General features: G+C 50.8%; 18 protein-coding genes across 18 annotated transcripts in view; 7 read left to right on the top strand and 11 right to left on the bottom strand.

Annotated features, from left to right (window-relative positions):
* Positions 1-931, bottom strand: part of PG997_013531 (uncharacterized protein) — a gene marked incomplete at both ends in the record, with an annotated part of 2,002 nt that extends 1,071 nt beyond the window's left edge. Inside the window, 2 exons of the mRNA XM_066817845.1 lie at positions 1-182; positions 205-931. The exon at positions 1-182 is cut by the window's left edge and continues 1,071 nt beyond it. Of these exons, the coding sequence (XP_066663537.1) occupies positions 1-182; positions 205-931 (909 nt within the window). The remainder of the gene's footprint in view (positions 183-204) is intronic.
* Positions 932-1,836: 905 nt separating this feature from the next.
* On the top strand, positions 1,837-3,356 carry PG997_013530 (uncharacterized protein; the record flags this gene model as incomplete). The annotated part of the gene is made up of 2 exons (XM_066817844.1): positions 1,837-2,065; positions 2,122-3,356. 2 exons carry the CDS (start codon positions 1,837-1,839, stop codon positions 3,354-3,356), a joined length of 1,464 nt encoding a protein of 487 aa, XP_066663536.1.
* Positions 3,357-4,784: 1,428 nt separating this feature from the next.
* Positions 4,785-7,220, top strand: PG997_013529 (uncharacterized protein; the record flags this gene model as incomplete). The annotated part of the gene is made up of 8 exons (XM_066817843.1): positions 4,785-4,844; positions 4,904-4,951; positions 5,015-5,429; positions 5,489-5,607; positions 5,667-5,755; positions 5,812-6,056; positions 6,118-6,782; positions 6,852-7,220. 8 exons carry the CDS (start codon positions 4,785-4,787, stop codon positions 7,218-7,220), a joined length of 2,010 nt encoding a protein of 669 aa, XP_066663535.1.
* Positions 7,221-8,181: 961 nt separating this feature from the next.
* On the bottom strand, positions 8,182-9,105 carry PG997_013528 (Alpha/Beta hydrolase protein; the record flags this gene model as incomplete). Its single annotated transcript, XM_066817842.1, has 3 exons — positions 8,182-8,535; positions 8,645-8,926; positions 9,022-9,105. 3 exons carry the CDS (start codon positions 9,103-9,105, stop codon positions 8,182-8,184), a joined length of 720 nt encoding a protein of 239 aa, XP_066663534.1.
* Positions 9,106-11,122: 2,017 nt separating this feature from the next.
* PG997_013527 (uncharacterized protein) lies at positions 11,123-11,975 on the bottom strand (the record flags this gene model as incomplete). Its single annotated transcript, XM_066817841.1, has 2 exons — positions 11,123-11,461; positions 11,598-11,975. 2 exons carry the CDS (start codon positions 11,973-11,975, stop codon positions 11,123-11,125), a joined length of 717 nt encoding a protein of 238 aa, XP_066663533.1.
* A 1,396-nt stretch (positions 11,976-13,371) lies between these two features.
* Positions 13,372-15,057, top strand: PG997_013526 (uncharacterized protein; the record flags this gene model as incomplete). The annotated part of the gene is made up of 3 exons (XM_066817840.1): positions 13,372-13,663; positions 13,926-14,405; positions 14,501-15,057. 3 exons carry the CDS (start codon positions 13,372-13,374, stop codon positions 15,055-15,057), a joined length of 1,329 nt encoding a protein of 442 aa, XP_066663532.1.
* A 585-nt stretch (positions 15,058-15,642) lies between these two features.
* Positions 15,643-16,598, bottom strand: PG997_013525 (uncharacterized protein; the record flags this gene model as incomplete). The annotated part of the gene is made up of 2 exons (XM_066817839.1): positions 15,643-16,194; positions 16,257-16,598. 2 exons carry the CDS (start codon positions 16,596-16,598, stop codon positions 15,643-15,645), a joined length of 894 nt encoding a protein of 297 aa, XP_066663531.1.
* A 1,714-nt stretch (positions 16,599-18,312) lies between these two features.
* On the bottom strand, positions 18,313-19,009 carry PG997_013524 (uncharacterized protein; the record flags this gene model as incomplete). Its single annotated transcript, XM_066817838.1, has 5 exons — positions 18,313-18,364; positions 18,430-18,637; positions 18,724-18,808; positions 18,879-18,899; positions 18,959-19,009. 5 exons carry the CDS (start codon positions 19,007-19,009, stop codon positions 18,313-18,315), a joined length of 417 nt encoding a protein of 138 aa, XP_066663530.1.
* Positions 19,010-19,511: 502 nt separating this feature from the next.
* Positions 19,512-21,034, top strand: PG997_013523 (Cdp-diacylglycerol-glycerol-3-phosphate 3-phosphatidyltransferase; the record flags this gene model as incomplete). Its single annotated transcript, XM_066817837.1, has 2 exons — positions 19,512-19,712; positions 19,775-21,034. Coding segments are annotated over 2 exons (1,461 nt in total), but the record flags the coding sequence as incomplete, so codon positions are not given.
* Positions 21,035-22,425: 1,391 nt separating this feature from the next.
* Positions 22,426-22,928, top strand: PG997_013522 (uncharacterized protein; the record flags this gene model as incomplete). Its single annotated transcript, XM_066817836.1, has 2 exons — positions 22,426-22,739; positions 22,784-22,928. 2 exons carry the CDS (start codon positions 22,426-22,428, stop codon positions 22,926-22,928), a joined length of 459 nt encoding a protein of 152 aa, XP_066663528.1.
* Positions 22,929-24,577: 1,649 nt separating this feature from the next.
* PG997_013521 (uncharacterized protein) lies at positions 24,578-25,144 on the bottom strand (the record flags this gene model as incomplete). The annotated part of the gene is made up of 2 exons (XM_066817835.1): positions 24,578-25,051; positions 25,100-25,144. 2 exons carry the CDS (start codon positions 25,142-25,144, stop codon positions 24,578-24,580), a joined length of 519 nt encoding a protein of 172 aa, XP_066663527.1.
* A 1,630-nt stretch (positions 25,145-26,774) lies between these two features.
* On the bottom strand, positions 26,775-29,326 carry PG997_013520 (uncharacterized protein; the record flags this gene model as incomplete). The annotated part of the gene is made up of 4 exons (XM_066817834.1): positions 26,775-27,007; positions 27,079-27,180; positions 27,240-27,378; positions 27,464-29,326. The coding sequence occupies 4 exons, from the start codon at positions 29,324-29,326 to the stop codon at positions 26,775-26,777; spliced, it is 2,337 nt and encodes a 778-aa protein (XP_066663526.1).
* Positions 29,327-36,016: 6,690 nt separating this feature from the next.
* On the top strand, positions 36,017-37,402 carry PG997_013519 (uncharacterized protein; the record flags this gene model as incomplete). Its single annotated transcript, XM_066817833.1, has 4 exons — positions 36,017-36,274; positions 36,479-36,852; positions 36,903-37,186; positions 37,284-37,402. Coding segments are annotated over 4 exons (1,035 nt in total), but the record flags the coding sequence as incomplete, so codon positions are not given.
* Positions 37,403-37,819: 417 nt separating this feature from the next.
* PG997_013518 (eukaryotic initiation factor 4A-12) lies at positions 37,820-39,081 on the bottom strand (the record flags this gene model as incomplete). The annotated part of the gene is made up of 3 exons (XM_066817832.1): positions 37,820-37,878; positions 37,937-38,975; positions 39,016-39,081. 3 exons carry the CDS (start codon positions 39,079-39,081, stop codon positions 37,820-37,822), a joined length of 1,164 nt encoding a protein of 387 aa, XP_066663524.1.
* Positions 39,082-49,903: 10,822 nt separating this feature from the next.
* Positions 49,904-51,496, top strand: PG997_013517 (uncharacterized protein; the record flags this gene model as incomplete). The annotated part of the gene is made up of 2 exons (XM_066817831.1): positions 49,904-49,993; positions 50,057-51,496. The coding sequence occupies 2 exons, from the start codon at positions 49,904-49,906 to the stop codon at positions 51,494-51,496; spliced, it is 1,530 nt and encodes a 509-aa protein (XP_066663523.1).
* A 1,213-nt stretch (positions 51,497-52,709) lies between these two features.
* Positions 52,710-54,497, bottom strand: PG997_013516 (beta-glucuronidase; the record flags this gene model as incomplete). The annotated part of the gene is made up of 1 exon (XM_066817830.1): positions 52,710-54,497. The coding sequence occupies one exon, from the start codon at positions 54,495-54,497 to the stop codon at positions 52,710-52,712; it is 1,788 nt and encodes a 595-aa protein (XP_066663522.1).
* A 1,211-nt stretch (positions 54,498-55,708) lies between these two features.
* PG997_013515 (uncharacterized protein) lies at positions 55,709-57,543 on the bottom strand (the record flags this gene model as incomplete). The annotated part of the gene is made up of 3 exons (XM_066817829.1): positions 55,709-55,918; positions 55,976-56,344; positions 56,407-57,543. The coding sequence occupies 3 exons, from the start codon at positions 57,541-57,543 to the stop codon at positions 55,709-55,711; spliced, it is 1,716 nt and encodes a 571-aa protein (XP_066663521.1).
* Positions 57,544-59,873: 2,330 nt separating this feature from the next.
* PG997_013514 (Lid2 complex component lid2) lies at positions 59,874-65,630 on the bottom strand (the record flags this gene model as incomplete). Its single annotated transcript, XM_066817828.1, has 8 exons — positions 59,874-60,282; positions 60,366-60,446; positions 60,517-63,788; positions 63,861-63,952; positions 64,194-64,803; positions 64,862-65,013; positions 65,089-65,137; positions 65,208-65,630. 8 exons carry the CDS (start codon positions 65,628-65,630, stop codon positions 59,874-59,876), a joined length of 5,088 nt encoding a protein of 1,695 aa, XP_066663520.1.
* Positions 65,631-68,024: the final 2,394 nt, after the last annotated feature.

Raw genomic sequence — 68,024 nt, 5'->3', positions numbered from 1 at the left:
TGTAAACGTCACGGATACCGCAAGTAGGGGCCACCGGACATCCTTGGAGGAGCACTCAAACCCGGCAGGGAAGCCGAAGGACAGTGGGAAGTACGAGTCGAAGCCTATGCTGGCAATCCCGTTGCGAGGCGAAGCCGGAAATCCCGTATGCTGGCCGTCCAGTTGGACAACACCACATCCACCTCCCCCCATTGGTAATAACACCGGCATGGATGGCCGAGCCGCATATGAAAGAGTCACCTCGATATCGAGCAGCCGAGACATTGCCGCCGTCCGTGGGACCACCCACGACGAGTGGCTGGTATACGACTTCTTGGGTTCCCACGGCTCGAGGATTCAGGACTCGGTAGCTGGCGCAGTTGGCGGGGCACTTGAATGCGAAGCCAGAACCACTGAAGGGTCTGCATGCGCTTCCGTCGAGTCCGCATTGGTTGCCGGACATCCAATACGTCGTGCCGCAGCTGATGTCGCTAGGGACCCCATACTGCGTGACTTCGCTGGACAAGAGGCCTTGTCGCATCACAAGACAAAATGTCAGAATCCAAATGACGACGTAGCCCATGAATAACCAAACTTTGTATTTCGTTTTCGGGAGATATCGCTCCAATAGCCAAATCGGAGCATGCTGTACTGCTGGGAAGAGGGGATTGATCTTCCAGTCTTTCGGCTCAGGCGGGCCTCTCGACCATGTAGTGACCTTGGTGATGAGCTTGCGCGCCGGATAGGGCACCCATTTCCATCGTTTCCATGCTCCTTCGTCCTGCATGAAGCGCGGTGTTGGCAGGTTCGCGTTGTCGTCGATGTCGAGCTGCCCAGCTTGTGCGATCGGGGCGTCCGGGTGGTGGTGAAAGTGGGAATCGGAACGGGAGGGTTCGGAAGATTCTACGTCGGAAACGACTTGGACGGACTCGTCTCGATTGTCGCCGCCCATCTCTCTACTGTTTTGATATGCGCAGCCAAGCAACAAGCGACAGGCCTGCGACGCAATGGAGCATTGGCAAACGTCTGCGGTCTCGGGCTAGACTCGACTAGGACGAAGGATGAAGTCCTCAACCGGGCGCGAGACGGCGAAACGAAGGATAGAGGGGCAATGGCCGGATTACGCGGTCTATCACAGGCAAACAGTAAGTAGGGACGGAAGGTGTAACAGTGGACGGCCAAGCGGTGAAAGATGGTGGGATCAAACAACAGAAGATGATGCCAAGAGAAAGATATCTACGAGGGAAACAACTACAAACACAAAAAACATGGATATGTACGACGCAGGACAACGCAAGAAGCAAGCAAAGGATGACGGCAAAGTTGGTTGGATGATGGACGACGGGGCGGATGGGTTTTGCTGACGACGGTGGAGCAAGACTTGACTTGGGCCCTTGGGTTTCAGCTTGGGGGAATGGCAGGCACTGACAGTGGCAGGGACACTAAGTAGAGACACTAGAGACGCTAGGGACTCTGCTTTCCGGACGAACCGGCTGCGTTTTGATTGGGAGTTTTGGGGGTTTTTGTGCCAATCAGGCCCCCGCACACACTGACACACCCTGCTCTGTCTCAACAAGACCCAATCGACCAAAAGCGGTCAAGTCTGCTTTTCTTTTCTTGGATTTGAGGCCGTGGAGATCAAAAATAACATTTCGTCGTCGGCCCAAAGTGGAAGTAGTATCGGCTGTACCAACGCGCAATCATTCGCTCCGCCGCGATCATCGTTGTTGATTCTGTGTTCTTGGTATAAACTCTTGCAGGTAGTCTGCGCGGTTCGGCCTTGCGCACAAGCAAAGATCGAAGATCAGCCCTACTAGGTTTTGCAGGATTCCTGCTGCCAAGCTTCCAGGCGAAAACATGAGTGCGCCTGCAGTGAATGGTGACGATATGTCCTTCAAAATCATACAGCCTGCTCTTGAGCACGGCCTGGCCGCAAGAGTTGGCCGTCTTGCGACAGCCAACCGGACCCCTCTAGAGACTCCGACCTTCGTGGGCGTCACATCAAGAGGTGCCATCCCACACCTGACCCCGGATGTCATCAGCAAGCATACCGATATCCGGGCCGCTTATATGGCTTTGGAGGACTGTAGGTGCCTCTTGCTACCTCTATCGTTATTCGCATCTCTTGTGCTGACTTACCAGTCATAGAAAAGTCCAGCAAGAGGAAGTCGCCTGCGATCTTCAGCTTGCCCAAAGACGGTTGCAGGCCCCTGCACGCTTACACGGCCACGCCATCCACCACATACACAATCCTGGCTCCTAGAAGGACTCCTGCTGTCGTGGCTCAAAATGGCAATGGACCGAAGCACATTTCGGTCCTCACGTCCACAGGCTTTGAACGTGTCACCTGTGAGAACTTTTGCACGGCGGTCGAGCAGATTATGCCTGACATTGTCGTCCCGCCGGCGGACCTGACTTTCAGCTCCACCACGCCAGGTGCAAAGCGACAGGCTTATATGGTCAAGCGGACTCAGGAGTGGCTGGATGAGTTCTTCACGCACCTCGACCCAGAGAAGACGCTGAAACCTTCGGACATTCAGGTCTTTGCGCCCCTTTTGCCGTTGTCGTATCCCATTCAGTGGGAGTACTTGAAGCACTTGGCTGAAGAGCATGCTGCTAAGCTAAACGGCCTGACGCTCTACGATGTCAAGATACTGCATGACCTGAAAAACCACCCTCAGCTCTTGGATCTGCCTCGCATGTCGATGGAGTCACCCGAGTCACCTCAACAGATTCTACGACAGGTTCGACTTGGCGTTGACATTTTCGCTTCTCCTCATGTTAACAACGTATCGGATGCGGGGATTGCGCTGAACTTCAGCTTCGCCCCGTCCAGCACAGGTTCCAGCGGACTTCAGCCCCTGGGCATTGATATGTCGTCCGAAGAGCATCAGACCTCTGTGAAACCGTTTATGGAAGGTTGTGGCTGTTACGCGTGCACGAAACACCACCGCGCCTATCTGCAGCACCTGATGAACGCCAGAGAAATGCTCGGCTGGACACTTTTGCAAATACACAACCATCATGTCATGAGCGAGTTCTTCCGGCAAATTCGACAGGCAATAGCCGATGGAACTTTCGAAGAAAAAGCCACCCAATTCAACAAATATTATGAGTCGGAGCTGCCCCTAGGCACTGGGGTGCGACCGCGTGCACGCGGCTACCACTTCAAACCGGAAGCGGCACAGCCCAAGATCAACAAGGCTCCTTGGAACAGGCTTGAAGGTGAAGGAACTCCCGATCAGGTAGCGGCTGCTGAGGCGGCGGGTTTGGCCGTAACGGGTCCGGCAGCAGGCGGAAGCGAGACGCCATTAGTGCCAGAGGCCGATGCTGCTGCTTTGGCCAAAGAAGGGTTTGCGAAAATTGAAAGGGCTTGAAGGCAATCCTCATCAAGGTAATTTTCGGCTTGATCACAGTCGCATGGGAACGACTGTCTGGTACAATAAGCCAGAGCCTTTCCAATATCCGTATGGACATCAAGCCTCAGCGTGATGACCTTATGGGCATTGATTGGCGCATGTTTCTCCACTGCGCCCACGATCGGTTCCTGAAAGTCAAATTCTGGTGCCACTACGGAATATCCCTACAAGCCGGCGGAGCGCTTCGTGTCTAGGAGTGGGCCAGAATGTGGCAGGAGATGCCTGCAACCTGGGGTCGCAGACTTCTCTGCGTATTTTCTGCATGGCCAATATTCCGAATGATTAGGACCGAGGGACCGGGTACGGTGCGTGCGATGCGTCGCCTGGTATTTTCCGAAGCAAACCATGAATGCCCATCCGTCCTGCCGGGAACAGTGTCTCGGTGCCCGATTGGGCAAGTCTGATGGTGCCTCGCAGCGCTACGCCTACTGGACAGTGGTGCGCCTGGAACAAGCGGCGTCCTCAAGTGGCCGGCATTCTACATTCTGGATGTCTACCAGCAGACTACTGCTCTGTTGATATATGGCCCCCAATACTTATGATATCACCAAAACCAACCAGTATGACCTTTTCGACTCTCTCTTAGTTGCAGTGCGGCGTATTGCCAAGCCCGTGCAAAAGCGATCAAGCTGAGCCAATATGCCAAGCCTACGTGGGATGGGAAGATGCATCTAACGTCTCCCACAACCGGCCAATCACATCGGCGAATCCTGCCCACGTTTCCTCGACTCCCAATATTACCGGTCGTGAACGTCCTGCATTTGTACACTCGCCCGTCAGCATCTAGTTGCCAAGTATTCAAGGTTGCCAGGAACGCCTCGCCTTCGGTGTGTTTCCCGTACATACTGCCCCCCGCGCTCAATTGTGACAGAGACTGCTAACTTCAAGCCAATGATGCCAAGTCCAAATTTCGGCGCGTTTGCTTTGTTGATATGCCGCCAATTAGTCTATTCAGTTGTGTGTTGAGTTCCTGTCAACCATCAGAGCACGTGGGCTCTATAGCTACCGTGATTCCTGTGCACCCTCAGCGGCTGGCAGCCGTGGCGCCAAGCGAGCTGGTTATCTACTCCGACCCTAATGTCACTTGCATGCACAATATGTACAATGCAGCCGTGGTTCCCTTGGCATGCCATCATCACCCCAGCCGAGGATTTTTCACCATGATATCTCCAATGGGCAATGTCCACTCGCTGATGTTGCTGCTGAGACCATGTCCGTACATCCCTAAGCAAGGTTAGCGTTCCACTGCATTGGATCCGGGTAACTCGTATATAACCAACCGGATTCTCCTGCATGCGGTGCTTCTGTGCTATCTTGCCCTCAAGGTTCACAAGTCGCACGTGGTGAAGCAGAGTCTATCAGTTTGATTGGTCTGATCCTGTCAAGATGATGGCTAGCCTGAACACTCTTGCCGTACTGGCAGCTTCATTGACTGCTGTCTCGGGTGTAGGTCACGCCAATCCTCATACGCGTCACAAACTTTCGCAACTAACCAATATTCACAGCAATACTACCAGAGACTAGGTACCTGTCCCACATTGGGCTGCGTGCTGGTAAGCTTTTGCCAGCGTCCACGTAACGAAACAAAGCATCCATCAACTAACACGGATACTCAGCCACCGGACCAGCAGGATTTCCTGCCCGGCCAGTACTTCGACCTCCGCCTCGAGGTCCACGCCCCCGTCAACGGGTCCGAGGCCTTCAACAACGGCGTGCCGGATGAGAAGTTCACCGTGACCATTGCGAAGGAGGGCGGCGCCGCCGCCGAGGACGTCGCCACGTTCTTCAAGCTCGACGAGCCCAAGCTCGAGAAGTGGACGTTCAAGTGGTACGAGGACCTCTACGCCGAGGACGCCAAGCAGGCGTCGGTCGTCAATGTCGCCTCCAAGATCTACCGGCGGCTGGCGCTGTACGAGCCGGGCAAGTATACGGTCACGCTCAACTACTACGACGGGCAGAAGACTACCGCCGAATGGGTCGTCCGCCCTCTGGCTACCGAGAAGAAGGCCAAGAACATTATTCTATTCATTGGTAAGCACCACACACATCTTGGAGAGTTAACTATACGGCAAGCGCTAACGATGCGATAGGTGACGGTATGACGACCAACATGATTACTGCCGCCCGTCTTCTGGGCCACAAGACCATCAACGGAAAGTACCAGTCGAACCTGCAGCTCGACCACTTCCCCGTCATCGGCCACCAGATGGTATGATCCAAACTGATGGGAGATGCTTTCCTGTCTACCTCCGCTGACTTGCGCCGCAGACCCACTCCATCGATACCTTCATCACCGACAGTGCCAACTCGGCCTCTGCCCTATACTCTGGTCACAAGTCCACCGTGAACGCTATGGGGTGAGTATCCTCAGGAGAAGCACCATAACTCATGTGTAGCGAGCTGACCGTGCTAGTGTTTACGCCGACTCATCTCCCGATATCTACGACGATCCCAAAGTCGAGACCATTGTGGAGCTGCTCAAGCGTATCTGGGGTTCCGCATGGGGCGCCGTCTCCACCGCCTTCATTGCGGATGCCACCCCTACCGCACTGACTGCCCACACTCGGTCCCGTGGTGCATACGGCCCCCTTATCGACCAGGCTCTGAACAGCGTCACCAACTACACCTGGACCAACCATGGAGGCCCTGATGTGTACTGTAAGTTAGATTCGGTGTATGTTTTCGCTGGTTCGGACGCACGCTAATGAGCATGACGTAGTCGGCGGCGGTGCTGAGCAATTCATTGCCGGTTCCGGATCCTACCAAGGCAAGGACTACTACCAGGAGTTCGCCAAGGCCAACTACACCGTGAGCTGGAATAAGACAGCCCTGGCCGCGATTCCCAACGAAGAGAAGGCCCTGGGCATCTTCTGCCGCTCCAACCTGCCCGTCTGGATCGACCGCAACATCCTGCCCGACAACACCAAGAACCTGACCAACGACCCCTCGGGCGCCAAGGCGGCCGCCACCGACCTGCCGGGCCTCAAGGACATGACCCTCAAGGCCATCGACGTCCTGCACCGGCGCGGCGGCGACAAGGGTTTCTTCCTCATGTCCGAGGCCGCCTCCATCGACAAGCAGATGCACGCCCTCGATTACGACCGCGCGCTCGGCGACCTCCTCGAGCTCGACGACACGGTTCGCGCCACCGTCGCGCACCTCGAGGCCATCGGGGAGCTCGAGTCGACGCTGATCCTCGTCACCGCCGACCACGGCCACGGTTTCGATGTCTTTGGCGGGGTCGATACGCAGTACCTCCGCGACCAGAAGACCGATCGCGAGCGCCGCAAGGCCGTCGGCGTCTACCAGAACTCGGGCCTGTCCAACTACCAGGTCGAAGCACCCGGCGTCTCGTACTCGACCGGCCCCAACTTCCCCGTCAACGTGAGTAACTACCATATCCCGAGCAACGATTCCCGTCCTCGACCGTTTTGACTAACCACCACCTCTCAGTGGGACCCCCGCTACGCCATCGCGGCCGGCTTCGGCGCCAACCCGGACCGCCGAGAAAACTACCGGCTGAGCCCGACGCCGCGGACGCCCGCGACCAACACGCCCGGGTTCTCGTCGGCCGACTACTTCGCCAACGGCGCGGACGCGCCCGACGGCTTCGTCGTCAACGGCACGCTGCCCACCAACGAGGCCCAGGGCGTCCACTCGCTGACCGACGTCACCATCTACGCCATGGGGCCCTGCCAGGAGACCTTCGGCGGCACCTACTCCAACATCGACGTCTTCTACAAGATGGCCAACTGCCTCGGGCTCGCGCGGCCGGATGCCGGGGAGGGGAAGGCATGTGCTAAGGAGAAGAAGCAGGACTGAGATGGAGAAGCGGGCGGCGGTTATGTTGAGCTTGGATAAGCGTAGAGGAATGAAGAAGTAATGTGTAGTCAAATAATCACTAGACCTAATGTGTAGATAATACTTGGTGCTCTTCTACGTGACGTAGCTATACTTGTCGGTCGTCCGAACTATCTCACCTTAATCACACGAAAGTAGCAGCCAACTATGTCCCCCACCCCAATGTCGAGGTAGAAGCTCGACTCTCGAGTTATTATTAATGGTTGGCTTTATCCGCACGTCGTCCCCATTGGGTGCACTCATCCTGACGTCTCTTTGTCTTTTCAATCGCATGTCTGTTCACCAGAGTATATGGACTGATTTCGCTATCAACATCTACGACATTTCTGACAATGTCCACCTATCGCACATATTGACTTTTTATCCGAGCTTTCCCTGCCTTTCGCAGCGGGTTTCTCTAGAGCGGGAGCGGGTCAGGGTGTCATTCCTTGCGCATCACGAGTCAGTGACCAGTATCGCTACGATTGCAACATATCCGTCTTGGGTCTGTGAGAAAAGAATGAAAGAGAATAGGACAGGACTTCAGGATACCTGAGTTTCATTGAGATTGGAGCCGATGGTCTTTTTTTTCTTTTTTCCCCTTTTTTTCTTGCTGTTTATCATTCACGGCCCCTTTATGCGTACATCGCGACACGACCATGAAGAAACATGGGCACTAGTTGACAAGTAAGGCATATTCGCAATTATTCCACTCCTTATCAGCAAGTCGTCTATTTCTGATGCATAACGCTACTAAGAGATGCCATCGCAATCTACAGCTAAGGTGGGTATATGCATAACACAACGCTCGCAGACCTTGGGTATCCTGGCACATACAGAAGTACAGGAAAAACAAGAACAGAATCTGGGGTATCATGGTTGAGCCTCTCTCTCAAAAGAAAAGGGCCGCGTAGGCGTTGAAAAATCCCACCACACCTTAAGTTCAAGCCTTCTTGGCGGCAACGCCCGCCTCGATGGCGCCGCGGACCAGGGGCAGCAGCTCGTCCGGGTGCGAGATGAAAGGGACGTGGGAGGACTTGATGCTGAAGACGGCGGAGCCGGCGGGGAGCATGGCCTGCATCTGCTGCTGGACGGGGAAGGGCAGCGCGTTGTCGTCCTCGGTGTGGATGTAGGCCTCGGTGACGCCCGCGGCCCAGGGCGAGAACTTGGAGGCGTCGGTGAAGACCTTCTCCGACGTCCAGGTCATGGCCGCGGCCCACTTGTCGGCCTCGGCCGCGGACAGGTCGTTGAAGCCGATCTCCTTGATCTGGGCGGGGTCGCCAGTCACTTTGCCGTCCTGTGTGTTGGAAGAGGGTCAGCGCTTAGGTCACTTGCTTAACTGTAGACGAGATGGAGATGGAAAGGTAGAATGAGAAGAAGAGGCGAAGGGGGAGGGGGGAACTTACCTCGGCAATCATCCAGGGGAAGAAGGTGCCGCCCATGAGGTCCTTGAGCGAGGCGCCCTCGGGGCACATGAAAGCAGCGAGGTAGATGGTCTGGATGACACCGCCCTTCTTGCCCGCTGCCTGGCGCGAGGCGTAGTCGCGGCCCTGGACGGCGTTGCCGGCGACCAGGCCGCCGAGGGAGTGCGACAGGAGGACGACGTCGTTGCCAGCGTCGAGGAGGGGGTCCACGACGGCGGCGGTGGCGGCGACATCCTCGTCGAGGCCGGTCAGGAGATGCCGACGCTGGGCAGGGTCACCTTCCGGGTGTCGTAGCCGGCGCCGGTCAGCTTCGCCATGAAGCCGGTCCACGAGGGGTCGATCTGCCAAGCGCCAGGCACGATGACCACGGTCGGGTTGACGGCGGCGCCGAGGGGGCCGAAGAAGGCCAGGGCGGCCGCGGCCGAGCACAGAGTGAAGCGCATCTTGGGGGTTTGTAATGTAAACGAAAGAGTGTGTAGTAGTGGCTAATGCAATAAAAGAGAGTGGGATCGTCACCTGGTTCGGCAGTGCTGAGCTGGGACTATCGCTAGAGCAAATGCAATGCAGGAACGTCTAAGCGAGGAAGGTCCTTGGGCTAGCTGGCCATACCACGGTCTTTATAAGGCGATCGGCAGTCCTAGCCATCTCGTCGACTTACTGTCCGCAGCAGTCTAGCAGTGATACTCTATATCGCCCTTTCTGATAATTTCCCAGATGGACACAGGACTGCCGCGGCCCCATCTCCTTTCTCGGCCAGAAGCATAACCCAAGCCTCTCGGGGCATGTCTTCCTCTTGCAGCCACCTCTGATAAGCAATGCGACATGGGCTGTCACTTCCTCGGCAAGTGGACGACCGGTGGACAGGCGTAATCCCGAGACTCTGAGATGAGTTGAGTTGTATTTCCGCCTGGCTGGGAGTTCGAGAAGTGAAGCCGAGGGCCGATTTCCGCATCCACCCCTGCCTCTGCTACGGTGCCTACATGTTGGAGCCGTCGAGGAACGATCCGATTGCCAATTTGGAAAGTGTTGGGAGAGAGCGGTCGTTGCCAGGGAGAACCATGGCGGCGCCGGCATGGGCTTCCCTGTTGATCTCGCCCTCGAGAGTCTCAAGGAAGAAAGGCGACCCTGAGGGCGCTTTGGTAAGTGGTAAGGGAACCCATGCATTGCGCCTGAAGTCCCACCGTACTGCATTTGGCCAGTGTGTCGCGGTAAACCCACCATGCCAGGGTTCGCTGCCGGATACTGGCTGTTCAGGCCAGCGCTGCCAGCGTGCACGAGTCATGCGGTTGGGAAAGTGGTCAGATCTGCCAGTTTGGACCAGTTCCAGTTTCATTTCTTTACCTGGTCGCCAAGAGGGAAGGAAGTCTTGGTAGGGATGAAGTTGGAGCGGAGGGCTCTGCATATCTCGACGGTCAGGATAGGATTGAACGACAAGCTTTTTCTGCTTTCTCTCCCACCCTCTCCGGTACATGATTATACCCGCGGGGGTAATAAGTATAGTAAGCTGCATAAGCCATCTCGGCTCACGGCGCGGCGCGGCGCGGCATGGAATGAGGGTGTTGAATTCGCTGTGCCGTACAGGTAGCAACCCAGGAACAGTGGCAGGTAAGCCGAGCAGGGTCGTTCTTAATGCCTAGCCTGCTAGCCTGGCAGGGTTGTGTGGCCTATGGAACCGTTGCAGCTAGCCAGAAGCTAGCCACCTGCAGCTAGTCAAGATGGCCAGCCAGGGTTCAGGGGTCGGCGACACTATCAAGATCCACCCAGGCCAGATGCCCCTCCACTCCGCGGAGCCCCCGGCCACGGGCTCCTTCTTCAGATTCACGATGTAACCAGGAAAACTTCAGCAGCGCGTTGCTGTCTATGCCACGTGCTGTGAGTTGATCCCGCCGTCGTTCGTACTTTTTTCTTCTTCTGGAAAGCCTCACCCACCCATTACTGAACAATGCAGTGACTGAGTGTTCCTTCGATTCGGTACATGGCGGGGCAACACCAACCGCTGATGGGTTGCTTGTTTTCTTTGGCGGGACGAGGAAGCGGCTTGCTGTCAGTCGCACATAAGCGATGCAAAAGGGTGCATAATGCGTGCGTGTTGACAAGCCGTTGGATTTTAGCTGTTGGGCTATGGATCTCACTAACCAACCAGTTTCTCGTGGCCCGACTTGATTCGTCAAAGCGCAGCCAGTCTTCCTCCAGGCTCCTGCCATGTTTCCTCGGGGAGATGGCATCTTTTGATAATGGTTTCTAGTTTAGATTTTAGATAAGTATGTATGGTAGGTAGGTAGGGCTAAATGCCGCCCAGCGATAAGAGTTGGTAGGCTTGCTTTGTGGGCACCGTCCCGATCGTGAAGCGGCCTGGTTGCCCGCATCGGGGCCCTGGGTGGCATCGGTGCCATGAGTCATGGCCATGCCCCCGGGGACTCTTGAAACGCCCATCTGCCGGTAACCGATATTGTGATGATTTTACTGCAGCTGCGCCTCGAGCGTCTTGATGGCGTCGACTAGCTGGTCGGGGATGCTGAGGTACGGGCAGTGGCCCGCCTTGAGTGTGACGGTCTTGGGCTCCGGGCCCAGCTGCGCCGCCATCTGCTGCTGGATGGGGAAGGGCAGAGCGTTGTCGTCCGAGCAGAAAATGTATCCACAAGGGGTCCCGCTAGCCCACGGCTCGTGGCCGCTGGGCGTGGCGAAAAGGCCCGTCGCCGTGTGTGACATCTCCTTGGCCCATTTGGCCTGCTCCTCGCTCGCCAGGTCGTTGAAGGCGACCTGGGGTAGCATTTCAGGAACTCCCACCACGCGGTCTCCCTGTAAGTCCGTACACTGTCAGTCCACATCTTGCGGGAGGGAAGGCCGAAGTAGGAAGGAGGAACGCCATGATAGCGAGGCTCGGGTTTATGGGAAAGACGGAGGACGAGAGGGGAGGATGCCAGATGTCACTTACCTGAACGTTCATCCACGGAAGCGGGTTACCACCCAGCATGTCGAGCAGAGCCTTTCCCTTGGGAATCATGAAGGCCGACAGGTAGATGAGGCCCACGACATTGTCCTGGCCGGCCACCGCGTTGCTGCCGACGAGGCCGCCGGCGGAGTGGCCTACCACCAACGCCTTCTTGCCCTCGCCGGCAAGCTTCTGGAGCACGGCCTGCACGGCAGCGACGTCTTCGGCCAGGCCGGCAAGAGGCAAGTCTGTGCCTCCGACCGTGGGCAGCGGCACGTGGATGGCCTCGAAGCCGGCCGTCTGGAGCCGTTGGACAAGGCCCTCGAACGCCACCGGCTTCTGCCACGCACCTGGCACAATGACAATAACGGGCTTTGACATCTTGAGGGGGGACGGGGGATGGTGCAGTAGTAGGTCAGGTAGGGGTCAGGCGGGAGAGTCTCTTCGGGGCAGTTGTTTCCGAAACTTAACGATAGCTCATTCGGATTGAGAAAGCAGGACGTTGTTATAGTCCCGGAAGTAGAAGCAGAGAGGTCGCCGGCTCGCTTAGAAGACAAGACGAACATGCCACATCCCTTTAATCGCAATCCCCGCAGTGCTGCACCATTGCCGTGCAGCAGACACAGCACGACGTAGACCCTGACAGGCCGTACGGGGAGCGGCCCCAAACACGTTGCATCGGATCCCGGTCTGGTATAGACTCAATGTAGGTACGACCTAATATAGAAGTGGTATCCACCGCACAGACGAAATCGCCTGAGCCCGGCCTGCTAGTCGGTAGCAGTGCTACCCAGGGATGTGCTGCCTGTCAGTAAAGTACGCCTAGCCCGGCGGTGCTTGGACAAAAACAAGTTGGACTTGACGGCTCTCTCCGTCGCTCATGCGATACAGAGAGGAAAACGAAGGCAAACCTCGTTCATCCTTGCCCAACACGGCAGCCAGAAGACAGACAGACGCTTGACACATGACGGCTGATCGGCCTGCATACGTATGCTGCTGGCTTTACTGGGAGGAAGCCAACTCAACATCAACGGCTTCGACATTGCGGGTTGATCAAGAGTATGTACATACATACTGTACATGGGATGAACGGAACGATCGAAAATCCTCGTACATCAGTTCAGGGTCCCCAATGCAATTTGATGTCATTGCCTAGTGGCCGTCTATCGTCAAATCTGACAGGTCCACATCTCCCATATGCAAGGGGGAGGAGACACCTTGTGCAGAGAGATCTCGCAAGGGGAGGGACTCTACATTCTACTACTGGTAGGTATGGGAAGAACCAGGTTCTGGAACCAAGCATGCAGAGTCAAAGCAGAGGATATGCTGAAGGCATGCAGAGCGTATGCAAGGGGCAGTCAGACATTGATTACACGTCCAGACAGGTAAAGTTTCTGCGGTCGGTGGAACGAAGAGGCAACCCCACAGGATCATCATTACAACTTCTCATGCTATTCCGATGGGCCTTGGCAGCCGTGGCCGAGGAGGAGGTATAATGCGGCGGTCTTATAATACGATGGCCATGACACGCACGGGTATCCCTGGAAGAAAAGGTCTTCTCGTTGCTTCTTTATTTGCTTTTAGCCGTCGACTCCATACACAATGACACACACAGCTGGATAGTATCGGTTCCCGTTTTGTTTAAAGATATCTCCGAGCCGGCTGCTTCCTGCTCGAACCGTCCCTCGAGTCGTGGCACCGGAGACCGCACCCGCCTCCGCTCTTCCTCGCCGTCGTCGAAAAGGAACGAGAAGACCAGAAAGACCCGACCGGCAACATGCACAACCCATTCTGGATACGCTCGTTCGTGGCGCGCCGGTACGACGAGGCCGTCGCCAAGGCCGCCTATGTGCAGCACATGGCCGAGGTGGCCGCCACACAGGACCTGAGCGAGGACATCAGGGGGCGCGCACGGTGGCTCACCGTCGGCTTCACCCTCTTCGCCACCGTCGTGGTGGCCATGCGTTTCATCGCGCGCCGGCGGCAGGGTGCCAAGCTCCTGATAGACGACTGGCTGACCGTGGTGACACTGGTGCTTTGCTATGGCAATATGGCCATGAACATGATATGTAAGTTGTTTACATCTACCATGGGAACAAGAACTTTGGCCGGGAAGGGAATGGGAGAAGGGCGAAGAAGATGCGCGAAAAGGGGCTCGATCACCGCCACATGAAATGCAAAGTCGCACCGCATACTCTTCTCAATATCACTGCTGACTATTTCGTATTAGTGATCGATCAGGGAGTAGGACTGCACACTGGCGCCCTAAGCCTGCCCCAGCTCCAAAAATTAAACGAGGTAAGAGACATCCAACGAACAACACCCAAACAGTCACTCAAGGATCCCCCGAAGCTGACATCGTATCCGCAAAGACCCTAGTCGGGGCCGAGATCCTGTACTGCACGGGCGTCAACATGTACAAGATCGCGCTGCTGTACCTGTACTTCCGTCTCTTCCCCACGCGAGACATCCGGCTCGGCTCCTACATCCTCGGCGGCGTCTCGTGCGCGTGGAACGTGGCCTGCGTCTTCGCCGCGGCCTTCCAGTGCCTGCCGCGCGAGAAGCTGTGGCGGCCCTGGCTGCCGGGCGGCTGCATCGACCTGTTCCTGACCCAGCTGGCCATCTCGGTGCCCTGCATGCTGCTCGACGTCGCCATCCTGTGCCTGCCCATGCGCCACGTCTGGAACCTCAAGACCAACCTGACCCAGCGCGTCTGCCTGACCGTCATCTTCCTGCTCGGCTCCTACGTCGTCTTCACCAGCGTCTACCGCTTCGTCATCTTCCTCCAGTACAACAACGACGACAATTCCTGTAAGTCCTCATTGACCCCCCTTTTTTCATGTCTGCTCCTGCTCCTGCTCCTTCTCCTGCTCCCCGTCTCAGCAACTAACAGATCATCAAACCAGTCACCCTCGGCGACGGCATAGCCTGGAACGTCATCGAAATCGCCAGCGGCATCATCTCCGGCTGCCTCCCGACCCTGGGCCCGCTCGTCCGCATCGTCTTCAAGGCCGTGTCCCCGAGCGCGCTGCGGTCGCGCGGCCTGAGCGGCAACAAGTTGGGCGGCGGCAACAGCTCCTCGTACGCCAAGAAGTCGGGCGGCGTCGCGACCATCGGCGGCGGCAACGGCGGTAGCCACGCGCGGCACTCGCGTCCACTGAACGCGTTCGACGACGGCAAGTACGGCGTCATCGACGACGACAACGACGGCCCCGTCCCCTACGGCAGTGGCAGCCGCTCGCGAGGCGGCGGTAGTAGTAGGGCCTTTGACGGCGCGCGCCGCACCAGCGTCTCCGTTACTGTGTCGCATCACCGCGACGGCAGCGGGGATGGCGCCATTGGCTACGCTTCTAGCCACGACGAGATCCCGCTCACGGCCATCGGCAAGGAGACGCACGTCGAGTGGTCGTACGAGACGGCGTCGCAGTACGGAAACCAGACGAAGCCCGGCGAGGCGGTATAAAATTACTCGCCCCACGTGCGCGCGCGCTGTACGAATAAACTGATTGGGAAGAAGATCACGGGACGTTGGCGTTTGGTTTTGGGGGGATTGATGCTTCCTGGTACATGCGCTCACGGCCTTATTTTATTAACTGTATAATATTCAAAATACCCCAGCTTCAGAATCATGGGTAAATTACATACCCATACGGAATTCAAACCGAAAACATTTTTCTTTGTTTATATATTCAAAATCCAGTTTTCATCAGGGTCGTGAGCCCGTTGATTCTAAGTCGTGTATCATGAATCAGGCAACTCACCTATGGATTAGCCTGAGCAAGACCCGCGAAGACACCACAGAAGAGAAGGGGACGCCACATTCAAGTCATGAAGGAAGCAGCAGATTAGAATTCAACGCTGTACGTAACGGGTATCTCTAGAGCGCAAGTGGTCTATCCCTGAACCACACGACATCGCACGATAGTGCTTATTACCATTCGGGGGAGGTCATGGACGATCCATGACCGCCACGGACCCCTTTGAGCGAACCTCGCGAAAAGCACGTGTTCACCCTCCTGCACGTAACCATGATCGACATCCCTTTTCCTCAGGAGTCGACGAAGTTGGCCAGGCTTGAGCAGTTACCAGGCACCGGAGGCTCGATGAAGGCCGTCGCAGAATTCCACCCAAACACACCCGTCCAGGTCTGATTGCTGGTCAGGGGCTCCAGGAGGGCCGTGACGTTGCCGACGACCGGCTGGGGCGCGTGGGGGGCGGCGCTGTTGGAGGTGTTGTAGAGCCGGATGTAGTTGTCGCAGAGGCTCGTGTTGGCGAAGGTGGGCTGGTTGGTGACGTTCCGGATGAAGGTCAAGGGGAACGGCACGACCGTGGGCGAGGGCTGCGTCTGCACCGTCACGTACCGGGCTTCATAGACGGCCGGGTCGGAGAGCTCCGAGTGCAGATACAGGCTGCCATCCGGCAGGCGCTTGTAAGGGTCACAGGGCGGGTCGAACTTCGCTGGCCATATCTGCAGGCCGAGACCTCGCGATCCATCGATGGCACTCTGGGCAGTGGACGTGATCATCATGGTAGGGGCCCATCGGAAATTGCTGTAGCCATTGCCGAGGATGTCGAGGAAGGGAAACTCCAAAGCAGAACGCTTGAAGGAGGAGTTAGTCGTTGAATGTATAACACGGGTTACCAGTCCGATTGTTTACTTACAGAGAAGTCACCCACCGTGAAGTTGTAGGCGGGAAGCTTGAGGTCATGATCGAAGGCCGTCGTGACCATGAGGGGATAATAGCCGTCTGGGAACAAGGGGATGAGACCACGGTAGGCCTTCTCCAAGATGACATACTCCTTGGGGATCATGCCCCGTGCCTGCTCAAGCGGAATGGGCACGATGAGAGTGGTTCCATTCAGTGAGCCCGAGACCAGGTTGGGGTACTGCTGAGCGATTGGATTCGGGCTGGTGGTGTTGCCCACGCAGGATACACACAGCGCCGAGGACACCAGTGCAACAAGAGCGATGAAGCTCTGGAAGAGGAGGGATCGGAATGCCATTTTTGCAACAAGTTGTTCCAGTTCCGCGAGGCTTGAGTTGGTCCCGCCTTGGTCAAGTTGTATGTAACAAGCGATCTGATCAAGATATGGGAAACGGTTCAGGGTTCACAAGAAGACATATTTATACGATTATCAGTAGCCATGCTCCGCTTGAATTGAATGTATGGGAAGCTGGTAGCAGATCCATCAGCGCCAGGGTGATTGTTTTTGGCGACCATGGCGCACCCAGTGATTGTCGCCATCTCATTGAATAGAGACGGCGGTACCTGGGTAGGTAAGCATTAGCCATGTTGTCAGCCCCGGGTCGAGAAGAATCCAAACGGGGCGTCGGTAGGGGGAAACAGGAAGCACGTCACCTCAGACTGGGCTAGACCTGGTCAGCTGGTTAGGCGGTGATGGTGATGGGAAGTTCCATGCGACCATCCGAAGTTTAAAAAGAAACTGCCACCTGTTTCACAGGGCCGGCCTGCCCGTTTCCTCGGGCCCCAGGCGAATTAATCTTGCATCAAGGCACAGAATCTCGACGATACATGAGACGATGGAAGCCAAGTCGACGGCGCATATGGCGTATTCCGTTGTTTTTCGTCGCCTCCCGTAACCAACCGTCTTAGTCATTGATGAGTTGCATTCGCGCAACCGACATCACATCAAGTGATTCTGGATACGGCGCAACTGCATTCTGTAGTAAGAGCCAACATTCTGCCCCAGAACAAATTAGTTGCCCACTTGGGTTGATGGGCTTGAAACGGAACACTCCGTTTCCGAGATCGCCGCCAATGTTTGTGTGCGGGCGGTCTACGGGTTCAGAGATATCCGGAGGCTGAGGCCCACCCCCTCGGATTGGCAACATCCCGTCTCACCTCGAGCGGCTGGGAAACTTTATTCATATTGTGTGCCTGGCATGGCATTCGTCTACTTACGAGGAAAAGAGTTGCATTTCCTTTTTCGACGCCAGGTGACCAGTTGTCGTCATTGGCCGTTAATAAGGAGATCAGCCAGACGCTACTCACGTCGTTCTAGAATAGTATATATACGAAGTTACTAATCATTTGAGCGTTTCCAGATGGAGTATTTGATCTGCAAGTCACCAGCAACATATACATGGTGCTCATTTGATCCTACTCGCGTCATGATGCTCACCGTGCAGTCGACTGCTTTACTACTGCTCATTGGAGACGCCTGCGGCACTGGCTCGAGCAGCAAGTCCAGACGTTTTCCAGGGCTGAGAGCCTGGGACCCGCTACTTCGTCCCGTCGCGACTCAGAATCCAGTCCCAGTGCCAACCCCAGTTTACCCTAGGAGCAGGAGGCAAGTTTTGTGCGATGGATGCAAGTGCCAAACCCGATTCGGGCAATGACTTGGCCTTTGCCTCGCCTAGAAGGGGCTGAAATCATACAGATCTTATAAAAGATCGTAGGCGTGACACATTTCGCGAGCACACCGTAGTAGTGGTCTTGCAAGGCCATCCTGTATCAGACATCGTTAATCGCTATAACGTGACAGTAGGCACAGATGCAGTAAATCAGGTGCTCCAATAGTGCTGGACCAATATACTAATTACCATTGTCAGAAATGCACAATTGGTTTGCACAATGATTGCTTCTTGAGGATAGTCATAGATGCTGCAGAAGTTGCAGCCAGTGTTCGGATTCTTGCAGCGAAGCTAGGTTTCTAGCGGAATATATACACGGTATCGCCTCTTCCTAGTCTCTGTTTACTGTCTGGGCGCGGCAACGGGCTCCCATGCGGTGTGCTTCGGCTTGACCCTGTACGAAAATGTCAGCACTGTCTCAGTATGCAGCCCCCTTGCCGCGGGGAATGGGCAGCATACGTGTTGTAGGGCTTGTAGGCACCCCGTGTCTGGGTGTAGTTGGGAATGGTCTTGTAGTCAGTGTCCTCCCACGCCCGGCGCTTGTAGGCAAGGGCAGGGTCTTGCGAGGGCGCCTTGTCGACGGCGTACGACATCCACGCATGCCAACCGGGCTCGATCTGGGCGGCATCAAAGTCGTGCACCTTGTAGTCAACCCATCGTGTACGCACTGTTCCCGGCGTGTTAGTTACGCTGCTCTGGTTCTCATTCAGGGCGGCCCTCTGCTCGTCGCATAATGGCTCGTTCCGCACGTACGGGGCAATTCATCGAGGTCCTCGAAGTACTTGTTGCCGAATCTGTCCGTGCCGATCAAAGTTCCCGCCTTGGTATCGCCGATGTACTGTAAATCAAAGTCAGAACCATCCTCACGAAGGCCGATTGGTGTCGCCGGGAGGGTGTCAATCGCGTACGTTCATCTGGTGGAAGTAGTCCTGTCGCAAACAGTTAGCAATCTGAGACGTCCCATAAAGCTCCAATCAGGTCGGCATACCCTGATGCCAACCTTCCACAGGTTGCGGACGGTCCTCGTAATGGTCGACATGGTGGGCGAAGCTCAATTGGTGTGGCGGCGCCTCGTTGTCGTGAATGCCCTTTGGTTTAGGTCGACAACATTGTTGGAGTCCGGTGTTTGGCGGATGCACCTGCAGTTGCTTGCCCACCGGAAATTTCTCGGGCCGCTCGTCTGAAGCTGGAACATTGATGCACTTGCAGGTGCTACCTACAGCCTACAGCCTACAGCGCCCAGCCCACTCACTGCGTCATAAGACGCTGATTGGCCAAAGCTCTCTAATGCTCTCAAGGTGACTAAAAAAGCGCCTGGAATATTTCCAATCAGTCGCATTCAAGCCGCATTGAATGGGGGGTGCTTGGCCAGGTCTGCTACACCCTGATGCTTTCGACACATCAATTGCGGTCATGATAATACGTGGTACCTCGCGATGCTGCCAGACGTTGCGGCCAACGATTCTTCGCTCAGCAGTCCGTCCCAACAGGGTTCAATGCCGACGCTTCTCGATGCCCTCGAGTGCAGCGCCTGCCAGTAGCCCCCGGGCTCTGCAGGCATGCTTGCACCATTCGTCAACGAACTCGACAAGATTGCGCCCTCCTTCCAGATTCATGGCTCGCAAATCCAAGTCATCAGAACCCCTGCCGACTTCTACGAGACTCTAAAAGCCAAAATCAGATCCGCCAAGACCCGCGTCTTCTTGTCGACACTATACATTGGGAAGTCTGAGAAGGAGTTGGTATGGACCACCTCGTAGCCGGCCGGTCTCTTTCGCATCCGTACTGACCATTCCTGGTGAAGATTGCGACGTTGCAAGAAGCCTTGCGCGCCAACCCAAAACTCACACTGAGCATCTTGACCGATGCGTTACGAGGAACTCGAGAAGCGCCCAACCCGTCATGCGCGTCACTACTCGCCCCCCTCATCACCGAGTTCGGGCCCGAACGAGTCGAGATTCGAATGTACCATACTCCGAACCTGACAGGACTTCGGAAAAAGCATGTCCCCACGAGGATCAACGAAGGATGGGGACTACAGCACATGAAGCTATACGGTGTTGACGACGAGATTATTCTGTCTGGCGCCAATCTGTCGTCTGACTACTTCACCAACCGGCAGGATCGCTACCATCTGATTTCGTCAAGGGGAATCACCGAATACTTTGCGCGACTCTACGCAGGGGTGACCTCTCTCAGCTTTCGAGTCGAGCCTTCGGAGGAAGCTGCCGGGTTCACTCTGCAATGGCCGTCCACGAATACTGCGCCGTCGCCATTGGAGAAGCCTGCCCAATATGTTGCGAAAGCAACCAAGGTCATGAATAGCCTCATTACCCCGCACAGTACAACTCAGGTCACTGAGGCCAAAGACGGCCAGGCCTCCGACACTACGATATTCATGCTCGCTCAACTGTCCCAGTTACTAAAGCCAGATACCTCGACCGAGCTACCAGCCGTGACCCACGTATTGAAAACGCTCGCGGCTCCTCAGTACGCCGGGTCATCCTGGACATTTACCGCCGGATACTTCAACCCGGCGCCGTCACTGACGCAGCTCCTCATGTCTTCTGCCTCGACCAACTGTACCGTCATAACAGCTTCGCCTCAGGCCAACGGATTCTACGGATCCAAGGGCGTGTCGGGCATGCTTCCTGACGCGTACACGTATCTGGCGCGACGCTTTCTCATGGCCATCAAGCAGCAGAAGCGCGAGTCCGACATCACGCTGAAGGAGTGGCGGAAGGGCACAGTCGGCGAGCCGGAGGGATGGACATACCATGCCAAGGGTCTGTGGGTCACGCTTCCGAACGAGAGCGGCCCCTCGATGACCGTGGTGGGGAGCTCGAACTACACCAAGCGAAGCTACTCGCTGGACCTCGAAGCCGGGGCCCTGGTCGTGACGGAGAACGCCGATCTGAAGAAGCGCCTGGCCGACGAGCAGAAGTGGCTGCAAGAGTACGCCGCGCCCGTCACGATCGACGACTTGGCCAAGACCGAGAGGAGGGTGAGCTTCAAGGTTCGTATGGCCATGTGGTTTGTGCAGCTGGTGGGCGGTGCCCTGTAGGCCGACCGCGACGAGCTAAGCACGCGACTACTCCGGTTTTGTTTTGGGGCCTAACCGGGTGTGCTCTTTTTTGGTCACGATCTGCCAAGCTGAACCTGTATTAATACTGTAAAACGTGTAACCCCAGCCTATATAAGATACCCCCTATATATATTATCTGGCATACATACATGATACCCCGACTCTACTTCTACTAGCGAGGAACAAGGGGTCCGCTGTACAGCCTTATGGACGAATTCCAAGCATTCGTCTTTCCAGGAAACCCCAAAAGCCATGGGCGGAAATAAACCCTGCCACTTACTTCCGCCGAGGTGGGAGGCTACAGCTTGACGGCCGACAGCTTCAGATATTGCAAAGCAAGGGTGACTGATACTGCTGCAAACACTCAACTGGGCTGCCAATAACCCCATCTTCCTCCTGCCGTCGATGAAACCCGCACTAGGACTCCATTATTCACGTCGACGATAAACCCCGGCTTCTCGGAACTGCGGAGAATGCATACATACAAACAAGGGTTCGGCCGTTAGGTAAGCATGCGGTAGAAAGAAGCTTCTCCTGCTACACAACCCGTCCTTCCCCATTTGGAATGCGACGCATGAACCCCCATCGGGCAACCACCATGCTATTTTCGGGCGTCGCATGAAACAAGTGAAAATCCGGGGGGAAAGATAGACACGATTTGCAGCTGAACCCGCCGTGTCGGATACCGTCTCGCCGGGTTTCCTCTTCCGGACGGCATGTGCATGCCCAGGCCTGCGCAGATTGGTGGCATGTACTGTCAAAGCTATCGCGTGTCACAACCACCCCAAGACCAAGACCAAGACCCAAGACCGCCCCGGAAAATTAGGCTATATCGAATGGATATACGCAAGGGTGGTAGGTGTCCTATACTTACATATACGAGGTCCAGGTTTCTCTCACTTCATAGATATTCAATAAGTGTGCCATCATCACATCTCAATTTCGATAAAAAAGAAACCCAACACGGCGAAGCAAACCCGTTTACTAATACCATGTCCACTCTCATGTCTATAAATAATAAAAGTCGTATCTCTTGAGATGACGATCTTCGTTCAATTGCCCCCAACCAGCCACCACCCACTGCCAACTGTCGTGCCGCTCCATAAATTTTCCCACATCCTGGGCCTGCAAAGGGGGTCTGGCCCAACGGCGCCGCAGCAGCCCGGTAAGGATATCGGGGCGTGAAAGAAAACGAAATTGTAGTACAATAGCTGTATGAAGAAGAGATTCCCAGTTCCTGATTTTTGATTCACTCCCATCGATCAGCACTTTCATACCGGGAAAATCTTCATCTTCCCTCTTCCTCCCTCATCTTCGCCATCAGCACCCGCACCAGTACCAACACCACAGCCACCACCACCAAGACCACGATGGCCACCTCCTCAACCCCCCACAGCCGCAGCGGCCTCTCCTCCGTCCTCCTCCTCCTCCTCACCACCATCTTCACCTTCGCCGCCCTCGTCTCCGCGCGCCCCCTCACCACCACCAGCTCCCGCTCAACATCACCCATATCCTTATCCCTCGGCCTAACCGGCGCCGTCGCCGAGGCCCCCGGAGCACCACTACACCTGGCCCCGTTCCCCAACGAGAACAGCACCGACGCCCACATCATCCCGGACGAGTACATCATCACGCTGGTGCCGGACTCGTCGTACGCGCAGCTCGACGCCTTCATGACGGAGACGTACGGCGCCCCCTTGACGCCGACCGCGTCGACGTCCTCGTCAGGCCCAGCGACCCCCCGCGCTTCGACTCGTACCTCTGGGCCCACGGCGTCAGCGCCGGCTGGATCTACCAGGTCCGCACCTTCCCCGGCACGAAGCAGGTCTCGCATAATGGCTACGCCCAGGCCGCTGCTCCAAGGGGGTGGTAGAGGAGGGTGCGAGGCAAGCGTAATAATGTTTCTCGTCTCGAGCGGAAATCTGAAGTAATTCAGGGAGCGAAGGAATCAATTGGTATCATCATGTTTGGGAAAATGGGGTGGGAACACAGAACCATCGAATGCGAAGTTAGACATTATACACTTCGAGAGCAACATCGTTCTATTACTGGCCCAACGAGAGCCAACCTCGGAAACTCATAGCCCGCCATTCCCACGACTTGGAAGAAAACCAAAAGTCTCCTGTCAGCGGGGTAATACATAACGATATGCCTTAACATGCCACATTGACCAACCATAACCTGCCCGCGTGGCTGTGGCCCTGTCTCTTCTTCCCCGGCTCGAGCCCGGGTGCATCAATCCAAAGTTTTCTGCGCTACATGCTCATCATCCGCGGTAAATGTCGCCCTAGTTCCCCAACGAGAACTTACAATGCATCAATGTAGACTTTGGATACAGGAATTTACCGAGGTGAAGGGGAGTGAAGGAAGTGTAGGGGAGTAAAGAGGGTGGATGGGGTGAAGATGAGAGAGAGGAGGGATTCGGAGGAAGGAGAAGGACAAGGAGCACGGGAGGGTAGGTATTTAACACGAATAGAGACGCGGGATACGTGTTGGAGGTAGGTGACGAGGCGGGGACGGGAACAGGGGCAGGGGCGAGGACAGGGATGAGGATGTGAATGGCTGCAGGGATGTGGTCGTAAAGGGTTGGATGGAGGCTAAGGTGATGCTAATTGTCCCGTCTGATTAAATTGTGATAGGGGCATGGGGCTGCAAGAGAAGTTGATGAACGATGGGGGATGATGAAGGGCGCTGGAAAGAGTGCATGGGTATATTGGAGGCATGGGCTTTAGTGCTAAAGATCAAAAAGGTTCTATTGTGTGGAGGGGGTATAAGGAATTTTGGGCAAAAGCAGCAAGGATGGAGGTTTTGATGGGATGGCTGTAAAGGATGGGACAGGGAGGGGTATGATATGGTAGAGTGGACGATTCAATAGTGTAGGGCTGCTTCCTTTTCTTCGAGAGCCGATCCATTCCATTTTCATGATGCCATCCGGGAAACAAGCATTTGTTCTCACCCTAGCACCAGGGAACACAACTCAGAGGATCAGTAGCGGGAAATATGTGAAGTGGATACGAATGGGATCTGCGTGGAAGGGGACGTGATAGTATTAAAGGTGCTAGGTTCTGGGTCAGGGATAGTAAGGCAAGGATGCGGGAAATGTTGAAGGCTGCGAGGTATGTACATGGTAGGCGTGCTATGTGAGGGAATGGGGCGGGTGCTAGGTATCTGGGTATGTAGGTCATGATGTGCGATGAATAAGATGAAGGAATTGGACTGAGTGTGGGGAGACGAAGAGGTGATGATGGTAAAGCAGTACGATGTGATGGGATTGAGAGGCAGTGATGAGATTGGGATTGTCGTAGGGCTGTGACTGTGAGGAGCTGTGAGATGGGGATCGAGGTAGGGCAGGGCGTACAAAAGTAGGAGCTGGGGCACTAGTGTCTGGTGATGTTATGATAGGCAAGCTTGGGTGTGTATGTGGTGGCATGAAGGGAACTGGTGGTGCATTCGGGATAGTGATAGGCAAGGTGAGGTGAGGGGCTGTTGGAGGCGGGGCTGGTGTAAGTCATGCAAGGCAGGCTAGGTATGGTAGGCGAGAGGGCGAGAGGGAGGGAAAAGGACGGGAAAGGCTACTGGTACGATGGGCACTGGGTCAATGACGGGTTTAGGGAGGTAAAGTGCGATATGAGAGCGAATGTGTTGGCCAGGGCAGACAGAGGCTTTTGTGATGTGGCGTGTTGGGGGTGGGGCAGTGGCATTCGGATTCGAAGAGTGTTGTGAGAGGGTATGCTGTGAGGGGCTTGGGGCTGGTGGTTGGGCAAGTGAAGGAGGGGCAGCGAGGAAGGGACGGGCAAGTCGATCTTGGGCTGTGGCTGTGGCTGATTGACGTGGGACGAACAGGAGGGATGGGATCTGCAAAAGCAGCTGAATAAGGTTGTGTGTGTTTTGGGGACGAAGACGGGAGCAAGGACGGGGCCGAGAACGGGGACGGGAACGGGAACGGGAAAGAGATGGAAAGGCGTGATGTTGCTGATAGTGTCTTGTGTTGGCTGGCTGGACGAAGAAGTAGTGGGAGTCAGAACGATATTTGTATTCACAAACCCCAAAGCCCAGAGAGCCGACTTTGGGCGCTTGTCCCAGCTCCATTTCGATTCAAGGAGTTCAGCGAGGTTGCTGTGAGCGGGTAAACGGTACGGAGCTGCGCCCTGCTGGCGGTTTCAAGATATGGGGATGCCAACATGCCTTTCTCACGATGCAGAGCGGGCTATGTGCCGGCCTAAGCGGTTGGGGTGGCATCGCGGGCGGTGTGTTTAAGCTTGAAGTTACCTGCCTACTCTATTCGAGATCCGCCAGGCATGTAAGTAAGATCTGAGCTGTCAGGGTGGTGTGTGAGTGACCAAAGGTTGCGCTGATGTGCGACAAGGGGCGGGGAGAGATGGTGGGGGCCAGGGTCCTCTCCAAGCCGACTGCAACTCTGTGTGGGTGCTCGCTCGGCAAAGGCGGCGCGCTGGTTGGCGGCAGGTGAATTAGGACTCGGTGCTGACTGGTTACCTGAGGATGTCTCGACTCCGGGCATGCAACCTTAACTTAAAGTGCCTCATTGGGTGGTATCGAAGGTCGTCTGGGAAATGGCCGTGATGGCTTCAGCTAGGAACATACAGGGGATGGCAGGGGACGATAGTGGGGGTGTTGAGCTTCTGCGGCTTCTCGAAGCAGTGGAGACGACGGGAAGAACACCACTAAGAGAGCCTAAGAGAGCCTAGGAGAGCCTAGGAGAGCCTAGGAGAGCCTAGCAGCGCCCAGGGGAAAGCCTAAGAGCTTAAGCTCCCGCAGCCGTTTCCTCCTTTAGGCAACTGGCTCGAGCTCAGCGATGCAGATCATACCGTCTGCGCATCACCCATCCCTGCAACCGTTTCAGGTCAATTCAATGCGATGAGGGGAAAGAGTCTCAAAAATGCCAAGAGCGCCTCTTGGAATGGAGGCTGAGATGCTGGAAAGGCTTCTTGACCGGCCCATGATGCCTATAATCTATAATATGCGTCAAATAGAAGCCTCACTTATAACATGCTGGGCCTTGTTTGTGACACTCGGGTGGGAATGTCCAAGACTTATCCAAGACTTATCACCATGCGATGCCCCCATCCAGCGGTTGGCTCGGCTCGGCTCGGTTTGCCGTCCTTTTACCATTCAATTGCAATTCGCATATTTCATTATAAGAAAGTCTCGAGTGCCCCAAGGCGCATCTCTACTCAAGGGCCAAATACTGTCCTCGTTCCCTTGATCCTCCTCTTAGTCGGCATCGATTGATTGCCTGTACACTGGCAATTTCCCATGGCCATAGCCGGATATAATTATTTTGAATGGATAATTCTGTATTTTGAATATACATCTCCTGGATGCTCCTCTCTTCAGTTCCTGCTGTAGTGTACTGTTGTTTATACCCAAAAAGCCGGCATCATAAAAAGAATGACCGACAAACCCGGAACCAGACGCCCACCTCTACCAGACGCCTCTATTATCGATTACAAAGAAGTCGAAGGTAAGTGTATGTGTTGTTTCAATCCCCAACCTGCAACGAACGCCTAACAAGCTCCAACCCCATGCAGTGAACAAACACGCTTGCTAACCCAAACGCCAATGCCAAAAAGCAAGAAGCAAAAATAATACAAACAGACAAAGCAAATGTTTCCTCGTTCAGAGGAGCTGTGTGTGTATCGAGCCTCCCCAGGACTCCTTCCTGTTCTGTCGATGTTGTCCCCTCTATACCCCGAAATGACTAAAACGTGAACAAGCCACTTCGTCTCTTGCCCATCGGCCAGATGCAAAGCGCCGCCAGGAACAGACCGACCGTGATGCCCACGGCGATCTGAATCATGCTGGCAGCCACATTGAATACAATGTTCTGCAGGTCGTTGGGTTGAGCCACGGGTACAGTCGTGGTGCCGTTGACTACCTGAGTCGAGTTGGTGATTTGGTTGGCCGTGCTGAGTCCGCTCAAGATGCTACCGGCTGAAAAAAGTCACAATCGTTAGCCATCAGATGCGCCAAAATCCAAGCCGGAAAAGACAGGGTCCACTTACTCGCAGCCAGACCACTGGGCACTTGAACAAATATAGAAGGCAGCAGAAATGCCGCGGCTACTCCGTGACGAAGCCTGCTGTAGCTGTTGGCCAATATGCCGACTGTGAGAATAGTTAGCAAGATGCTTTTGAGCGTTTGTATATAGGCGCGACAAGTATACTAACCAGTGAAAGAACCCAACATGTTGCTGATTTGGGGGCAGCTTTGAACCGTAGCCCACTGAAGTAGTTCACGGTGTAACCCGCCACAGAGACGACGACCATGACGGGCATCTGCTTATACTTGGCTTGATTGGCAACCTGTGAAACCAAACGTTAGCTTACACATATTCTTAAGAATAGTCATTGGCATAGATGCCGATAAGAACGAGACGGCCAGACATACCGATAGACATAGGGCGAACAACGGGACGAAGAAGAAGTTCCATCGCCAGTTAAGCTGATTGCTGCATGTCGTAGAGGATACAGCGTTGTCGTCCATTGCGCCGTAGATTGTGACGCCCACGGTGATTCCGAATCCAAGCACGAGCGAATAGAGCATGGCATGCACCATCCGAATAGAACCCGAAACGATGGCCCTTGATTGCAATTCCAATGCGGCGGTCAAGAAGAGGTATCCGGGCAAGATCAAGGCGATGGAGCTTTGCGCCAGGGCCGAAAAGCAGAATGTGTTCCCGCCTTGAATGCTTCCGAATGCTCGTGCCAAGAAACTGGTGATGACTGATGCCGTAATCTCAAAGACGTTGGCGTATAGGTCCGATCTTGGCGCCACAGCCAGCTGCAGGAAACCAACAATGCAACCCAACACAAACGCAACGGGCATGTCAATAAAGCGCGCCTGGAATGCGAAAGGGCCGACGAATGCGCTCGCGAACCCATAGGCGATGATTCGCACCCAGACCGGGAATTTGGTCTTTCCCTTGTTGATCTCGTCCAATCGGCCGATGGCGTCGTCCAAGGAGACAATGTCGTGCAGAACTTCCTTGTAGATCTCGTGGATGTCCTTCAGTTTGCCCAAGTCCAGTCCCTGGTTCAGTCGTACGAATCGGACTTCGGCCGTGTGTGTCGCTTTGTCGTCGAAGGAGATGAGCATGCAGCCAGGCAAGTACAGGAATTGGCAGTCGATTTCCAACACCCTCGCCGTCATGCGCAGATACTCTTCCAGGCGATGCGTCGGTGCACCATAAAGCATCAATGCCCTGCATAGCTTAATGATGTACTCCTGCCGCTTCAAGATATCGGCGACATGGATCGTAATCTTGGCCTCGTCCGCCATACGGTTCTTGCCCAGCAACGTCTTGATCTTGCCACTATGGGTTCGATTGTGCTTGGGGCGCTTCGGTGGCTTGCCGCCGTAGGGGCTGGGGCTGTTGCTGTTGTCGCGCGGTTTCTCGTTGGGGTTTGCCAAGATCGCAGAAGCTTTCGCCAGAGTAGCTAAAGTGTCCTGGGAAGCATTCTTGTTTTGGTCGTACCATTTGCGCCGAGTCGGCGTAGCAGTTCCGGAAGAGCCAGGGGTTGTATACCCACTGAATGTCTTGCCCTGCATTGGACCGTCCGGTACACGATATAGTTTTAGCAGATGAGATAAAACACCTTCGCGGGGATGACCATGATGCAGTGATGTTTCGAAGTCCGAAGCGTAGCCGGCTGGAGAATTGTTCCCGGGCACTCGCGCCAATGGCAGCTTCTCCGACGTTTCCAGAAGCGTGTCCGGGGAGAGCGTATGGAACTTGACAAGGTCGTAAGCTGCCGCGTTGTGATTACGCCGCTCCACCGAATTCATACGTTCCAATGCAGCCCCTTGTCCGTCCCGGTCCATTTCTTCCAGTGGTAAATTAATCCTAGGGATTAGCTCCCCAGAGCTGTTCACGGTGGCTTCGGAATCAAGGGACGCCCGCCGTGATGATGGAGCGGAGTGGGACGAGCCGAGCATGTTGGCTGCTACTTCTTGCGCCCGTTGGTGAGCTGCAATGGCCGAGACGGCGGCAGGGGAGAGTGGTTCCTGCGGCGTGAGCGCGTCGGCGTCTAGGACGGAGTTGTAGGAGCTTCCCCGCAAGAGGGAAGGCCGAGGCCTTCTTACGGGGGAGAGATTGCGTTGTTGCTTTTCATCATTGTCGTCAATGGGTGAAGGTATCTCACGGGGCGGCTCACCACCGACCATGCTGTTGAACCGGACCCGGCCCTTTTCTTTCTTCACGCCATTGTTCGTGGCTGGTGAGGTTGCCGCGGGAGGTGAGTTGTCCGCCATTGGTTGAGAGATGGGTGGTTCAACCACCACCAGAACCCTAAAATTACCACTGAATGAGCAAGTGGCAGGGCGAGGTCTCAAGAACTGTTTTGGCTGTTGGATGTAATCAGATACGATATGGAGACAAAGGGGTTTCTCGACAAGCAGATGCTAAAGTCGGTTCAGATAAAGGAGTTGCTCCTATTACAGTGTCGATCGGTTTGGTGGCCAGGTACCGATGATCGTCGAGGAAAAAACTGGACAAGGAAGATCAAGGTAACCTAAATCTGGTGGGCTAACCGGAACAGCATCAAAGACAAGAGACGACTAGCATCGAGCAATACGATGGGGAATATGCTTCTGGCTTGAGTACGAGGGCTATGGGAGCAAGGAGACGGCCGAGTTTTGTGAAAAGGGAAAGGAGAGCGGTAGTAGTCACCCAGATCAGCACCGGATCACCTTGATATTGGAATCAGACCCACGAGGCGGGATGGAGGTGTTCCACCCGGGAAACGAAAGACGAGACGTCAAGCATGTGAGCGGGACCTTTTCCCTCTATGTACCGCAAAGTACTAGAATAGAAGACGTCGGAAACATGATGAGATGTCACACTGACTGAGTTTCCATAATTGCGCACGACTTTTTCTCCACCGTAAACTCAAGGCCTGAGAGATGTACGATGTACATGCTCAGCGTGTGGCCCACGGTGGCAAAGCCGTGAGCTTAATGACGGAGAGCTAGTCTAGCCAAGTGATTAACGGGCCGATGCAGCAGGTAGAGTACCTGCTGTAACGGCACTGCATCAGCATCGTGGACGTCAGACAAGAAAGACGGTTGAAGCCCAGAGAAGGGGGACGCAATATCCCGTGTCCTGGGAGAGCCGCGATAAGGATGCGCCCTCACCGGACGGAAGCGATCTGCGGTGGAGTAGCCGTGGCATCGTAGGATTGCCGACGCGACGCACATAAACGTGCTACTTGGTATGGGCGGCAGCACGGTGTGGTTGAGAAATCAGGAGAGCGGCAAAGGTGCTTATCTGTCGACCCCACCAGGAGCGAGATCTAGGCTTTTGTCACTTTTATCCTGATAGCAGGCAAAAAAGTGCGAAAACTGTAGCAAAAAAATCAGCAGTGTTGAAACTTGGCGGTGGGGGTTGCCCATGGCTGCCCGTGGCCGCCCATGGACGAGTTTTCCTGCTGTCCGGTACAGTGACGCAAAGAGCGTGCAAAGTGGGGGCGCCTGTTGGGAAAGGAGCAGTCCAGCAGAGTCCAGGTCCCCTCGTGGACGGGTTTGATGGAGCCTGGGAAAACACCATTGAAATTATCGTGAAGGGCTATGCTGGCTATGCTGGGCTATCGCTTGGGAGGGAGGTGTCCACCCGAGAGCTGAAAAGGGTGGAGCCGGCAGGGCCTCCCGGGAGTACCGATCGCAATCGGTGTGCAGTCCGCCTGGCGCCGTCTCGTGTCACTGCGACCACTGCGGCCACTGCGTTGAATGATCAAGAGGGAAGATCCCAGGTGACGCGACGGGCCATGAGCAGAGCCGCAGGGGAAAACGAGCAGATTTTCACATGATGCGTGGGACGGTACGATCACAGTGCAAGTGCAAGTGATGGTTGCGCGTGCGTGTGCGGCTGCGTGGAAGGCAAGACTTTTTCTTCTTCTTCTTTTCTTTCTTGTCGGGAGCCAATCACCCCGACCCAGGCGAGGAGATGTCTCGGGTTACCTTGTTGAGTCAAGCCGGTGCCAAGCACCCTGTTCAGCAATGGGCCCTGCCTCCAGCGGTTGCAGCCCAACGCATGGCCTGCGACCAGAAGAAATAAAAATCATAATATCGAGTGCGCGCCCAAGGGGCATTTCGACTCCTCACCTCATCTTACATGTGAGAGGCTGCCAAATGAACGTAACCTCCCCTTGGCATTCTGAAGTATTTGGAGTTTCGCAGGCCGGACGGCAGACTCTATGCAGACTGCAGACTGCGCGCTGCGGGCAGGCGGCAGGCGCAGGACAGGACAGGACAGAAAGAAAGAAAGGGGAGGGAGGGTGGTGAGGGGGACCCCCAAATGGAAGGAAAGACTGTGGATCGTGAGTTGCGAAAAAAACGTGGTGTTTGGTGTTTCTGGTGTTCTAGAGTGTGACTAAAAACAAGTGGTGGAAAACGAGCCAACGTTTCCTGGTTGAGGGGGATCTTCTCTACTTTTTTTGTGCCTCCGATGCATGCTGCATAAGCGGGCGGACAAGCGTCGAAGCCTGCCCAGTAGCCTGCCTGCCACCAAATGCCAAATGCACCGACCACCGCACTTTTTAGCCTGCCCGACAGGACGCCTGGACAGCCCTCAAGCCCTGTAACTCCATCGCCGTGCAGCCGGTACAGGCCTGTCACACCTTGTAAGATGGCGGCCAAGAGGGCGACAACAGCCAGCCGGCACCACAAGTCCACTGTCCACACAACACCACCTCCTCAATTGCGCTCACGAATCCGGGGTTAGTCGGCTGTAGTCGGTACCACTATCCGTGCGCTGTTCGTTTCTCTATGGCCACTCGTCCGCATCACAAGTACAATCAGGTATTTTCTTCTCGATTGCAAAATGGAAATGGAAAGTCCGCCAAACTTCTGGGTCCTCCACCCACTATTCACCGCCGCAACCGCCAGAATGCGTAACTGGAATGCTGAGGTCTGGACACGCTGGAGTCTGGACTCTGGACTGTGTGCAAGTTTGCTGCAGGTCCCCTCACCTCACCAAGCCAACACAATGGCCGCGTCGTTTTCTCGCCATCGCACGATCTGCAGAAAAAGGATCGGGCCAAGGCTGCTATGCCATTGTGGCAGCAGCGCTGTAGCCGGGTAGCACTGCTTCCCATGTGGTTTGATGCGAACAACATGCACTACTATTGTATTGTATTACCGATCTGGCGCTGTCGTGTTCTGGCGCCGAGACGGACCAGAGACTATTTGATGCGACGAACCTAGAACGCAAGCTGGACGCAATCTGCCGGGAAAGGTTCAGACGAAGCCACGGATTGGCCCTAAAGTTAGCTTGCGCGTCAGGGGGGTGGGGGAACGGGTTTCACGTCTGGTTTTGTTATCGCTATTATTATGACTCTGTTTCTATTTACATGCTCTCTTCGCAATCGGCTCCCGTGTATTTGTTTTGTTCTGTTGCTTGTGCTGCACAGCCGGGATGCTTGATCGGCGGTATCGACAGTAGCAATTGATACATTATGATAGGTATGCCTCTTGTCCTAGGCCTATCATTTATGCATGCCTACATACTTACATACTACTACCCACATCAAGTGCATTATGCACATGCATACTGAACCCCTCTCCGCTGACTCGCGCTGAGCGTCTTGGCGCCGTCCTCGCTGTCGGGTATTAATGCTTTTCCATTTCACTTAAGAGGCTCCTCTCCAGATCTATCCTGCATGTACCACTAACAAAGACACCACCAACAGGCTGGGTGGTGAGTCTTGCTGGCCACTTTTAAAAAGGCCGATTGGCGTATCTGCTACAGCGTGATTCGTAGGGCCGAATAGCTGTGCGGGATTGGTCACGTCGCTTTAGCCAATCGGTAATCGCTGCGCTAGGCATGACGACGATAACGGCACAGACTGATGTCATATCCAGGTACATCCCAATCACCCAACTCCCTCTCATGCACTCACCCGTGACAAGCGAGAGCAACCACTGGCGTCATTGAGCACCCCTCTCGATGCTCAGTACGGTATGTTCGATGTCTCGGGCCCGGGCCATGGCCGAAGAACTGATCCATACGCGGCCGTTGTCTTTGGAGAATTGTTGCTCGTGATAGGGGAGGCTTTTGAGATATGCCGTGTCAGTAGTCCATCATCTCAAGATGGATGATTCAGACAACTTTGGCATCAATATGTAGTGCACATGGAGAAAAGACATACACACACACACACGGCTAAACACGCGTTCGTATCAGCACTCTGTCGTGCTCCCATGTATGTATGCTTTGTTTTGTGTGTTGCCGTGGCAGAGTCAGGCAACATGAGGAACTTGCCGAGGTATGATTCAAACAGAGTCGGATGGCACGTTACAGCATTACAGCCCCAATGCCAGCGTTGTAATGTCTTGAGTTGTTGCGCAGCTGCATGGCCTCCTATATTCCTCATGTAACGCCGGGCAACCTGGGATGTACAGCACGAACCGTCTCGCCAGCTATCGGCATCGGACTATGCTGCGATAGATGGGGGAATACGAGCCGCTGTGAAACAACGATAACCCATCTTCGGGGGCCACGGGCTGTCGGCGCCCGTCGGGTTCGTGCGGCGCCCATCGGCATCTATCGTGGGTCTACCACGAGCACGGGTGGCGGCACCCTCGGGGGCTTACCAACGCCGGGCTTTCCGCGAGCACCCCCCGAGAAGACCACACTTCGGCTATGTATGCCAGACAAGTGCAAGGCGCCTTCCGCACCCCCGAGGGATCTTGACCACGCCGGTGCCGGTTGCTTCGATAAAGGTATTCGGCGGGAAAAGCAAGCACTCCCAGATGAGGGCCGGTAACCTCCGCCATCGCCAAGCCAGAACCTCTGGCGACAAAGTCTTCTAGCCATGAGGGCAACTGGATCGTGGGTTTGAGACGCCAGGGAGATTGTTGGTATCCGACATCGATGTAATAGCCATCATTCGAACCACATCAGACTTCCATGTGTGCAACTACCATTGCCAATATTGGCAAAGTAGGGAAGCACAGCCTACATAAGGGCCGTCTCACCTTGGCAGCAATGGAGTATCCGGCTGTTCAAGCAAGACCTCGAGTCATTGCGTACATATCCGGCACGTTTTGGCGCAGCTGCTATCGCCAAGATTCTCCCTCGGCCTTAGGAACCAAGCCTGTCTACTTAATGTAAGTCGGTTGCGTTTGGATATTGGCAGACTCGGCGCAGTGCGCGGTGAGGGTGTTCGAAACGTTACGGAGAGTCGTGTAGGCGAAGCTCGGCGCCAGAGCTCGGCGCCATTGTGAATGCCATAAAGTAGAAGGGCATTAACACGGGGTGCACTCGAAGTTGATGGAAATGCGCACTCGTATGTCGCCAGTACGCCAAGCTTGAGACCGTGGCCTGTTTATCATAAACCCAGCCATATCTGTACGTGTAGGCGCATACGGAGAAGCGATGCGATAAACGACATGATGCTAACATGAGGTTTCCCCCTATTCGTACCCGGGTGTGCATGGCTGGGCGTCCACTAGAAGGAACAATCTGATATATTAGTACACAAGACACAACAGAATAGGAAAATATCATTCACAAGTTAACGAAGTGGTATGTGATACCACAATGCACTATTTTAGATATAAGTCGCGTCCAATACACCATGTGATTGCAGTGCGTATGCTCGCCAATCAAGATGGACGCAAGCTAGCACTATGAAAAAAGAGACGGTTTCAATAATCCAATGGCAGTCGGCCGTATCGTCGCGTGTTGGTTAGCTACGCACGAAGCGTCGGCTGAGATGTCCGATGCCACAGCCACAGGTGCTTCCCCTCACCTCCCCCAGCACTTACTTTCAACCAATCTAAGAACTACGAACGTAAAACAAAACCACTCATCTCCCCGATCAGCCTCATGGCGCGCCTCGCCCCCTTTTTTTCCTTCTCGAAGGCCAATGTGTAAGCTTCTAGCGCTACATCCAAGAAAGGCGGCGCGCTTCCGCAAGGTAGTTATCAGCCCTTTTTTCCCCTCAACCCCAAATGAAAGTTTCAGATCGTCTGTACGGTTTTCAGGAGAGGAAGAAATGGTGGTGATTGGACATGGTACGGCAAGGTTCCGACGGCCCGCGCCATAGGATGGTGTGCAGTTGGCACATGGGCATAACAACCAACCAAGCTAGATGCCCCCCTAAAAATAACACACGCCAGCGCGATGGAGGTGCTTGCTCAGTTTTCCCTTCTTCTTATTATATACAGCTTTGACGAGTACTTTTGAGCGCATCCAGAATTCGTGTCGGCGCAGAGTAAACGACTGTATTCCGCGGATCGCCCAGTTCGATGACAAGCCCTCGGCAGTCAGAAAAGAAAAAGGGTTGGTTAATCGGCCAACGTTACCTGAGGCAGTTTACCCGTACCCATCCCTTTTTGAGTTTGCTGGATCGTTGGCCTTACAGCGGATCGAAGGCATGAATGTAGCTTCCATGGAAGAACCACCACGGACAAGCTCTCGTACGGGTCGACCTACCTATATAGTTATGGACGAACCGACTTAGCGGTGGGTGTACGCCACAAACTCGTGCCGATGCGGTGAGGCTATCCCTACGAACTATGTCTGCTAACCGTAGTAAGAGTCCCAAAAGGCTGTTATGGTATGGGCGAGAGCCAGACTCGCGCGTAAGTAGGTCAAACATGGTCTCCGATGATGAAAGGCGTATTCTAGACGCGAACCTTGGCGCAGGGCAACATTTTCCCATCGTGCCTACGCACCGGGCCAAGCCTCATGGGGGAACCAACAGTCGTACGCACGCATTGACGACGATGAGGGAACTCTTACATGATTATATCTTTGAACGGAACTCCTGTCATTCCCCGCATCGTTTTCTGTCATCTCTGGCGTCCGAGCCCATGACGAAGAAGGGCCGAATAAGCGCTGCGGTGTCAGTGTTATGACAAGTCTTGATTGACAGGCGCATAGACAAGTCCACGCCTGTCGCCCGTCAATAAATCGCCGAAGCCCGGAGAAGCCCTACTATGTCGCACTCGCCGACCGCCGTCTCGTCCCCTCCGGAATATCTAGACGACGAGTCGATCGATGCCAGGATCCTCTGCTGGGCCGTATTTCCGGCCGTCATGGCGATCGTGGTCGTGGCTCTGCGCTTCTACACGCGACACTGCATTATCGGAAAAATAGAGATCGAGGATTGGTTCGCGTTGGGAGCACTGATCAATTCGCTTGGCGTTTCTATAGGAATCGGACGACGTGAGTTGCCAGCTTGCTTCCTTCCTGAAGTGTGTCTGTTGTAAAAGGGAAACAGCACGTACTAAAGCACAATGACTCAGAGTCCTACTGGGCTCTAGGTAAACACATATGGACGATCAGTCCCGGGAGGCTTTCAGACTTCCTGCGGGTATGTTACATGAGCTTCGACCAATGCGAAAATATACTTGGTCTATTCAGTGACTTGGGGATCACTGACCCCTTTTTATCTATAGGCTCTGTGGTACACTGCGCTCTTTTACCACGTGTCGCTGGGTCTTGTTAAGGCGTCGATTCTCCTCCTATACATCCGCATGTTCAAGAGTTACGACACCCTCCGACGTGCATCCTGGATCGTACTCGCCATAGTCGGCGTTGGCATGTGCGGCGTTCTGGCAGTGACGTTCACGACGTGCGTCCCACTCCGTAGGAAATGGGATAAGGACGTTGACGGATACTGCCACCCAGACTGGCCCTGGTGGGCGGCCACCGGATTTCAAGCTGGCTCCGACGTCGTTATATTCCTCATGCCATTGCCGACCATCTACAAGTTAAGGCTGCCCCAGAGGCAGAAGTTGGGTCTGGTTGCCGTGTTTGCGCTCGGCCTGTTGTGAGTGGTTTCCTGGGTTTGCAAAACGCTGCTGCTAACTGTGCCCCTAGTGTCTGTCTTGTCGCGATTCTACGTATTGTCTGGGTCTCCAAGACAGATGATACCGACTTCACATTCAGTGGCAAAGCAGTTGGCGAGTGGTCCTGCATCGAACTCAACACAGCAATAGTCTGCGCCTCCTTGATGGTGTTGAAGCCACTATACCATAAGGTACACCCGCGTAGAACCAGGTTGATATCGGAAGACGATACGCCTGGTTCCTACGAGCCTCCCCCCCACAGTTGGAGAAGCAAGGATACGGCCAATGCTTCATCAGAACCACGGCTCCGGATTTGTCACTCCGGTGGACGCGGGAAGCCGGCCGCATTCCATCCATTACGGCCCAGATGCGCACCTAGATGGTAATGACAGTCGGAGAATGTACAGCCTAGGCGGTCCAACAACCCGTACCATGAGCCCGACACTACCGGCAAAGCCATTCTTCATCGAATCGGTACGCGCAAAGGCAGAAAAGGGTGTCCCCATAGCTCAGATCGGTTCGCCTCTAAGCGTAAGGGTTTGGTAGCAGACACAGGACTGCAGGCCGTGCCCAAGCACGATACAACAAAAGTCAAATATAGAAACTTGAGCCTCGTTAGTAAATAGAGACCTCGGTTATAATAAGCACCACGCCTCTCGTATAAGCAGACATTGGTCCGGTGAGGACATGAGCACAGTGATAGTGATATCGACACCACATCGATGAGGGTTTGCGAGAAGTCTTGGCCATGAACGATCATGTCAAATTGTCAATCTGATTAAGGCACTGGTATCGACCAGGTCAGCAAAAGCACGGTATTAACAGGGGCAAGTTCAGGTCTCACTTTTTAGCAAACATGTCCCTTTCCTCCGCGCGCAATTGAACCGATTTCTTCTTTTTCAATGCCACTATATCTGATGTTGCTTTCTGCAGCCAGCAAGGCAGGAACTAAGCAATGAGATCGGCAACGTTCATTGGCATTTCGTCAATTTGCGTCGAGTAGTAGACTAGTTCAAGAGTCAGCATATAGTATGGGGAGAGAACATGCGGGGAACGAATACTTACGCTCGATATCGCGGAGGATGCGCACATCTTCGCTAGTAACGAAGTTGATGGCAACACCCTTTCGACCGAACCGTCCACTACGACCGATACGGTGGATGTAGTTCTCACGATTGCTGGGCAGGTCGTAGTTGATGACCAAGCTGACTTGCTGGACATCAATACCACGAGCCCAGACATCTGTCGAGATGAGTACTCTGCTGTTGCCCTGTCGGAAGTCCTGCATAATGCTATCTCGCTCCTTCTGCGGCATGTCTCCGTGCATGCTGCTGACAGTAAAGTTGGCCTCGCGCATCTTGTCGGTCAACCAGTCGACCTTGCGGCGAGTGTTGCAGAAGATAACGGCTTGGGTAATGGTCAAGGTATCGTAGAGATCGCAAAGAGTGTCAAACTTCCAGTCCTCCTTCTCGACAGCAATGAAGTATTGCTTCAAGCCCTCCAGCGTCAGCTCGTCACGCTTGACCAGGATGCGAACGGGGTCGGTCATGAACTTGGTGGTCATGTCGAGCACGTCGTAGGGGAGGGTGGCGGAAACGACAACGACCTGGGTGGCGGGCGGGAGGTATCGGTAGACGTCGTATATTTGCTCGCGGAAACCTTGGTTTAGAAGCTCGTCGGCTTCATCGAGAACCAGCATCTTGATGTGACGGGTGCGCAGATGGCGGCGACGAATCATGTCGGCCACACGACCTGGGGTGCCGGAGACAATGTGCTGGCCGTAATCGAGCTTCCTGATGTCCTCGCCCACGTTGGTTCCGCCGATGCAGGCGTGGCATTGCACGTTCATGTAGTCGCCGAGAGCCATGACGACGGACTGGATCTGGGTGGCCAGCTCGAGTGGGGAGAGGACGAGGGCCTGGGTTTCGCGGACGGCGGTGTCGATGACCTGCAGCATCGAAATCGAGAAGGTGGCCGTCTTTCCTGTACCAGACTGGGCCTGTGCGATGGTGTCGCGTCCCTTGCAGACCTGCACAATGGCGCGCGACTGGACAGCCGACGGCGACTCGTAACCATAGGCATAGACACCGCGCAGGAGGTTTTCCTTTGAGCGACATGGACTCGAAGGTGGGATGGACTGTGACCTCTTTCGAGGTAGAAAACTCCATCTTCTCGTCGGCGCGACGATCGATACCTCCTCCTTCAGCCATGATGACGGTGTTGTTATCGGAGCTGGGGCGAGAAAAGGCTGGGAACAAGACAGGGCGGGTTTGGGGATGGAGGATGGAGAATGGGGATGCTGTCGCGTAATAAAGCGAGGCCGTATGATGGTGGATTAAAGTAGCTAGGAAAATTTAGGTGGAGCTGAGCAAGCGCAGTGGCAGGCGGCTTTATCTTGCTGATGCCCCCGCAGTTTCTTTCTGGGCAAGCTGAAGGTTCAAACTAACCTAAAGCCACTGTAAGTTTCCAGGTCGCGTCGTACATCGGATAGATATACCGTGCTCCTACTGCTTCCAACGACGTCATGTCGGAGAGCGACCGTCTCCCCATCTCCATCAATCATCATTCGTCTCCCCATCCCCCATCTCCATCATCAACCATCACCATCAACCATCAAAAAGAAGCTCCCCGTCCCCCATCTCCATCATCACCAATCTTTATTCGGCTCCCCATCCCCATCTCCATCACTAATCTTTATTCGTCTCCCCATCTCCATCTCCATTCTTAATCATTATATTGGAAAACATCCGAGAGACGTAGCAGGACCGGGAAACCCAGGATCGTCAGGACTACGCAGCTCGTCTTAACGACGACCTGATGCTGCTCGGCATCGAACGCAAGATTAGTAACCAGGAAGAGCTGACCAAATCCTAATCAAGACGTTCAGATCGTTCGGAAATTATTAAAGAAAACGTCTTTAACGCACCCGGAAGCGGAGTCGGACATCTTAATGAAGCAGAGCTTGTGAGCTTAGTATGCCTTAGCGGGGAGAGTTAAGGAATTAACACTTAAACTCTTTAAAGTAGAGTTAACTCGAGAGGTAAATAGTATTACGGTTAATATAAATAATTATATAAAGTAATAAATTCTAATTATTCTATTTTTTTTTTCGAATAAATTAACCTTTTATAATTATTTATACGAAATATTAACGTAGTTTATTATTAAGCGAGCTATATTATTAAGCGGGCTACTTTTTTTAGTTTTTAATATACTTAAACTTTAACACGTAATATTTTTATAATTATAATACTGATTTAATTTAAAAAAAATCGTTTTAATAATTTAAACGACGCGAAATCCGATAAATTCTTTAAACGAATAAGCTATTACGAAAGTATATAACGTCCTCTAAGCTATTTTAAATTACCGAATTAACGATTAAACTTTATAACGCGAAATTTAATACTTACGATATAAATTAAATCTAATAGAAAAAAAAGTGCTTCGTAATTATATAATTAATTTAAATACCCGAGGGATGTTTTTTAATTTTAATATTATGGGAAATATAGTTAATTTTTTTACCGCGTTGCGCGGCGGCGACCGTGTCGATAAGCACTAGGTTAAGCGCTTTATCGATTAGAACCCGGACTTTAAAACTCGAATAAATCGTCGATACGATTATTAAAGGGCTTTTTATAAAAATTTAAGTGTTATTTCCGGCTAGTTTAAATTAATCGCGAATATTAAAGCGAAATATAGTATTCTTAACGAAAATATCTTTAATTTTAACGAGACCGGCTTTATAATAAATATAATCGGGTTAATACTCGTCGTAACACGCGTCGATTAACGTGGAAAGGCGAAGTCGGTTTAGCTTAGTAATCGGGAATAGTCGACGGCTATTAAATATATTAATTTTAAAGCTAATATATCCCGCCGTTTTTAATCGTTTAAAATTAATACCACCTTATAAATTAAGCTCGCGAATATAATTTATTAAGCGACTAGGTAATTAAACCGATTTTTAACGGCTGAACCGATAACGAGATAAGCTTAAATTAAATTAAACACTTCGATAAATATATTAAGTCGCGAATAAAAGGTCGCTATCGCCTCTTAATCCTTAACGGCTATAAGAGCTATATTTCGGCGCAGTTCGAGGTATATTATAAAAATAACGATATTATTACGCTTAATATGCCTCTTTATTTTTTTAACCTGCTTTAACTATTAAATGTGGCATTTTATTCGCCGTTAAAGCGCGCGTATTTAAAGGAAATCGAGCTGTTTATTAAGGCGTCGATAAATTATATTACGAAGCTAGAGTTTTTTATCGCCTTTAAAGCTACGTATTTTATTATTTTCACGGAAAATAATATTAAATTTAAATTTAATATATTTAATTTAATACTTTATAACCCGAACGAGGTAATTAATAAGCTAAATATACGTCTTCGAACGCTTATACCTAGCCCGTCGCGTCCGGGGACAGTTAATACCTATAACCCCTAAACGCCGTCCAACTTTTAATAAACGACTAGATATTCTATTTTTATTAAAAGTAAAATCTCTACTTATTAAAAAGCTCCCCGACGTTAATTTTAAATACTATAAATTAAATAATAAAAGGTATAAATAAAATAGTTTATAAAACTACCTTTATACGCGATCGGATATATATATTAAAAAAGGCTAATTTAATACTTTCGAAGCGCCGAAGAGTTAAAAAATTACGTATCCAGCTTAAAGGGGCCCTTACTATACAGGAATTATAAAAGCTATAGAACGAACAAGTAAAAAAGAAGCGTCGAGCGACTAATAAGGGTAAAAACAAGGGGTCCGTCGAAACGGAGGGCGACCGGTGGAAGGCGCTGCGGTATCTGCGGCGAGACAGGTTATAATGCGCGAACATGTGAAAAAAAAATTAAGTAGCGATTCGGATAGCGAATAATTTTAATTAATTTAATACGTTATAATTAAATTAACTTATATAAAAATGTTAAAATATAAAAAAATAATACGCTCGGTGATATAATACGCTTAGTAGTGAACCACGTTAATCTTTAATCGAAAAATTTAATTATAAATAACGTGGTTTATTATTACGCGACGTATATTACTTAGCGACGCACTTTTTCTATTTTTCGACCTTTTTATATAAATTAATTTAATTATAACGCTTAAAATTAATTAAAACTATTCGTTATCCGATTTTTCGCTTAATTTTATATCTTTTTTATATATTCGCGCATTATAACCTATCTCGCCGCAAATATTACAACGCCTTTTACCGGTCGCCCTCCGCTTCGACGAACCCCCTATTTTTATTTTTATCGGGCGCTGAACGCTTCCTTTTTATCTTCTCGTCTTATAGCTGCTAAGATTCCTTAATAATAAAGGCTCCTTTAAATTAAACTCGCGATTTTTTAACTCTCCGGCGTTTAAAAAGTGCTAAATTAGCTTTTTTTAATATATATATTTTATTACGCATAAGGGTTATTTTATAAGCTATTTTAATTATACCTTTCGTTATTTAGTTTATCGTATTTAAAATCGGCGTCGAAAAGCTTTTTTTAATAAATAAACACCCTCTTTTTAATATAAATAAAATGCTTAATTATTTATTAAGGATTAAACGACGTTTAAAAGTCGTAAATATTAGCCGTCCTCGAATAAGATAAGTTAAGTATAAACGTTCGGAAACGTATATTTAGCTTATTAATCATTTTATCGGGATTATAAAAGATTAAATTAAAAACGTTAAATCCGGATTTAATATTATTTTCCGTAAAAACAGCGAAATACGCGGCTTTAAAGGCGATAAAAAACTCGAGCTTCGTAATATAATTTATCGAGGCCTTAATAAACAGCTCGATTTTTTTTAAATAAGCACGCTTTAAAGCCGAATAAAGTATTATATTAAGTGGCTAAAATAAGTGAAATAAATAGGGAGGTATACCGAGTGTAATAATATTATTATTTTAATAATATACCTCGAATTCGGCTAAAATATAACTCTCGTAATTATTAATAATTAAAAAGCGGTAAGAACTTTTCGTTTACGCTTTAATATATTTATTAAAGTGCTTAATTTAGTTTAAGCTTATTTCGTTATTAGTTTAATTATTAAAAATCGGCTTAATTATTTAATCGCCTGATAAATCGGTTTCGCGGGACTAGTTCGCGAGGTAATATTAGCCTTAAACGATTAAAAACGACGGAATATATTAGCTTTACGAATTAATATATTTAATCGCTGTTATTTATTTCTAATTATTAAACTAGACCGATTTCGTTTTTCCACGCCGCTCGGCGCGTATTACGACGAGTATTAACCCGATTATATTTATTATAAAGCCGGTCTCGTTAAAATTCTAGATATTTTCGTCGACGATCTCGTATTTCGCTTTTATATTCGCGATTAACGTAAACCAGCCGGAAATAACTTTAAAATCTTCGTAAAAAGCTTTTTTAATAATCGTATTAATAATTTATTTTAGTTTTTAAATTCGGGTTACGGTTAATAAAACGCTTAACTTAGTGTTTACCGACGCGGTCGCCGCCGCGACGCGGTAAAGAAATTAGCCATATTTTTTATATTAACGAAATCGAGAGGCATCCCTTAAATATTTAAATTAATTATATGCTTACGAAGTACCTCTTTTTAATTAAATCTAGTTTACGTCGTTTCGGTCGGATTTCGCGTTTTAAAATTCGGCCGTAGATTCGATAATATAAAGTTAATTCGGATATATTATAAACTTTTATTACTACTCTTTAGCTTATTTAATTCGGTCCGTTTCGTATCGTTTAAATTATTAAAACTATCCGATCTTTTTAAAATTAATTAAGCATTATAATTATAAAAGTATTACGCGTTAAAATTTAATTATATTAAAATTAAATTTAAGTGCGTCGCTAAATAATATATGTCGCGTAGTAATAAACTACGTTAAGTAATTATTACTTTTTTAATATTAATTACGATAATTTTTAAAATAAATAAATAACCGATTCATTTAAATATTATTTAATATAATATTTCGTTAAGTATTTTTTATAGTTATTAATTAATCGATTAATTAAGCCTTTTTTATATTAATATTATTATTATAACGTGGCTTATTATTAAGTAATTCGTATTATTAAGTGGTTTACCTTTATTACTTTTCGATTTTAATTAAATTTTAACGTGTAATAACTTTATAATTATAATGCTTAATTTAATTTAAAAAGACCGGATCGGTTTAATTATTTAAACGATACGAAAGCTTTTAAATTTATTAAGTGAAAGAAATACTATAAAAATATACGACGTTCTTAAAATTACTTTACGTTATCGAGTTTATAGCCGAACTTTATAACGCGGTATTCGATATTTACGGTATAAATTAAATATAAATAAAAAGGAGGTGCTTCGTAAATATATAATTAATTTAAATACCCGCGGGATGTTTTTTAAGATCGCTAGTGTAAAAAATATAGCTAATTTCTTTACCGCGTCGCGCGACGGCGAGCGCGTTAATAAGTATTAAGTTAAGCGCTTTATTAATCGGAACCCGGATTTTAAAACCCGAATAAACCGTCGGTACGATTATTAAAAAGCTTTTTATAAAAATTTAAACGTTATTTTTAATTAATTTAAACTAATTAACGTAGTTTATTATTAAGTCGATTATATTACTTCGCCGATTATTAGTTTAATTAACACTCTTTATTAAACTTTAATACGTTTTATTTTTAACGTGGTTTACTATTAAGTGGTTCGTATTATTAAGTGGTTCACCTTTATTATTTCTCGACTTTTATTAAACTTTAACGCGTAATAACTTTATAATTATAATGCTTAATTTAATTTAAGAAAACCGGATCGGTTTAATTATTTAAGCGATATAAAAGCCTTTAAATTTATTAAGTAAAAAAGATACTATAAAAGTATACGACGTTTTTAAAACTACTTTACGTTACCGAATCCACGGCCGAACCCCACGACGTAATATTTAATACTTACGGTATAAATTAAATACGAATAAAAAAGAGGTGCTTTATAAATATATAATTAATTTAAATACCCGCGGGATATTTTTTAAGATCGCTAGTGTAAAAAAATATAGCTAATTTTTTTACCGCGTCGCGGCGGCGAACGCGTCGGTAAACACTAAGTTAGGCGATTTATTAATCGTAATTTAAACTTTAAAACTAAAATAAATCGTCGATATAATTATTAAAAGGCTTTTTACGAAAATTTAAACGTTATTTCCAACTAGTTTAAATTAATTATAAATATAAAAGTTAAATACGGCATTTTAAACGAAAATATATAGAATTTCGATAAGACCGGCTTTATAATAGGTATAATCGGATTAACCCTCGTTGTAATACGCGCCGATCAGCGTGGGAAGGCGAAGTCGGTCTAGCTTAATAATCGGGAATAGTTAACGGCGATTAAATGTATTAATTCGTAAAGCTAATATATTCCGCTTTTTTTAATCGTTTAAAGTTAATATTACCTCGCGAATTAATCGCGCGAAAATGGCTTACCGGGCGATTAAGTAATTAAACCGATTTTTAATAAATAAACCGATAATAAAATAAGCTTAAACTAAATTAAATACTTCGATAAATATATTAAATTATAAACGAAGGGTCGCTACCGCCTCTTAATTCTCGACGGCCACGAGAGCTATATTTCGGCCGAATTCGAAATATATTACTAAAATAACGATATTATTATTATTAGTATACCTCCTTATTTATCGCACTTATTTTAACCTCTTAATATAATACTTTATTCGCTTTTAAAACGTACTTATTCGAAAGAAATCGAGCTATTTATTAAAGCCTCGATAAATTATATTATAAAGCTCGAGTTCTTTATCGCGTTTAAAGCTATATATTTCGCTATTTTTATAAAAATTAATATTAAATTTAAATTTAACGTATCCGGCTTAATACTTTATAACCCGAATAAAGTAATTAATAAATTAAATATACGTCTCTAAACGCTTATATTTAACTTATCTCGTTTAGGGACGGCTAATACCTACGACCTTTAAACGCTGTTTAACTTTTAATAAATAATTAAATACTTTATTTATATTAAAAAAAAAGTGTTTATTTATTAAAAAAGCTCTTTAACGCCGATTTTAAATACGGTAAACTAAATAACGAAAGATATAACTAAAATAGCCTATAAAATAACCCTTATGCATAATCGGATACGTACTTTAAAAAGAGGCCAATTTGGCCCTTTCGAAGCGCCGGAAAGCCAAAAAGTCGCGAGTCCAGCTTGGAGGAGCCCTTACGATTAAGAAATTTCGAAGGCTGCAGGACGAAAAGGTAAAAGGGAAGCGTCCAGCGACCGACGAAGGCGAAAATGGTAGTTTATCAAAGCGGCGCGCGACGGGCGGCAGGCGCTGTGGCATTTACGGCCAAATAGGTTATAATGCGCGAACATATAAAAAAGATATAGAATTAAGTAACGATTCGAATAGCGAATAGTTTTAATTAATTTAAAATATCGTGGTTAAAATAATTTTTATAAAAGTATTAAAAAGTAATAAAAGTGAACCACTTAATAATACGGGCTATTTAATAATAAACCACGTTAAAATTATAATACTTAATTTTTTACTAATAAATAAGCTTAAATTAGTAATTTAAGCGACGCGAGACCCTATAAAACTTATTAGTTAAAGAGTTACTGCGAAGGTTTTCGGCGTCTTATAATCGACGATTAGCGACCGATTAAACGGCCGAATCTCACGACGTGAAATCCGATATTTATAATAAAAATTAATAATAGTTAAAAAGGAGGTATTTCGAAATTATATAATTAATTTAAATATTTAAAGAATGCCTCTTAATATTATTAATATAAAAATATAGCTAATCTCTTTACCGCGTCGCGCGATAGCGAGCGCGTTAATAAACACTAAATTAAGCGCTTTATCGACCGTAACTTAAACTTTAAAACTCGAATAAACTATCGATACGATTATTAAAAAACTTTTTACGAGAATACGAAAATTATTTCCGCTTAATTTATATTAATTATAAATATAAAAACTAAATACGGTATTATTAACGAGGATATATATAATTTCGACGAGATTAGCTTTATAATAAATATAATCGAATTAACCCTCGTCGTAATACGCGCCGATCGGCGTGAGAAGGCGAAATCGATTTAGTTTAATAATCGAGAATAGGCAACGGCTATTAAATATATTAATTCGTAAGGCTAATATATTTCGCCGTTCTTAATCGTTTAAGGTTAATATTATCTCGTGAACTAGTTTCGCGAAACCGATTTATCGGGCGACTAAGTAATTAAGCCGACTTTTAATAGTTAAACTAATAACGAAACAGGCCTAAATTAAATTAAGCACTTCGATAAATATATTAGATCGTAAACAAAGGGTCGCTACCGCCTTTTAATTCTCGACGGCCACGAGAGTTATATTTCGGCCGAATTCGAGGCATACTATTAAAATAACGATATTATTACTATTAATATACCTCTTTATTTATTACACCTATTTTAACTTCTCGATATAATATTTTATTCGCTTTTAAAACGTGTTTATTCGAAAGAAATCGAGTTGTTTATTAAAGCCTTTATAAATTATATTATTAAGCTCGAGCTTTTTATCGCTTTTAAGGCCGCGCATTTTATTATTTTTATAAAAATTAATATTAAATCTAGATTTAACGTATTTAATTTAATACTTTATAATCTTAACGAGGTAATTAATAAATTAAATAACGTGGTTTACTACTACGCGACGTATATTACTTAGCGACGCACTTAAATTTAATTCTAATATAATTAAACTTTAACGCGTAATATCTTTATAATTATAATGCTTAATTAATCTTAAAAAATCGAATAGTTTTAATAATTTAAACGATATAAAACGAACCGAATTAAATAAACTAAAAAGTAATAATAAAAGCTTATAATATACCCGAATTAACTTTACGCTATCGAATTTACGGCCGAACTTTAAAACGTAAAATCTAATCGAAACGACGTAAATTAAATTTAATTAAAAAAAGGTACTTCGTAAATATATAATTAATTTAAATATCTAAAGAATGCCTCCCGATCTCGCTAGTGTAAAAAATATAGCCAATTTTCTCACCGCGTCGCGCGGCGGCGACCGCGTTAACAAGCACTAAGTTAGGCGCTTTATTAACCGTAACCCGAATTTAAAGATTAAAATAAATCGTCGGTACGATTATTAAAAAGCTTTTTACGAAAATTTTAAAGTTATTTCCGGCTAATTTATACTAATCGCGAATATAAAAGCGAAATACGGGATCGTCGATAAAAATATTTAGAATTTCGATAAAACCGGCTTTATAATAAATATAATCGGGTTAATACTCGTTATAATACGCGCCGAGCGGCGTAGAAAAGCGAAATTAATTTAACTTAATAATTAAAAATAAATAACGGCGATTAAATGTATTAATTCGTAAAGCTAGTGTATTTCGCCGTTTTTAATCGTTTAAAATTAATATTACCTCGCGAACTAGTCTCGCGAAACCGATTTACCGGGCGACTAAGTAATTAAGCCGACTTTTAATAGCTAGATTAATAACGAAATAAACTTAAATTAAATTAAGCACTTTAATAAATATATTAAAGCGTAAACGAAAGGTTCCCACCGCTTTTTAATTATTAACAGCTACGAAAACTATATTTCGACCGAATTCGAGATATATTACTAAGATAATAATATTATCACACTCGGTATACCTCTCTATTTATCTTACCTACTCTAACTACTCGATATAATACTTTATTCGGCTTTAAAGCGTGCTTATTTAAAAAAAATCGAGCTATTTATTAAGGCCTCGATAAATTACATTACGAAGCTCGAGTTTTTTATCGCTTTTAAAGCCGCGCATTTCGCTATTTTTACGAAAAATAATATTAAATCCGAATTTAGCGTTTCTAATTTAATCCCTTATAATCTCGACGAAATAATTAATAAATTAAATATACGTCTCTAAACGCTTACACTTAACCTATTTTATTTAAAGACGGCTAATACTTACGACCCTTAAACGCCGTTTAACTTTTAATAGATAATTAAACACTTTACTTATATTAAAAAAGGGTATTTACTTATTAAAAAAGCTCTTTAACGCCGATTTTAAATACAGTAAATTAAATAGCGAAAAGTATAATTAAAATAACTTATAAAATAACCTTTATACGCGATAAAATATATATATTAAAAGAGGTTAATTTAACACTTTTTAAACGCCGGAAAACTAAAAAGTCGCGAATTTAGCTTAGAGGAGCTTTTACTATTAAAGAATCTCAGCAGCTACAGGACGAAAAGGTAAAAAGGAAGCGTTCAGCGCCCGATAAAAATAAAAATAGGGGTTCATCGAAGCAGAGGGCGACCGGTAAAAAGCGTTATAGTATTTACGGCGAAACAGGTCATAATGCACGAATATATAAAAAAGATATAAAATTAAGCGAAAAATCGAATAACGAGTAATTTTAATTAATTTTAAGCGTTATAATTAAATTAATTTATATAAAAAAGTCGAAAAGTGAAAAAAATACGTCGTTAAGTAATATACGTCGCGTAGTAATAAACCACGTTAATATATTAATAAAATAACTTTATTAATATATAATTATATTAAAAACTTAATATAACGTTAAAAAATCTATTTTTATCGAAAATTAATATATTAAAAGTAAATTTAATCTCTAAAATTAATAATCTTTTAAAGAGGGACGTATACTCAGTGAAATAAAGTTTAGGTAGACACTTACCCACTATTTGCCATCTGGTTGCCATAGATGTACTCTACTCACCTTAAAAGTCCAAAGCTGCTACCATAAGCCAACTAAATTCAAAGTGTTACTTTAACTGCAGCAACTGGAAATGCTTCCACACTGAGTCGATTTTTGACACTCGGATAACTGTTTATTCCATTATTAGTCAACGACTCGGAAAGCGTTTATTCCAGTGTACAATTAATCTGCAGTCGCTGCCTGCGTCAATCGGATCCAGCCTTTTCCAACCTCACCAACGCGATACCCGACCGCGCGCCATGTTGTTGGAAGAGCAGCGCTTTTTGCACGAGGACCTCGAGCGTCTGGAACAGGGCATCGCAGACCGCATCGGCGAAGAGCCCAAAAACGTAAGTTACTACAGATTACACCATCCTCTGCATCGCAGAGCTAACCGAGACGCTTCTTTTCAGATTCGCGATCGCCTCACACGGGACCACCAGGTCTCCGAGTTCCTGGACCGCATAGCCTCCCAGTCGTCCAAGCTCCTCGAGATCTACCGCGATGCCGACGGCGCGCGCTCCAAAGAGATCCAGCAGATCGGCAGCGGCGACCCCATGGAGGAGTTCCACAAGCAGCTGGCCGAGATCAAGAGCTTCCACACACGATACCCCAACGAGCCCGTCGAGAACCTCGAGCGCGCCTACCGACCCCGGAAGCCCACCGAGGCCGAAGCTGCCCAGCCGTCCGTGGTCGACTCCCTCTTCACCGGCGAGGAGGCGTTCGGCCGCTTCTTCGATCTCCATACGTGCCACGAGGCGTACCTCAACCTCCACAACGCGAAGCGCCTGAGCTATCTACAGTATCTGGATGTTTTCGACAACTTCTCACCAGGGGCCGGAGGGTTGAAACGGGGCGAGAAACTGACGGACCAGTACTTCCGATATGCCGGGCTCGTATCACAATACCTGGAGGACTTTATGCGGAGAACTCGGCCCCTCGAGAATGTCGACAAAGTCCTGGCCGATTTCGACAGGGAGTTCGACGAGGCGTGGGAGAAGGACGACGTAGAGGGATGGAAATCAGAGACCGTGGCTGTCTCGACTTCTGGCGTGTCGCGCCAGCTCAGCTCGGCCGAGGCCGTATACTGCGAGGACTGCGAAAAGGAGTTCAAGAACGAGAATGTCTACAAGGGCCACTTGTCGGGGAAGAAACACGTCAGAGCCGCTGCCGACCGCAAGAAGAGGATAGAGGAGAACACAGAGATGGGCGGCACCTCCGAGGGCGACAACAGGGGAGGAGTATCTGCGACGAGGCTGAAGGAGCGCGCGATTGCCGAGCGCGAACACCGCGTCAAGCGCCTCGCGTCGGCCATGAGCACCGAGCGCAGCGACACCCGCGTCAACGTCGAGCGGAAGCAAGGTATGACGGAACGCGAGCGCCAGCAGGAGCTCGAGAACCTGTTCAGCGCCACGGTGGAGACGCAACCCGCCGAGCAGGGCGAGGGCGAGGAGGGCGAGGACGACGACGACCGGTTCTACAACCCCCTCAAGCTGCCCCTGGCGTGGGACGGCAAGCCGATTCCCTACTGGCTCTACAAGCTCCACGGCCTCGGCGTCGAATTCTCCTGCGAGGTCTGCGGCAACTTTGTCTACATGGGCCGGAGGGCCTTCGATAAGCATTTTAATGAAGCGCGACACATCTACGGCCTCAAGTGCCTCGGCATCACCAACACGTCGCTGTTCCGGGACATCACGGGCATCGACGAGGCCTTGCGGCTATGGGAGAAGATCCAGAAAGACAAGAAGAAGGACAAGATTGACGATGGCGCCATGGTGCAGATGGAGGATGCCGACGGCAACGTGATGCCGGAAAAGGTGTACTATGACTTACAGAAGCAGGGTCTCTTGTAATTATCCCCTTGGTATAATGGTTTCCGTCCATTATCGACAGGCCGTTTTATGCAACCAGGCATTATATCTAGTGGAATAAACAGTATTCCAGTGACATTTGATGACCCCAAAGTCTCCAGTAAGAAAGAATAATATGGTGGGAGCGGCCCGTTTGCCATCAAGGGCATTTCAGTCGATGGCATTCTAGAGGGCTTCTGCGATTCGATTTCAAGGACTGTAAGTAGTTTGAGGGCTGTATAAGCACAACGGTCCAAAACGTTGATCCCGCTGAATCATGTCCAATGAGATAACATGGCCTGTCGATTATTCAAGGGAAGTGTCGGTTATCCCACCGGATTAGAGCATACCAGTAATATACCATTCTTGCCCCAATTGTTGGTAAGCAACTGGTGATACCCTCATCCCAGAGCCAGTGTTCGGTGCCGATCCAGGCAAGCCTGTGCTGGCTCGTTTATGTTCTCGCCACATTACCCGCGGATAATGAAGTGACGCCAAACAAGGCAATATCCCAAGATGATGCCTTTATCCGGCAATGTTGCAGATGTAGTTATGTGTTACTCGAAATCCCTGCTCTGGTCTTTCCAATGAGTCATGCATTCGGATCACGAGATTGTCCACGTTTCAGTAGACGACGAAGCGGTTTTACGACCCCGAGTCGGAGCAGGCCAAGCAAGGCCACATCACTCAGCAACATTAGCAGTAGCAGCAGCCGGCTAAGTATGCAGTAATACAGAAATATTGACAGGCAATCAACGGGAGTCCTACGAAGGGCACAAACCAGGTAGATGACAAGGAGGCTAAGGAGACTGCGGTCTCTAAAGGGGGAGTCGAGTACAGACAGTTAGAGGGCCAAGAAATAACGCGATCCTGGGGTCACTGTGCAGTTATCAGCATTCACCATGACCTGTAGATGACATAGTTGGCACGTCTCTTCAAATAGTCACTTGTTCTCATGATCAGGAGCTTAGTTTGTATTATGAACATGCGATCTTTGTATAGATAGGTATATTCTTGTCATAACCCGTTAATTCCAAACCCAACACGGAACGCCTTTGTTGTCCTGCCTCATTCATCAAGTTAAGTAAACATTATGTGTGGACCTCCTTTCCACGTCTTCTCTAATTACTCTGATAGAACAAGTGTATCCTTCTAGTCTTTCCGTCTCTTCGTTAAAAGAACATGCCATTCGTAATCATGGGAAAGAAAAGGCAACTTAGAACATCATCAGGGTGCCGGCCACAAAGCTCACCAATGCAACCACGAGGCCCCCGCGAGCACTGATTCCAGCGCCCGCGTTCTTGTCTTCCTCGTCGCCGCCGCTTGCGCCCTCGGGCCCTACTGTCGAGCCGACGCCTGGCGACTGTTCCACGAAGGCAGCGCAGGCGGTAGCATCGGCTTTCAAGCCCTCGCCAACCTTGTTGTTGAGGTTGGCCACAACTGCTTCGGAATCGCGCACCGAGATGGTGAGTGTGCCGTCTGACTCGACTGATGCGGTTTCGTCGTCGTCGTGGACCTGGGACGGTGTTCCATCGTTGTTCTTTTCGTAGCTAATGCCGTTCCAGACCGTCTTGTCCGTGGCGTCGGCACCCTCGCTAGTCAGGCGTGCAAGATGCATCTGCTTGCCCGAAAGCGACTTGGGGAGCGAAACCTTGATGTCCAGGCTCGGCTTGTCGGATGCCGAAACGTTGGCGGGCTTGCTGTTGATGGCAACTACGGAGGCGAGCTGGCCGGCCTGGTATACTGAGTATACCTTGACATAGCCCTTGTAGCCACCCGGGTAGCTCTTGGGCTCTATGTGGTAGACCTGCGCGTTGCAGGTAGGGCCGATGACTTGGTCGAAAGCAGCATAACTGTAGTACAGGGGTCGCACAAAGGGCTGGCGTCCGTATCTCTCGACAGGCTGCCAGGCACTGGCGTTGCTGTTGTCTGTCATGTGGAATTGAACCGAGGTGATGTTCAGCGTAGCAGCGTAGAGGAAGAAGTTGAGAGACCAAAGGGCGGCGCCGAAGGTGTTGGTGATGCCTTCCATGCCAATAGGACCGACGACGCCCATCTCACGGAGTGCGTAAGGGTAGCCCGTTGCGTGGGCTTGATCGATCTGCTCTTCCCAAGCCTCGAACTGGTCCTCGGTCGTCGACAACTGCATGAAGTGGTCCATGGTGAGCGCATAAGTAGAAACACCGATATAATAGTAGTAGTCATGCTGGTTCCAGCTCTTGATGTAAGGCGCGGAGGAATCTGGCGCGTTGGCAGTAATGCCATGAGTGGTCATATCCTTGATCTCGAAAGTAGTGCCAATGGTCGACGCCGTGCAAGATGTTTCGAAGAAGTCGCTGGAGATGTTGTTGGGCTTCAAGACCTGCTTATATACGGCCTCCGCTCTTTTGAGCCACTGTTCGGAGTAGACCTTGGCGTCCCAGGCACCCGTGCGGAAGCCGTTCTGGCCGTACAGATCAGGCTCGTTTCCGATCTCGAATGACACCAGGTTCAGGTTCTTGCACCTGTCAACGACCTGCTGAGCTGTCGTGGTGATTTGCTCGATATAGTCATCTTCCATATAGGCCAAGCTCAGGCCCCAAGTGACGGGCGTGCCTTTCGGCAAGCGGTTGGCTACATCGAAATAGTGCGGGCCGATGATAAACTCGTCCGTGGGGAAGTTGCCTTGCCCCTTGGGGTCGGGGTTCTTCTTCCAGTTCCATTGGTCTTGGTCCTCGCGATAAATCATAGTATCTGCCGTGTTTCCGCCTATGCGGAAGTGTGGCGGCCGGCCGGTGATTTTCACGAGGTTGTCGACCAGGTTGAGTGTCAACTTGTTGGGTTCGTCTTGGCCCATGAAGGAGAATAGGTTGGACGGCTCAATGCCGAAGCCGGCAAACGAGGGATCGACATATGCCGATGCGCCCAGAGGCGTGCGGTCGGAGACTGTCACGGATAGGGCATCGTTTGCTAGAGCCGAAAGGAAGCAGTGGCCTGCAACGAGAGTGCGAGCGAGTTTCGACATGGCGGTGCTGAGTGACGGCGAAATCTAGGGAGGCAGGCAATAGGAAAGAATGGAATGAGGATTCTTCGCTGAACGAACAACACACACGCATGCAATATACCCAAGAAAACAGGACCAATCACGGGGAGTAATGAAGACGAGAACTTCAGAAGTAAAGATGGGCGGAATCGCGAGGTATTAGAAGCTCAGAAAACTAGCGACCGAATCTGGCCATCGAGCAGAGAAAGAACGCGAAACTTGGCCGTGTCAAGGCCATCCATCCCCACTCATGGTTCCTTTGAAAGGATTGCGATTGCGTAGGTAGTTTGGGAAAGAGTAGATGCGATCCCAGCAGCCCAGCTTGCTATCCTGGCTCCTGGCCTGCATGGAGTCTGCAGATTCAACAAACCTTGGCCTGAGAGCCACATGGGGGAGGGTGACGCAGACGTCTTCATCGTGGCAGCGGGTGTGGCATCGCATCGTGGAGGGCAAGCAGAGGGCAGGCATTGCCCCGACGTTGCTCAACCTCCGCCTTTCTCGTCATGATAAGTGGGAAGCGGTAAATTGTGAATCGCCAATCGATGTTTCCCTTGCTGAAACGAATGCGTCCTTGGCCGGCCAAATAGCCAATTGGTGACGTCAAAGCCCGGCCCGCAAGGCTGGGCCCTCTGGCAGTACTCTGGGCCCTCCTCCCGTAGGCGGTTAGGTAGTCGCAAAAGCAAGGTTACAGCAGCCATCAGTGGGCCTAGATCGGCAAAGGACAGGGCTAAATTTAGTGGGCTCCGTGCCGGCATATCCTGGGCAGGCACCACTACAAGTACCTTACTGTGCTGGACTCCTTACTCGCTCCATACCGCTGAAGCCGCACCTTAGCTTGGCTGCTTGAGCGCTTTAGCTTTGCAGCTGCTTCTGCTTCTGCTCCGGTCGGGCCACGGCATGAGAAATGCGAACTCAATTGGAGCCCCAACCACCAGGTTCCTATTATTATTATTATCCTTATCCTTATCCTCTGGCCTGGCACTGCTTGATCCCCCTTGTGCCATAGTATCCATTGATTACTCACACAGGTAGCACGTATGTAACTTGGCAACGACCACGGAGTAATTGCAATCCGGCAGTTGCAACCCGGTTGCACAATGTTGCATTCCAAGTCATAGGTAGTCATCATCCCAAGTCAGTCATCCCTTCATATGTCATAACCAGCACGGCAGGGCATTGCTGTCCCCTCCAGCTCAAGCAGGCGGCTGACGAGGACCCCTGTTTCTCTTCCGATACGGATGATGGTTATGCTCATTCCGGCTTCTCTTCGTAGTCGCCGGCTGCGGAGGTCGGACGACGACATGCATCGGGACCTGGACATCGACTTTCTGGCCCGAGCCGAGGGTGGCCGATTCGGAAGAGGCCATGCTTCGTCCTCCATCTGCCGTCAGACGCTTTCTGATCTGTCATCGCGAGTCGATTAGTATGCCATACGAATTTGGCACCGTCATGTTACTTACACTAATCTTCAAGTATCCGTTACCCAGTGGCTGCACTGTTTGGTCGTACGAATAGGGTAACTCGGTCAGGGCCGTGGGACTGAACATGAGTGCCTGACCAGTGCGCAGCTTCACAATGGTCTTGAACAGATCATTGGAATCACCGGAATCATGTTTGTTGGCACCGGCCAGATGCTTCTTCAAGATGTCGTACCATGCCGGTGACAGGAAACGGTGCACAAACGTGACGTTGGCTAGATCGACCAATTCAGGCGATAGGGTGGGTTCCTGCGTGGCAATGAATACCCGCGTTCCCGTGTGACGCTGCTGACGGATGATGGAGGTGAGATCCGAAGTAAGCACACGTGCCTCGCCAGTTTGAACCAGGAACTGCCAGATATCTCGATTAGTATTGAAACATTTCTCGTCTTTATTACCTCTCGAGTACTTACCTTGTGTGCTTCATCCATGGCAACGACACGGCCACATTGGGAGGGACTCTTGAGAAAAATTGAGAGGCAAATGGCGAAGAGGATGCAGGCATCATCCGAACTGATCTGAGGGTCACTCAGATCGAGGATGGTGATTGTGCCCGGCTTGAATGCCCAAATATCCTCGCTCGCAGGTGCAGGTCTTGTGCTCGTTGTATGATGGCCAGGCGCGATGAAACTATCGATCAGTTGCAATCGCATCTTCAAGGGAGTCTCTTGGCCTCGGAGCCACGGGAACTGATCGATACGCTGGCGGAATTTTGTGAACGTAAAGTTCTGAGGACCCTCCATGGCCATCTCTCGGATCAAGTTTCTGACAACGTCCACGTATAGAGGGGTGTTGCTTGCCTTTGGGTCGACGGCCATGAGCTTCATCATGTTGGAGACGTCAAGGTGATCCTCCTTCAGATACAGAGGGAGAACTTTGGGCCGAGGGTGGTCGGGCGGCAGGCCTGGCAGCTCAGTGTACATCTTCTTCATCGCCCAGATGTGGGATGGTGAGACCAGCACGTTGACGGGCACATCACGAGAACAAAGATAGGCCGCCTCACACAGCTGCGTGTTGTTGTACCCCGAATTATTGTCGTAGTGCAGGACCAACGCAGACATGGGATATGGCAGCTGACCGGCGTCGTTGTTGGCCATAACCGAGTTTTCTAGAAGACAGCTGAGGGTATGGCTCTTGCCAGCTCCCTGCGAGCCACAGATGAAGGCAGACCAGGGGATATTGAGATTCGTCATGGCCAGGCGGTTTTCGAGCGCAATAGGTGGCGATCCAGGCATGCTTCGAACATTGCCAATCAGGGCGAACTGCGGAATAAGTACTGACATGGCGCCAGGATCGAGCGACAAGGCATCGCTGACATGGTTGGCTGCGCCTGTCGTAAAAATCGGGGCGTTGGTCAAAGCATCAACCTGATCTTGCGCGTTCATGAAAGACTCCGTGGCATCACCATCATCTTCCTCAATGCCATCGTCACGCAGGAAGTGGCCGAATCTCGCAAGGATGGGGTTTGGGGCAGGCATAGGAGGTCTGTTGGGCGGCTCTTGGTGAGGCGGCTCCCCATTATCGACGGCACCTGGTTGGAGGGTGGCCATGGTTGCCCGCGAAGCGCTGTGAAGGATGGAAGGAAAGCAGAAAAATGGTTGGTCTGTCTTGATTTGGAGGGCGGGAGAAGCAGTGGGAGAGCGTGGCAGATTGTTTGATTGTTTGTTTATGAGGGTCTGGGGAAAGAGCGGCTCCGGTCCTGCCAGTTCGTGTTGGTGTCGTTACTTGCCTAAGGGATCCAAACCGCGGGACGTTTACACCACGCGGGGCACACTGCTGTTCAACACCTGGTGTACACTGGGATAATCGCTTACAGTTGGCAAGCGCTGGAATAATAATGAAGATTGAAAGGAATAAACATTGATACGTCGAGTTATTCCAAGTGTTAATGGCATATATTTCGGTGAATGCCTTAGGTAGGTATAATCGACATTCTGAAGCCTTTATCTGGGTATGGAAGTATTGCTAGATGTCCTAGATGCAGTTCAAACATTAATCCGAGGCGGCTTCTTTTGCTGTGGTGGTGATTCTCATTGATCTAATCTACATAGTTCATGTTGTACCTATTTCCAGTGGAGGCGACTGAGATGTAGGCCTGAAGTATTGGTAGACGACATGGTTTCTTTATGAAGCGCCGATGTATATATGTTACCATCTGTATCTTTGAACGTCACCTTGTTGAGGCGAATATCTATCTTTGTTGGGTGGTAGATGTAACCTGGGATGCTATTTACATATATTGGCACGCTCATTAGTAGCCGAGTAGGCAGTATTGGGATACCATTCATCTACGCCTTCACGACAACCTCATTCGGCACCCTGGCACTCTTTCAAGGTACCAAGGAAACGGCCTCTCATGGCGTTCGCAGCACCTCAAGTATAAGATATTAAGATGCACAGTTCATGGGGTATTGGCTGGAGTTCGATAGATAGGCCTCGACACCCCAGGCAGAAAATCGTATGCCGAATTCCGCCTTGCTTCCAAGTCGGCACGGGGAGCGGAAGCTTTGATTTGGTCTCTGAATACCTACCAACGGCCAATTTCCTCCGCAGCCGAGTCCCCAAGTCAACAGGGCGGCACCAGTACCAGAGCACAGCCGGGTTTGTGCCAAGAAGGTCCAAGGTGCCGCGATATGTTGAAGCATGACACTCGAAACATCCCCACCCATTGCACCTCCTGCTCACAGGCCAGGGCCAAAACGCCTAGCAAGACTACCCAGGCAACAAGGGACCCATGAAGAAGAAAAGGCATAATTGGGAGAAAATGCTCAGAGTAGTGGTGTCCATTTACCAAGTATAAACCCATTGATTGCTTGTTGTCGTGTTTCTTTGATCCCCGCGAATTGCACGACCAACAAGACAGCAGATGCACAACTGCCTGCTTCTGGCGGCAGCTGCATGACCAGCGAGCGATCGTTCAGGGAATTTCTGCGGGGGAATATGGGAAGTAAGACATGTGTGCATGTATAAATAGGAACTCTCTGAATCCTCTGTCTCGGGGTTCGTCGGTTTGAGCTGGCATGAAGGGATGGGACTAAAACCTCTCGGCCCTGAGCTGAAGATGACAGGCAAAACCCTAATTCGGCTTCAAGATGAGAAACGGCATGTAAAAAGAAGCAGGAAAAGTAGGGGAAGTAACCCTGTGGTTAAGGGGCCCTTGTCCTATCTATCCCCTTCGCTGAAGTATCCCGCCATCTTCAGATCCCCAACACTTCATATTCACTTCCGCCGAGCCGCTGCTTCTCTAGACCCCGGCCCGCACACTCGACAGCTAATCTGGGGCAATTCTGAATTCTATCAAGCCGTCAAACCCACAATCTTTGGGGTGGCAGAAATCACCTCCAAAGGTGAAACTATCGACTCTACTGAGTTCCGGATGGGGTTGCTTTGTCACCACACCATCACCATTCGCACAAGTTCTGCCGAACCCCCTCCTGGCGGTCACCTACCGTAAGGCATGTTATCAATTCGCCACCGAGTGGAAGTAAACGAGCACCTCATGTACCCTACTATCGCGTACATGCCATAACATGACAATGGGCGCGAGGGACCAACATTTAGAATTGCTCGCCCTACAATCATAGAAACAAATCATAGTACAGAGAACGCGTTGCGATTGGTGTAGTAGAACTATATTCACTCCGCCTCTGAGTTACTTGAACAAAACCTCCTCGAGACGCTGTCATCTCCGGCCCAGCCATGTAATCATACACATGTAATTCCGCCTCCGATGATGCAGTGGAAAAATCAGTCCGCAGCCATGTTCAGCTGACACGGGTATGTAGTAATGCAACGCCCCCTGAGATCTAAATATGAACGACCACATGCACCAAGCAAACAAAACTCCTAGCGCCGTCCGTCCGTACAGTCGTTTTCACTTTCAGTCGGAATCCATCATAGCCATATTGTCCCGTTCGGCCTCGAAACTCTCGGCCGAGATTGCTCCCCTTTTGGCGCCGTCGCCGTCGTCGTCGTCAGCATTCGTAAAGTCCAGCATTATTCGATCGACGTCCTTATTGTCTTGTTCATCCGGTGCCTGCGTGATGCCACGTCCCATGCTTCCAGAGGCGCGCCTCAGACCCTCTGCGCTCCAGACATCGGGCCCAAAGAGCTCTTCGGCCTTGCGGCGTCCATTTTCCGTGCGGCCCAAAATCTCAAGGGCTTTAGCCTTGCTAATCTCGCCATGCGGATTCATCCCATCGTCATGGCCGCTCAACAGGCGTTCCTCCAAAGACAGGGGTTCGCGATCGGTGGCCATGAGTCTGGGACCCGGCCCATTGGTGCCAGCGCTCATAAAAAGTCAGGGTGCAGGCCCGGGCCGGAACCGTCGACATCCATGGGGTCACCCCTCGAAGGGCGGAACCAGGCCTACTAGACGAAGTTGAGTCCGGGCCACGAGGAGGATGACCATGCGCGGTGCTCGTCAAGGCCGCAGGTGTCGAAGGTTGCGATCCTCGGCCAAAAAAGTGTTGGCTTCCGGAACCATAGGAATGGTTTGAGGGGCTAGTGGCATTAGGGGGTACCCAGGTGGGTTGGCACCGGGCGAGTGTTGCGCAGCCAATGCGGCTTCGGCATTCATCTGCTTGCGCTTCAGACTCAGGGCCTTGCCCTTGATGCTGTCTGGCAGATCTTCCGGGTCTTCGACGCCATGTTGGTTTAAGATCCTTTGTAGCTTAGTGGGCCGTGGTTTGCGAGTGCTCTTGGACACTTCCAGTATGGGCGGCGGCTCAGGTGCCACGGGACTCCACTTGTGCAGCTCTTGGCGGAAGAAGTTGGTCTCATCGGCGAGCAGGATCTCGGCGCCCTCGATTTTGCGTAGGTAAAACCTCTGTGTCTCGGCTTCATTCGCGGTAATCATAATCGGATTGCAGTACACCGAAATGGCTTGCCTGAAGTCTTGGGCGTTGTCGATTATCTTCCGCAGAACCTCTTCCTCCTCGGGTTGGAAAGGCAAGTTGGCAATCTCGTCCTGCCAAGACAGGAGATCTTCCAGTTTAGGCCGAGCGGCGTCACGAGGGATCTTGACGCGCCAGTCGCAGATTGGGCAAGTGTATTTGTCCTCTTCCTTGACCTTCCCACGAGCAATCTTCAGACATTTGCCGTGATACCATTCATGACATAATTCGCATTCGATCATCATGCCCGCCTCGCTCCGGCGGCAGATACAAAATACATCCCTGCCCTCGGACGAGTCATTCCAAGCTCGGCTGGCCTTGGCATCCCGCTCTTCGCTAGGAGCTCGAGAGGACGGTTCCGCTGGCAGCCTGGGCTTGTCGTTGGAAATATCGAAGCAATCCATGTTCCGGTCAAGCACGTAGTCCATGTGCGACTTGAGGATATGCAATGGCGCATTCGTCTTGCCGAAAAGCTTCTTGCCTTTTCGCATCCAATCTTCGTGGCGTTTCTGCTCCTTTTCAAGGTCGAGCGTGCCGGTGGGCTTGGAGTTGAGGTCTTCCAGCTTTTTCATGATCTCTGCAACCTCCACGTACTTGGGACGCTTCGTGTAGTCTGGGTCCCTTGAGCGCTCGGTGATATCCAGTATTTGCTTGTGTGCCTCTCGTTGCTTGTGCAGGATCTGATCCACTGCTGCCAGCGTCTCTCGCGTAACAGGTATTTGGTTGTGCGAAACCTGGTTGGACAAGGCCTCTAGCTGAGGATAATGGATGATTTCCGCATTGATAAGCTCATGCGCCTTGGCTTCCCACTGCTGGCCGGCTTGCAGCTTCTCGGAGTAATATTTGTAATGGTCGTTGTACATGGGAACCTCCAGGTCGACACCCTCTTTGAAGATGTCCTTGACGTCGCCGAGGGTCATGAAGGTGAGACGGCTCTCGCGCGCCTTGGTGTTCCATTGTATTTGTTTGAGGAAATGGGCCAGCCGATCGATTTGGGGCAGATCGACATTGTAGCCCCGACCCTCCTCGAGCAACTCTTCAATGGTGCTGGCAGAATGAACGACCAGACGGTCAAGAGCGGCTTGCGCACGCGATCGGAAATCCTTGATGGCGTCGGCTCGCTCCGTCAGCTGGGTGATTTCAGGGCAATCAAACCCGATCGTGGTGGCTCGGTCGATCAGTTTCTCAATGTTCTCGATGCTTCGCATTTCGCGTTCCTTTTGGTCGTGGTGGGAGTTGCCTATGGACTTGCGCCCGCCGCTCTGCAAGAGTTTGTCGCTTTTACGCCGGTTTTGCTGCTTGCGCACCGTATAATTAGTCGCCTCTTCGACCCAGTCATTGCAATTGTCAACAAATTCCTTGAGCGTTGGCAAAGAGGGGAGGTCGTACGGAATGCGCTCCCCCTCAGAGAGTAAAGCGCGAAGCGACTTGAGTGAGGGTACGGAACCTTCGTCTAACGTCTTTTCGTATTTGTCTTCCCAGGCCTCCGGTACGTTGGCCTTGTCGGCGACCTTGCGATACATGGCGTCGAGGTCCTCGCTTTCCTTGCGGTAAAAAAGGATGTGGTCCTTGCCATTGAGCCGGTCGGCCTCGGGAAGGTCGCAACAGGCGTGCGATCCTGCGTGTTGTAGGCAAAGGACCTTGCCTGACGTTCTGCATTTGAATCTCGACAGGTAAGCATACGCCTTGCAATACGAACATTGGTACTCTTCTTCCGGGACATTCTTGTCAAGCAGCTGGTAGGTCAATGGGCAAGGTTCGTGGGTTTCCTCGGTCTTTACCGAGAGAATGCAGGTGTGCTGGTTGCCTTCGAGGTGCCTGCGCAGGAACTGATCGCGCTGTGCCATCTCTCGTTTGTGTATCCGCTCGAGAGCTGGTGCCAACCACTTGGCCGTCTGAATGCTCAGCCCAGTCGCCGTTCCCTCGGCCGCGGTCCACAGCAGCTCGTCGTGGGAAAAACAAGGTTGTTTGCGGAATTCCTGAAGCCGCTCAACCCCGGCAAGACCATACGGTTCCCAATCGCAAGGGGCGAAATTGACAGCCTCGTTGAAGTTGAAACCATGGTTGAAGCCGGCGTGGTAAGCCTGGGGGAATGTGATCACCATCTGGCCGGCCCGCTGGTCGAGGGCATAAACGCGGACGCCTGCTTTCTTCAGTTGCTCGGGGGTGAATAGGGTCACAAGTTGGAAGAGGAGGTCCGGCTGGGTCTCGAAAAGCTCGGGCACGGCTTCTCTTACGGCGTTCTCAAACCTCTCGGCATCCTCGCCAGGGATGCCGTACCACGTTTTGGTGGCACCAAAGTGTTGGTAGTTGGCCGAATAGGCGTAGTGGTCTTCGTTGTGCCAGCAGAAGGTGGAGAAGATCATGCCGACATACACCCAAGGCACAGTCATGCCTGATATATCCGTCTTGATATGCCTGAACAGAGACTCAGGGTGTAGTGGCAGAACGTTCAGGTTCCAGAAATCAGTCGAGTAGGGGTTATCCGGGTTACGTTCCGGGGTGGGAAAGCCAGACCCATGTGTGGTGCAATGGACATCGGCGCCGTATTCTACCTCGACCGTCTCCTCGATGCTTGCGACCAAACGCCAGAACTCCCTTTCGACGTCATCCTCCGTAACGGGGCGAGAGCAGTTCAACACGGGGTCGTAGGGCATCCGGTTCTCGAAGTAGCCTTGCTTGAAATCGGCGGCTTTCTCTTGGAATTGCCTCAAAGAGTAGAGACCACCTTCCTCGAATCCGAATTGGCCATCACCCACAAGGCATCGCGGGCAATTCCATTCATCGCCTGGTTTGGACTTCAGGGGAGGGTCGAGGCAAGCACCATGATAGCCATGATCGCATGACTCGCAGACTGCGATATAGCCGGCTTCTTCACCCTTGCCACAGGTCTGGCAGCGCTACAGTCCCACCAGTATCAGTATATTTCCAGAATGAAGTTTTCGTCAGCGAAAACCGTAGCCAATACTTACCTCACTGATATTGCCTCCTTCATCGCGAGGGATTCTGGGGGCCGAAGGTCGGAATAAAGACATATGTGAACCTGCTACAGTCGGCACTGCATCTGCAAATCATCCGCATTAGCTAGAATGCTCCGTACCAAAGCAATCACGACTTATGTCCGGTTTCGATTCCCTTCGTTGCCTGCAAAGCGACAGCTGGCTGCATGGCTACGCTTCTGCCCGGCACTCGTTGCAGGATGTCTACATCTTCCAATGTAGCAGCATTGACTGATGGCGGCAGATTCCATAAAAGGCAAACCACGAATACGCAGATACAAATCGAAAAGAAAAGAAACAACTCACCTTTTTTCAGCCGTTTACTACGGCGGCTCCCGGCTTCCGAATCATCCTTGTCGGTGACATGTTCTTTCTTCGACGAATCCAGGCTATCACAGCTCAGCTGTCGCTTCAGCGAGGTTGCAGCACCCAATGCAGTAGCTCTGAAATCAGGTGTGTTCTTTGCTGACGTCATTGGACTGCCGTACTGCTTCGGGGGTGTGAAGTTCTTGCTATCAACGGGAGTCGCGCGGTTAACACTGGCGAAGCCGGAATTGACAGCCGTGAATCCACCACCGCCACCGCCACCGCCCGAGTTGATGGCCGTGAATCCGCCGGATGTTGGGATTGCATCGGGCATAACCGTGTCGGCTTCTTGTTTGAGACCATTGGCGCCGATGCTGGCCTGCAAGGCGTCACTGGCATTCCGTGCTGGCGAGTCTCCTCGAAGACTGGATGGAGTCGCAACATTGGAACGCTTCACCGGGCTGGGAGCTGGGCTGGGGGTGAAGGGGCCACCATATTCGTACTCGAGCTGCTGATAGACGCCAGGCTTGGCTTGGCGAAGATAGTTTTCGTAAGGATTGAGCCACCTGTCGAAAGAGTTCTTAAGAGAGGTCGACAGCGACGACATGATCTTTCCACTGTATCCTAGATCTCGTCCAATCTCGGCCCATTTTTTTCATCTTGCAAACCTTGTCGAAGCCGCCACGCGCTTCCACGGCCTTCTTCAATCGATAAAGGTCAAGCGGCTTCTTGTCGACGTACGGCAATCGATTGAGATTGGTGCCTTGCTGCTTATGAAATTTGGCAAGCTGGTCGATATAGTTCATGTTCGCTCGAGTACCTATGATTCGCACGTATTAGCAGCTGCGGCGATCGGTGGCCACGGCTTCTGGGAATGGAGATGGGGAAAACGCACTGCCCTCCACCGAGTTTAACTCCTGCTTCCTTGTTCTAAAATGAAATTTCTGGTGAGATACATTAGTAGGTGTTTTCTTCGCGGCGGTCGAGGCTTTCTCGGGATGGGCCAATTCTCACCTCGGTATCAATCGCGAAGTCTGGGTTCCACGAGTCTGGCGGAATAATTTTGCAGATGCCAAATTTCTTCGCCTCGGGGCTGATTTTGCGAATATACTCGAAGGGATCCCGAAACTCTTCCTCCGTTGGACGGTACGTGGGCGCCTCCTCGAGTCCATGCGGACGGCTTCGCTTAATAGACTCGCGGCTCGCCGTAGGCTGGCCTCTTCGCTCGACTGATGTGAGGTCTAACGGAGCGCTGCGCATCGAACTCAGTGGTATTTGCGGGTTGGTTGGGTGGTATCCATTGCCTTGGATCTGCGTCGTTACTTTCGCTTTCGTGCCGTTGGTGGTGGAAGAGCCGATGGCTGGCGAGGCTCGAGAGCTCGCGGCGGCGCTGGCGGGAGCACTGCCGGCCATGGCGATGGGGACGGTCGGTGCCATGCCGGTGCAGTGTGACAGCTCTGGACCTTGTCGGAAAGGTACTGCGCGACGAGGTGAAGATCGGTTCGCGGTACGGGATGGTGTATACTGTTTACGAGACCGGCGTCAAGAAAATGGAAGTCGGAATTTGCGTCTCAGTCACAGTGCAGGCGCATTGCAAGCGATGTAACAGGTCACGCCTTCCAATAAGGGCTCTCTGGTAATTATTATGGAGAAGAGTCTCCGAGAAATCGCACTTTCCGCCGTAGCTGCAGCGTTGGAAAGCAAGGACGAATCCGCAGAAGCTTCTGTGTGCGAATACTGACTCGGGACGTAGAGAGGAAGAGGAGCTGGGTGGCAGCTTGGCGTGACTTGATTAAGATGGGAGTACCTATGGAGGCTGGAGCCTCAAAGAGCCGGCGTGCAGTGAAGTGGCTCAGTCAAGCCGGCCTCATTAGTGAGAGAACGATATAGGAAAGAAAAGAGAGGAGGAAGTCGATCCAAGCTCGCGATTATTCCTGGCTAACGGACGAGGAGGGAAAGTTGAGAGGAATACTGGGAGGGAGAAAGTAAGAGCCGGCGACGGAACGGGAATGGATCATGCAGAGGCGGACCAGCCCAGATACCTGGACCCACTGCCTGAATTGCTTGAATCGTTCGACCACCACCCCGTAGCCGACGCCTACAGCCAACATTGAACTACTGGACCTACTACTACTACTCCCAGTACTATTGCTGCACGCCTGTATACTTGTAAACCCAACCAATGCGAGGTATGAGGTTTGAATTCAGATGAACATCATCAGTAGGGCATTTCGGGTGAGCGATTGCTGCGATGTTGGAAATGGGGCAGCATCTGTTTAGAGTTGCTGGCTTTTCCTACGAGTTCGTTGTGTTTTAGCCCCAAAGCTCCAATTATATCATCACTAACACGACTACATGCAATTGGCCTCGTTCATGCAGGGCGAGGCCAAGGTAAGGAAATGCGCGTTCTTATTGTTTCTTTCTTTGGGCTTGGGTGGCCAGGTGCGTGCGTAGGTAGGCAAGTAGGTAAGAATGCCACCTTCGCATTGCGGCTAGACCGAAAGGGAGGTCAGCATGGACGGACGACGGGCGAGGTGGGAGGAGGTAGGAGGTCATCGAGGCTGGGGGCGACGGAACGGCAGGAACGGAGGTCCCAAGTAAGTCGGTACAAACGCAGCGCTGGGAACACGGTAAACCAGACCTCATTCAAAGGAAGTGGGCCATGAGATGCTTCCCCATCTCGCTCTCGTCCAATCCCATCCTGCTGAAATGGGGCTAAGATCTAAAATTATGCCGACCACGACTGATCTAGGTAGGTATGTACCACCCAGCATCTCATATTCCTCTTGACGTCTCTTTCGTGCCGTCAAGCTCTGTCTATCGACTTGTCAATAGGTATCATATCGTCACGAAGCGCTACATGCCATATACCTAGCGACAATTGCCAGTTCTCATTGCTGGCAATGCAGAGTTTTGCCCGATCACCTGTGTGAACGCACGCACTGCCGGACTCCCCAATCCCATCCATATGTGCCCCATGCATGGCCAGGCTGATGCGACATGTAAAGCTGGGCCACCTAACCAAATCACGATAAGTCAAGGTACGCATTCACCGTCGCGATTGAACGTGAACCCCCTTCCGATCGGGTTTCTTGAAGAAACAACCACTGCATTGAGTCTCTTGTGTAGAATACCTACTCAATGCAAAGAGCTGGGAGGCAAGCACTTTTTTTCTGCCAAGGTTTGCTCCCTACCCAGGCAAACTTGAAGCGACAGCTTGCAACTGAAGCCTGCTTCCGTCAGAGAATCGCATGAGCCCTTTTCTAGGGATGAGGGTTCGAGGCGTTCAGGGGTCTGGACCCATTCCCAACGTCAAGTCGTCCTGGATTGGCTGCAGCCTCACATATAGCCTAGTCGCCCCCGAACGCTATCAAACTCTTTCCCTGCAGGCCCACCCATTGCGATTCCTGACGTTCTTTCATGGCCCGTGACTTCTTACCAGTGTCGCATTGAGACGGTGAAAAATCGACTTTCAGCCCGTTTCCCAAGGCTTGCCTGCGAGATGTCTAGACTCGATCTGGGCGCACAAGTCTCAGGGCTCATAGGTCCTGATGTGAGGCAGCTGCTTTGTTGATGCACAACTCACCTGCAGCAGGGCTGATCCCCGACTCCCCGACTCCCTGGCTTAGCTCAGCTTATCTACCGAATTGTTCCTTTACCGTTTCCTTTTCCTTCAATGGCCTCATTCTGACAACTAGCTATGGGTCTACGACTACCTAGACTTCCTGATTAGGGACATCGCTTCGCCGAGGATAGTATATGCACAGTCTACTCGAGTCATTGCCCCATTTGTGGCTGTTTGGGTGGCCCGTGCCCTATGGCTGAGGAGAA

This window comes from Apiospora hydei (assembly GCF_038363865.1).
Source record: "Apiospora hydei strain CBS 114990 chromosome Unknown utg000009l_segment0_segment0, whole genome shotgun sequence".
Classification (NCBI taxonomy): Eukaryota; Fungi; Ascomycota; class Sordariomycetes; order Amphisphaeriales; family Apiosporaceae; genus Apiospora; species Apiospora hydei.
This window is presented reverse-complemented; position numbering and strand designations above follow the sequence as displayed.